The 55,456-nt window shown below is 42.6% G+C and overlaps 2 protein-coding genes and 1 long non-coding RNA gene across 6 annotated transcripts; 2 read left to right on the forward strand and 1 right to left on the reverse strand.

Moving 5' to 3' along the window:
* The first annotated feature begins 12,177 nt into the window (after positions 1-12,177).
* On the forward strand, positions 12,178-29,367 carry ERLIN2 (ER lipid raft associated 2). 2 transcript variants are annotated; one of them, XM_039853940.1, is made up of 12 exons: positions 12,178-12,310; positions 13,562-13,683; positions 14,947-15,028; positions 16,054-16,100; positions 17,834-17,895; positions 18,051-18,176; positions 21,416-21,489; positions 21,647-21,705; positions 22,255-22,346; positions 23,250-23,339; positions 25,253-25,332; positions 25,755-29,367. In XM_039853940.1, exons 2-12 carry the CDS (start codon positions 13,577-13,579, stop codon positions 25,953-25,955), a joined length of 1,020 nt encoding a protein of 339 aa, XP_039709874.1. In that variant the 5' UTR covers positions 12,178-12,310; positions 13,562-13,576; the 3' UTR covers positions 25,956-29,367. The 2 variants fall into 2 exon arrangements, with proteins under 2 accessions (XP_039709874.1, XP_039709873.1); XM_039853939.1 differs by lacking the exon at positions 12,178-12,310 and adding an exon at positions 12,448-12,726.
* A 1,081-nt stretch (positions 29,368-30,448) lies between these two features.
* On the reverse strand, positions 30,449-33,917 carry LOC120595671 (uncharacterized). 2 transcript variants are annotated; one of them, XR_005650933.1, is made up of 2 exons: positions 33,587-33,917; positions 30,449-32,793 (listed from the first exon to the last, which is right to left on the reverse strand). It is a non-coding gene; the product is annotated as an uncharacterized LOC120595671 (long non-coding RNA). The 2 variants fall into 2 exon arrangements; XR_005650934.1 differs by having other exon boundaries at positions 33,575-33,917.
* PLPBP (pyridoxal phosphate binding protein) lies at positions 33,899-43,352 on the forward strand. 2 transcript variants are annotated; one of them, XM_039853941.1, is made up of 8 exons: positions 33,902-34,069; positions 36,045-36,152; positions 36,230-36,265; positions 36,744-36,819; positions 38,504-38,638; positions 40,330-40,472; positions 40,903-41,001; positions 41,958-43,352. In XM_039853941.1, exons 1-8 carry the CDS (start codon positions 33,971-33,973, stop codon positions 42,087-42,089), a joined length of 828 nt encoding a protein of 275 aa, XP_039709875.1. In that variant the 5' UTR covers positions 33,902-33,970; the 3' UTR covers positions 42,090-43,352. The 2 variants fall into 2 exon arrangements, with proteins under 2 accessions (XP_039709876.1, XP_039709875.1); XM_039853942.1 differs by lacking the exon at positions 40,903-41,001 and having other exon boundaries at positions 33,899-34,069.
* The last annotated feature ends 12,104 nt before the right edge of the window (positions 43,353-55,456 follow it).

The following is a 55,456-nucleotide window of genomic DNA, read 5'->3' on the forward strand; positions in this document are numbered from 1 at the left end:
AGGAGCAAGGGGTGAGATGTCTATGTGTGAATTTCTCTCAAATGAACATCTACATTTTAATATGTGTGATTGTCACATGAGTCAAATGGACTGAGTCCATATGACTGTGTCTGCAGACCTGCAATATCACCTTAGTCCCCAAAGGAAAAGTCTCCGACGTGGTGGAACCTCACACTGCACCCTGCCACTCCATCTGACCCCTGCTGCGGTCTCCCCACCACCACCGCTGCCTTTACCGCTGTCTCTCAGGGGCAGCCAGGAACTGGCATGTTTGTGAAGTTACAACACTTGCAAGGGAGTTGAAAGAAGAAGCTGTCTAGAAGTGGGCCTGGATCCAGGGCTCCTGAGAAGCCACTTTTTCACTGGACTCAGATCAATGGTCCCTTGGCCAGCCTAACTGGGTGGTTCCTCCTTTGCCAAGAGAGAACTCTTCCCCCCTATTCCGGAACTCAAACCTTTCTTTGGAGAGGAACGGAATCCATCTTATTGTTCTAGAAATAAAGTCCCAGGCAATAGGGACAGAGAGACTGGCCGAGTAAGGATTCTCTGGGCCAACTGAGCAAGGTGATAAAGGACACGGGAAAGGATATGTTGGCTCCAAAAGAGCAGATCAATTCAAGGAGTTTGTAGTCACGGAATCTTGGCAGTACTTAAGATGTTGTGGCTTCGCCTTATAGGGACAGAGGGAGGGAGGTGAAACCAAGGTAGCCGGCAGTCTAGTTGGAGAAATAACAAGTGGACAGAGAAGAGCAGCCTGGACGGTGGATGCTAAGGGCCAAATAAGCAGCACAGGTGGTCACTGCCACCAGTATTCAGAGGAGAGGTTAGTTCAGAGGAAGGGACTCAAGATGTCTAGAAAAGGCAGGGACTATGCAAAATGGTCTAAAAGATGGAAGGCCTCAGGCAGAAAAAGCTGGGAAGGCCATTAGGTAGGTGAGGTTTTGGGAAAATTGAATTCCCATTAATTCCCCTTTTAAGGCCTTGTTCCTCAAAGTGTGGCCCTAAAACCAGCAGCATCCTGCTAGAACCGTTAGCCTATTCGAAATGCAGATTCTCAGGCCCCACCCCAGGCCTGTGGCTCTAAATCTGAACTTGATACCTAGGTCACTGCATGCACTTTAAAGTTTGAGAAGCACTGTTCTAAAAATCCCGGTCACACATTGAAGCAGGCCTGATTGAAGGACCTGATGTCTGCAAGTCCCCTGACATTTGTCTGCTGTACCAGGGCTCCCTCTCTCTTCCTCGTCCTCCCTGTCTCACTCTCTGTGGCCCTGTGAAACAGAGGTGGAGCACCTCAGAGAATTTTCAACATGGGTCCTGTTGCTTTTTTCCATTCAGAGCAGGGCACAGCAGGACAGCTGGGCAGCCTTGGTTTTAGGCCTCGCTACCCTGGGAAGGCCCCGTGAGGACTGAAGGGCTTTGGTCACAGGCAGGAGCAGAGACTTTCTCCTGTGGGTGTCCCATGTCTAGAGTCTTTGTTCCAGCCCAGTGGTTGGAACCGAAATGCCCCATGCCTAGGAATTCAGTTCATTACAGAGGTCTCATGTAATTACCACCACCGGCTGGCCTTCATTCTGTTAGGCATTCCTAACCTCCCTGATTGCCCTGCTCCAGCCACCCGAGGTGTGGGAGGGTCAGCCTCAGAAAATAATAATTAAAAGCTAATGTTTCCTCTTGTGACTCGAGGTCTGCAGGCATGCCTGCTGTGAACTCTTTCTATGAACCACCACATCTTCCCTGCCTCGGCCTCTCCTCTGAAACAACAAACCTTTGGGGGCTCCTCTCACTAACTGCCTCTTCTTTCTCCACCTACCAAAGTAAGCTTTCCCCCCAGCTTCACTAAATTCTCCTGTGACCTCGACCCTGTAACCCACGCTCTGGAAATGTAGGATAGAACGTGAACTGGGAGCCAGGAGACCAAGGTTCCAGTTCTCACAGCTCTGCTTCCCAGGAGACCCAGGGCAAAGCACTTCACATATCCATGACTCAATTTCTTTCTTATAGAGTGAGAGGATTAGAGAATATAGATGATCTCTAAGGTCCTTTCAGCTGTAACAGTCTATGATTTTATTTCACAGAATTATTATGAGGACAAAATGAAATGAGATAATGGATGTTATAATACCTTGAGAAGTTTAAAATGATACACAAACATATGGCAATAAGGAGTCTCCTTTCCTCTGGAGGCCCACCAGCATACATCTTTGTAAATGTCCTATCGTTTTCGAGGTTCACGGTTTTCCTTGACAGATTGGGGGCAACATGAAGGCAAAGATGGCAGTTTCTATTTCTTTTGTATCCTTTCTCAGTGACTAATATTTGCAGAAGCCACTTGACAATGTTGCTTACAGGGTGACAGACTGATTACCCTCCTGACTGCTCAGTCACTTAAGTGGACTTCTAAGAAATTTAACAGGAAAGTGGTCACCTTGGCATTTTAGGGGAAGAAGGTAAAGAACCTCTATTAAATATTCATGTCTCATTTCTTTTGAGAAAAAAAAATAGTTTGCCCCCTTAAAATTAGTTGGATTTGAAATTCAAATGGAATTTTTAATACCGCCTTGAAAATTAGCACATACCAGCATGCCCAAGGCTTAATTCTATCTCTCAAGTACTTACTGAGTGTACTATGTCCTGAGTGTCCAACCTCTGCTCAGCATTAGAGGGAATACAGAAGAAATACTATAAAATAATAGAATTTTTTAACAAACATAGTAGGATTTAGATATCAAAATAAATATCATCCCATTCAAAATGATATACATTTATTCTAATACCTTACTTTGCTCTAAACTCTTTGAAGATGTGATCTTCAAAGCCCATCACATTCTTACTGAAAATGACAAATCTTTGTGTGTTGATTAGGTGAAAGAAATATCTCTTGAAGCCGAGCCTGGTGAATATGCTGGATGGTCAGGTCAAAAATCTAAATAATGTACATCTTATAATGACATTCTTATCGAGCACATAGAAACAATGTGCAGTATTCCCATGGCCATATTTGGAAGGTCTTCTTTCACTGACTTGCATGAGTTGAGCTGTGTCTGTAAAATCAGTCTCGTGATCTCTTTGCTTCTGCCTTTGCCCTACACCCACCCCCAACACCCAATGTTTATTCTCAGCACAGCAGCCCAAAAGATCTTTTAGCAAATATGTCAGATCACGTCACTCATCTGCTTACTCATCATGTCATAACCCTGCAAGGGCTTCTGTCTTAGTGCGAGCAGAGGCTAAAGTCCATAAGGTGGCTTCTGAGACCCTACATGATCTTGCTCTCTGTGTCCTCTCCCATCACTGTCTCTTCCAGTCACTCAACTCTAGTCCCATGGCCTCCTTGTCATTCCTCAAACCACTAGGCATGCTCTGACTTAGGGGCTTGGCTCTCACTCTGCCCTCTATCTGGAAAGCTTTTCCCCCAGATATCCACTTGGGCAAATCCTTCAAATCTTTGATCAGTTCTCACCTTCTTAATAAGACCTACTGTGACCTTCTATTAATAATGTCTTCTACTTAATATCTTCCATTTAAAAACTCGACACATGCAGACAGACACACATGCGCACTCACCAACACACACTCACTCCTAATCTCCCTCACCCAGCTCTTTTCCTTTTTTCCATGGTACTTATTACCTTTCACTATACTATATAGTTTATCTCTATATTATTGATAGTGTTTATTGTTGTCTGTGTCCCCCTGCTAGAATCTAGGCTCAGGAGCTAGAATCTAGTATCAGTATTTTTGTTTAGTTGAATCCCAAAAGCCTAGAACTGGCACATAGCTGGCACTCAATAAATATATGTTGGTCGAATTGGACTGGACTGGACTGGACTGGACTGGGCTGGACTGGATTGGATTGCATTGCATTAAATTGCATTGGATTGCACTGGATTGCATTGGATTGCATTGGATTAAATGACAGATCCCAACTTATATGAAGAATAGTCCCTGCCTTCTAGCTGCTTACAAATATAATGGTGAGAACAGGAGACATACACATGAAATTACTGAACAATACATGACAATACATGACTAAGTGATGTCCACAGTAATGCTGTAAAAACTGTGGCGGGGATGAATGCAGGCTGAAGAAGGAGAAAGGGCTTGGGCTGAGTTTTCTATCTAGTCCAGCAAATCTCCTTGTTCCCAGTACGTGCCCCAATCATTCCAGCCTCTACTAATTTGTTCATGCCATCCCTCTGCCTAAAGTCTTCTACTCTCCTGCCCCTATACCCAAGCCCTACCCACCTGTCAATGCTGAGCCCCCTTCTTCGATATAACTTTCCCTGGGCATATTTGATGACTCCGGCCCCTGCTGACTTCTCTCTCCTCTGAATTCCTATAGCATCTATATTTTGTAGCAGACCATTTAGTCTTAGATAGAAACACTATGTTTGTATGTGTATTACTTCTCCAACTAAGGATTACATCCTTTGCTTCTCTCTTTGGAATGCTGCCAAGCACTGTGCAGTGGTAGCACCTGACACAAGTGGTACCAGTTGGTTTGTTTTGGTCAAAAGGCAGAGAGAAGAGAGGAGGGCATTCCAGGCACAGGAAACCTCAAAAGCAAAGATGCCATGGCGTGAATTGCCACGGCGAGTTTAAAAATATTACACCAGTAGTTCTCAGCCTTAGCTGAGATTCGAATCGCCTGAAGAACCTTTAAAAATACCTCCATGTGAGGGTCCTACCCCAGGCCAGTTTTAACACAATATCAGATAAGGTAGACTAGGCATCACTATTTTTTAAAATCTCCACAAGTTTTTCTAATGTGTAGCTAGAGGTTAAGAACAACCATAGTATTAGGGAAAAAAAAAAAAACAGAGTAAAGGAGTAAAAGAAAAAAGGATGTAAAGGAAATTGAAAAACCCACCTAAGAAACTGTAATTGTTCCTGTCCTTTTTTTCCATTTTGTTCCTATTGGTTTGTCATGAGAATTTGTCTTTGTCAAAGGAGTCTGAATAGGTCAGCTGTGGACAGATGCTCTTGTTCTCTGCCATGGAAAGAACAGACAGCACCAACAAATGTGGGCACAGCCAGGCCAGGGTCAATCTGTACCCATGGGATTCGGAAAGTTTGGGCAAGTGTTTTAGACCACTTGAAAATTTATGTTGCAATGTCTCCCCCTCCCAAGTTGTTAGCATTCAGTTTAGTCTCTCTAATGCCCATCCATCATATGAGCCAAGAAGTATGTAAATTATATTCAGGCTACGGTTCAGAAATTCCTAGCTAATTCTTCGAACCCCTCCTCCGTCCACATCTTCTGAAATTACGCAGACATTACACCTTCTTGCTCCCAAAGGTAACTTGGCTCAAAAGCATTGATGAGCATGCCAGGAACTTGAAACGCTAGTGAGTCCTCACCTGGTCTGGTCTGTAGATATTCTCTAACACGCCACCTTTCCTCCTCTGTCCCTCCTTTCTCTAGATACAAAACTCAGAGAGGCAAGGCAAGCAACCAAGCTGTGCTTCCTGTGAGCTTTCTTCAAAGAAGCTTGTGTAGATGGGGGTCTCTCCTCCCACCCCACCCACTGGCCACACCTCCACACACAAAATGTCACTATCACCAAATGTCACTATACCTCAAACGCCACTGTCAGGGATGAGGTTGACAATACAGCACACAAGATCTACTTATTTAGGACCAAAGGGTAGAGGATGGAAAAGAAACATAAAGGGAAATACGTTGGCACTTAGTGGCTGAAGGCGGAAGAGAAGGGAGTGCCAGGGAATGAGGGGGAGGGTGTGGAAAGACAAGGCTAGAGCAGTGATGACAACCTTCCCCAACTAAGCTTGCCAAGACCCAGCCCTAGATCCCAGAGGGGTCACAGTAAGGGCCAACCTCTGAGGCCATCTCCTTTCACCTCCTCACTCCCCAGTCTCTGTGCAAGAATCAAAGTCTGCCAGGCACTGGCCAATCTGAGGCCTCTCCAAGATGAAACTGGCTCCTTGGAAAGTCAAGGGGGAAGAGACCAGCCCCCAGCTGTAATCGGTGATCCCCATATATACCTAGAGGTAACTCGAAACCCCAGAGCTGATCCACAGGAGGAGGGGAGGGTAGAGGGGGATGAGGTTTTTCCACTTCCATTCGCAACTGTCAGGCGGGTGATTAATGACCAACAGGTTTGGAATCGCCTTTATTGCCAGATCAGTATTGTTGCCCATGACAGCTAATGAGGTTGGACAGCCTTCTCCACACTGAGCTTTATGGGGCCGGCTCCCTCCCCTGCAGAGCTCACAAGCCCTGCCAGCTTTTGTGCACAGGAATGTTCCAGCCCCACTCCCACCCCCATTCGTTCCTCCAACATACCTCCCCGCCCCAATGCCCTGAACCACCATCTCACCCAAAACCTGCCCCATTCACAAAGGAAGCTGAGTGGCAGGGGTTTCTGATTCTGATTCCCAGTCTGCTCAGAGAGATCCATCTGTTACACCCAAACCCAGTTCCCCACCCCTGCTGGAGCTTGAACATTACAGTCCTGGAGTTTAAGACAAGGGGAAGACGCTTCTGCATGCTCACTCTGGACAGTCTGACCAACATCTTAACAAGCCATTCCAAAGTCAAGAAGTATTTTACACACTTACCACTTCAATCCAGCAAATGTGTTGAGGGAGTAAGGATGGAGAAGTGAAGGAATTTAGGAAAGGAGGTTTAATAAGTTAATAATGATTTTTAACCAACCACCTTGAGCCTAGATACACATAAGCCAGGTTTCAGTACAGAAATGAACTCGGTCCGAGGTCTCAGGGTAAGGAAATAATGGCTTTGTTTTCTGCTCTCTTACAAATAATCTTTACCTTTGTGCTAGCTCACATCTTGATACGGTTAAGCACGTGTTTGCCTGGGGTTTAATATTTGAAGGAGTTGGAGCAATGTAATAAGCAAACAACTTAAAAGGCCCAGAAAGACCCCCTCAGCTTAAAAATCTATTACTTTTCAATGTGATATAAATGTATTTTGCTTCTGCTCAGAGCAATTTCCTAGTTTACTCTTATTAAACCAGGAGACGGCTTAGCAGAGTTCTTGATTTATGAAACACATACTAGATTCATTAAAACCTTAAAAGATTTAATACATTTTATCAGGACATTAAATCTGTGCAGGCTTTTTAAATCAAATACCTGCCATATTTCATCCCCCACACCCTGCACACTTAAGAACACTAAAATGTGGACTGACAAACATTATGGGTGTTTCAGGCCTGATTTCTAAGTGGCATTAAAGTCCTCCCCTCCAGGATTTATAGCCAGGCCTCTCCGCAAGTCTGATCTTCTGAAGAACAAGTAATTTCCCTCTTCAGTATTCGGTTCAATAGGACAAGCTGAAATCTACATTCCAAACATATACATAAATGCTTCTATCTCTCCCATTCCATAGCCAGTGGTTTTTTACCCCCACAGGCTCTCCAGGATCCCATCCAGTGATATCGCTCCATCTTCCATCTTCCTCCAGAACTCCTCCTGGGCTCTGCTTCCATGCGCCCACACTCATAGCCTCCCTCTGTTCTCGACTCTCCCAATTCTCTTTGCCCGTACGGAACTATGCTGATACAACTTTAGTCATACTTTGGGATCCTGGAAAGCTTGCTCTCCAGGTCAAAGAATAATTTAGAACCACATAACTAAATGATGGGGCAGATTAAGATAGAGGCCAAGTGTCTGGCTTGGATGGTTGAGTGCGTGGTGACGCCGTTAATGGGCAAAGTATGTTTGAGGGGTACTGTGAGTTCAGTTTGAGACACGATTAGTTTGTCCCTGTCCAACATTCAGAGATGGTGTTCTGGTCTATAACTCATGGTAATTGATATGCATTTGGAAGAGTCATCAACAACCACATATTAGAATATTGAGCACAAGAGACTTTCCAGAAAGAGAAGGTAAAGAGAGAACAGTAGGTCAAGAGCAGAGTTCTGAGGAGCAGGTGAGGACGAGCTCATAATGGAGACTACAAACAGAACACTGGTCATGGAGGCCAAGAGAGGGGAGGTTTAAGCATTAAGGGGTCAGTCCACAATACAAAGTCCATCAGAGAAAGGGACTAGAAGACTAAAACAAGGAGATGAAAATTGAGGAAGTAAAGATAGCAACCGTAGGGAACTTTTTCAAGAGTTTGCTTGAAAGGAAGGAGACAAATCAGGTGAGAACCAGAGGTTTAGACACGATCAATGGCAGAGCTTTCAAGGAGGCGAGGGAGACTTGCACAAGACATAGACTGAGGAGATAATTGAAGGTTCTAGGTCCCTGGGGAGAGAGGAGGAGTGAGATTAAGACTACAGGTGGGAAAAGACTGGCCTGGAATGGAACATGGGTTCCCTTATCCTCTGAGACTCACACACCCGGTACAAAAGGTATCTCTTAATCTATGACAAAGAGGAATCTATCAATGATATATAGAGATGTACTGATAAATATATAGTGACAAAATGCTATACAATCTTTTTTCTTCAGTTCCTAATATTATTATGGATCCAGAGATGTCAAAAGAATGGTCATTCCAGGCAAAACAGGCCAGGCTACGCCTCAAACTGTCAAGCCTCTTGGCATAGTCTCCCAGGGTAGCAGGTTGCTTTCTCATCTTTCCGTAAATGCACTTTGGACCTTGACCAAGTTCCCTCTCTGGAGTCTTCTTCCCCTTTGCCCTTTGTTTCTCCGTGAGTGAAATAAATGGGTTGGATAAGATCACAGGCAGCAATGTATATATCCATCAACAGATGAATAGGTAAATGAATTGTTGTATAGCTGTACAATGGAATATTATACAGCAATAAAAAGGAATAAACTATTGACATACTCAACATGGATGAATCTCCAAATAATTATTCTGGGTAAAAAATAAATAAAAGCCAGACAGCAGGAAGCCTCCCCTCAAAATGAGTATATACTGTATGATTCCATTTGTATAAAAGCTACAAAATGCAAACTAATCTATAGTGACAAGCAGATCAGTTGTTGCTTGAAAATGAGAGAACAGGTCATGGAAAGGGGTGGCAGGAAGAGATTACAAAGGGTCATGAGGAAATATGGGGGCATGCTGCATGTGTTTATTATATTGATGGTGGTCATAGTTTCAAAGGTGTAGACATATGTCAAAACTTATCAAATCATATACTTCATATGCACTTTATTGTATATCAATTATACCTCAAAGCTGTAAAAACATATAATCACAAAATGCTCTTTAGGTGACTTCTGACTTCCCACTCCATTTTTATTTTCATGATTCTTCTTCACTCCCTTTACAGGACTCCCTTGAAGAAATGTCCTTAGCCCCAGGCAAATACACTTTTGCTATTTGAAGGCACTAATCTTGGTTTTTCCAACTGAAAACAAAAGCGGAAAGTTCTAAGTCGCTTTCTTAATAATGAAAGTTATGGTTCTTCACTCCTTCCAACCTCATCAAAATCTTACTGAGAGCGAATGTCCTGAAAAATGACCTCTATTCTCTGTTTAGGACATAAATCAAACAAGAAAAATCAAATCTTGTGATATAAATGAACTGAAACCAAACATTTTAAGAATTACCTGGTTCCTTTGGAGCTAACCCAGTTATTAATAAAAAGGGCTCTTCTCTCTGTGGAGTGGCACTCTCACCAAATATTAGCTTGTTGGAGGACTAAACAAGCAGCAATCCAGAGACAGGGAGATGTGGATGGCTGTGGTGGGAGTATTTTCTAGTCCTGCTTTAACCTACAACTGCAAAATTAACTGGCCCCATTTAAAGCTTCACAATTTCTGACCACTGGTCTACATTCCTAAAAGGTTACATGTGAAATAAATGTTGCGTGTGTGTGTGTTTTATTTTTATTTATTTACTTTTTTATTTATTTACTTTTTTATTTATTTTTTATTATGGTGACATTGGTTAACAAAGTCCGGTAAGTTTCAGGTGTACAATTTAGTAGTAAGGCATGGATACAGTATGTGTTTTAAGTTGAACCATTATTTTCTAATTCACTTACTATAATGAAGAAACAGACTTGGGGTTATATAAATTCTGCCTTTGCAATTTACAAGCTTTGTGATCTTGGACAATCCTTGACGTCTCTAAGCTTCAACTTCCTCCTCTAAAATGGAGTTGAACTCAAAGAGCTCACCTAAAGATTATATAAAATGAGAAAGGCATAGGGCCTGGTACATAGACAGCACTCAATAATGTTTTATGAAATCTGTATTATAAATATCTATTGAGGTATGATTTCAGAGTCCCTTATCTCTTCTTCTGATAAGCCTTCATTTGGTTATAACTCAATACGATATAACGTTAAGTTTATCTTTCTCTCACCTCTGTCACATTAATAATCTGAATCCACAAACAGGTAAGAGCACATTAAGGAAATCTGCTATTTAAAACAACAGCTAACACATGGAACACTTAAAATGTGCCAAACATTGTACGTGCTTTTCTTAATCTGTCATTTAAACCTCACAACAATACTATAAGGTTCATAATATTGTTATTACCCCCATTTTACATATGATGAAACTGAATCACAGATAAAGTCATTCTCCCAAGGTCACATAGCAAATAAAAAGTGAGGAGAGTTGGGGATTTAAACCCAAGCAGTCTGACTGAGGAACATCTGTGCTTAGCCACTGTATCGCAAGTTTTTTAAAAATGGATTTTTAAACACTGCTGTTAAACAAATCATCACAGACTTACCTGCCTGATAACTTTGGATACTGAGTCATAACAATCACAGGTCTCTGAAGAAAGGGATTTTCAGAAATGTTAGACCATGATCCGCTGAAGTCCAGCCCCTGCCTCTAGGCAGGGCCACAACTAGGTAATTCGGGGCTGGTCAAAAGCCTCCTGAGAACAAAATCCCATGATTTCCATTCACAGTTCATTCCCAAGTTTAATAGTCATGGAATTATTAAATTAAAACTAATTTAAAGACTTTATGCTTCAGGCTAAGCTCCATTTCTTGGGCTGGTAAACCCCAGTACTTCCATGTCTCTTACTCATTCACTCAACTATAAAATAAACATTTAAGCACACAACGCTGAGTTGTATCACTGAACAAGTTCTGATAGAATCAGTCGAGAGAATGGCAAACTGGAGGGTAGAGGTGATTTGCAATGGGGAGAGGAGAGGCTACGTTTTGGGGCTTAACCTTATATGCTGAAACTTCCCAAAACAAACTCACCCAGAACAAACCCGGGGTGAATTCCAAGTAAATCGCAAGCAGCCATGCCTGGAAAACCTACACTTTCCTTTTCCCTGAGTCCTAAATCTACCACCACCAGCCAGCCATCTGCCCTGTGTAAAAGCTTTTCTTTTACTGAAGGCTGTAATTAAGTGGACTCTTTTCTCTTCTGCAAACAACATAACTTCAATGGCTGAATTATAAATGCCCAATGCAATGTTGCTGAACAGTGAAAACTGTGGAGAGGACATGAGGCCTTTAGAGGAGGAAACACAAGCCTGGATCCTGGTCCTGGTTCCATTGTGCCTTCCTTCTGTTTTCACTGAGCACCTAAGCACCTAGAATGCTGAAGGGAAGATGCAGTCCCTGCCCTCAGGGAACTTACAGTCTAGCTAGGGAGAAATGAAGTGCACAAGCCAGGTGATCTATGGCAGAAGTTACAAAGGCAGTTAAGCTCCTGAGTTAAGGAAGCACCGGGTAGGCTTTCATCCATTGTTACTCTCACACTTCACTGAATTTAGACTTTGTTCACTGAAATTGGAATAATAATTCCTTCTTAATCTACTTTATGATGCTGTGCGGACCTCAAAGGCCAACGCTCCTAGAAAAAGAGGGTGATTCAAAGTAGGGACTGTTGATTAGCGACGTAATGGCGCTAATTTGCACATTTAAAAGATATGTTTCATTCAACGGTGCTATAGAGAAGCGGAGAGCAGAGAGAATGGTTGCGAATAGCTGGTACCTGCTCCGAAAACAAACAAACAAACAAACAGGCCTGACAACGTGGAGGGGAATCGGAGCAATCTCCAAAGTCAAAACCTCAGAAAGTGACAAGCTCACCACCCGCAGCCACTCGCGTCCTCCCCGGGGTCACTCCCCAGGCGCTCCGCACCACCCCCACCCCTGAAATCCTAGACCCAGGTCTCTGACGGCCCGGATCTTGTCCCGGGCACCCCCTGGCGGCCATCCGCGCACAGTGACCTTTCAGAACGCGGGGGCCGGGCTGATGAAGTAGGGAGAGAAGGGGGTGTGGTCTTCTCGCGTGAACTAATGGCGTCATCGAAGCGACGGGCCCGGAAGGAAGTGGCGGGCTGAGGGGTGTGGCGGTTTCTGCGGTTGCACTGGGGTTCGGACGAGTACGGCGCGCCTGGAGGGACAGCCTGGTACGCGGCCCCCGCCCCTTAGTGAGCGCACTGGGCCTAGCTGCGGCCTCCGCGGAGCTGATCGGCGATTCTCCTCGGCCCCCGCCCCAGCAGCCTTTTCTCCTTCTGGGGCAAGAAAGCAATCCGTCTCTGTCCCGTCCCTTCCCTCAATGACCCAGGCGGGATCGCGCTAAGGCTCTTGGAGCCCCAGCCCCTACTCAGGGCGCTTGGAACGCGTGACCTCTCTGAAGAGGACAGGGAAGGGGCCCGAGGTGGGGCGGGAGTGATCTCGGAAGGGAAGGGCATTTGCAGAAAGGACATGGCTGCAAATCGGTAGCTGGAGGCCGCCACAGTAAAATAAGCGCCTCGAAGATGTCTGCGCCCGACTTCTGTTGGACCCAGGAGGCAGAATGCACGCCCTGCGCGGGTTGGCCCAGGCACGCTTGTCTGTGAACTTTGCTGTCAGTTACCCTAGTTTTTGCAGAGCCTTCAGTGTTCAAGAAATGAGTTTGTAGAAGCCAACTGTTTCTCATCCTGGTGCCCGAACGCAGACCCAGGAGTCTAGAGTCTTTGCAGTCTGGGGAACCTCCTTTCTCCCCTAACCATGGGCTTGGGGACCTGTCAGGTGCAAAGTACCAATCGAGTATATGGGAGGGAGTGTGGCTTCAGTCTTATTCAGAGCCCTCTCCCTAATAGGGCCAAAGGAATAACTGGGAAGGTGAGCAGACGGAAGGCCAGAGAATCTCACCTGGGACTCTGCTAGCATGCTGTCTCTGTCGCTCCAGCATCTGAAAGGAGTAAATAATGGTTTCCTTTGAAGTGGCAGGCAATTAGGACTGGGAGGCTCTGACCAGAATTACATGCCACAACTGCCTGTCGTTTGACTTCCCCTGTAATTTGGACCAACATACTGCAGCTACCTCTCTTCCTTTTACTAGTATGAGTGGCTCCAGTGATGGCACATTCATGTTCACAGAAAGAAAGCTATGTTCTGAACGCTGCCCAATTAGCATTGATTCCGCCTTGGGTCATGGCTATATCCAGAACCTGCTTCTTCAATGAGGTGGAGAACAGAATTCCACAGTTAAGGAATGGGACTGTTTACTGAGAGCAAGGATGAAGAGAGTTGTAGATCTAGCCTTGTGTTCATACTACCAACAGGCCGTTATGAGCCACTACAGGGAACTCAGCTTGGTGAGGTACTCTTCTGTCATAGCTTGTCTCCTGCAGGGCAAACCATACACGTTTTCCCATATCTATCTTTTTCCCTAGGATAAACCTTCACTGATGGCTCAGTTGGGAGCAGTTGTGGCTGTGGCTGCCAGTTTCTTTTGTGCATCTCTCTTCTCAGCTGTGCACAAGATAGAAGAGGGACATATTGGGGTATATTACAGGTAAGGCAGAGACAGGGAGAAGCTTGCAATTTCCTGTTAAACGACTCTTTCCTAGTCACTGTCTAGCAGGTTGTGCTAAATAGCTATGTTTATGTTTTGTTAAATATGGGAGTCTTTTAGATTGTGTTTTTGTGTTAGTTGCCGTGGGGAGGGGAGTACATATATGAAGTATGTGCGTATACATATATAAATGTAAATATAAAATTTAGTAGCCTAAGTTGATGCCATTGATAGTGATTTAGAGACAAAACCTAAAGGACACCAAATCATCTCTGAAATGCTTTCTCCTACATCCCTTTGGGCATCTTGGTGCCACAAGGTTACCTCTGAGGAATACCAGTTTTTGATGGCAACTTAATATAGCCTGCTCTACAAATTTGGACCTACTCTTCAAATTTAACATTTCGGAAAAAATGAAAGAGCCTGCAGATTGATTTGTATCAATCAAGGCAAGCCTTGGAATAGTGGTTCTTACAATAAAGGAGCCTATTATGTCACTGTTTATCTTATTGCTTTTTTTAATGTATCTTTTACTTCAAAATGTAAAGCAAAGAAGCTCTTATAAATCTCGGATTACTTTCCTTTTAGTAAACTCCATAACCAAGTTTTTTGCTTTAAGTCTTTATGACCCCTTCTTACATGTACCCTGTGATGCTTATTTCTGGATTGCTTTCTAGTAAGTTCTGAAAGTCTGGTTGGGTTTTCCTCTCTCCTTTAATTATTTCTCCCTACCATCTGCTTATATGTCCCCCAAAAATGCCTTTAATTTTATTATCATTTACATATAACTTGATTAAAAAGGTAACTTTATTGCCAAAAAAATATTTAAACGACTTATAAAGCGTGCTTTAAATTATTCTTTTGGTCATTGATGTCACTGGACTGCAACATTAGTGCGATTCATAGATAACTGTGTTCCTGGATTTAACTGCCTAAATGGGTTGCCACAAGCTCAACGGATATAACAAAGTAAAACAGACTTCCTCTCAAGTATAGCCAGGGATTCTGCTCCCTTTATTTCACTTCTGTGCTGAACTTTTTTTTGCTGCAAAAGCATGAATAATGGTTTTATGTTTTACCATTAGGCTTCCTAGAATATCAGGGTCTAGCCAGGAGGAAGAAAGGGATCTATAGACATGGCTCTGGCACTTGTCACTCTATACTAAACATTTATGGGGCTGAAAGGAAAGTTGGCCCACTCAGTATTAATGTAATAGGTACCTCTTGCTAAATTGAACCTGCTTCTCTCTTCCTCCTCTGCAGAGGTGGTGCCCTGCTGACTTCCACCAGCGGCCCTGGTTTCCATCTCATGCTCCCTTTCATCACATCATATAAGTCTGTGCAGGTATCCTTGGCTTATGTGGTATGGCTGGATGACTGCAGGTTTGGGATGTTGACTAATGCATGATTTGGAATTATTTAGCAATTGGATGAGTATAATGCCTTTTCAAGGAATCATTTAAGAATAAGGTGTGCGTGTGTGTGTGTGTGTGTGTGCGCGCGCACGCACGTACGTATGTGTAGAATGAGGCTCTGGGCCATTCACTCTGGAGCTTTACTTGATTGTTGAAATAGTTAAATGGAGTCCTTGCCTTGGCCCATCAGGCTCAGCTGGGAATTATTTCTTCACTTCAAGACAAATCTAGAGAGGAATCTGTTGTGAATGTACAGAAGGAAAAGTAGGGTGTATGTGTCTGTGTGTTTTAAATTGCGGGCTACCAAAATAGATGGAAATAAAACATGGTCATTTTGCTAGTTCTTGTTTGAACTTCAGAGATGTGAACATAATTTTGGGGGTAGGGAAAAGGGAAGTTGAACTTGATGAAGAGAAATTACATATAAAATAGGAGTAGGATTAATTATGACAAAGCTAAAGCCTACCTAGGTTAGACTATCCATCTTTGAAGTATGTCAAATATCCTGGGATTCCTCATCAGCATTTTTCTTATAAATTTCTTCTACCATGTACTCTGCTTTATGGTTCTCAAAGTGCATTCATGCACATTATCTCATTTGAGTTTCACAGTAATCCTGAGAATGAGCTGAGCAGGTCTTATAGGCTGAGATAGGTTAAGTAAAGAATCTGCTATTTCAAGGACAGTAAATAGAAGAGGTCTTAGGACTCCTAGTCCAGGGTCTTTTTCACTGAACCATTATTACCCAGCTAATTCATTTGGTGGTTCACTTACAATGAAGCCGGGTAGGAACTTTGCTTGGTTAGTCTCACATTCTATAAGTCAGGAGGATTCAGCGAAGACAAAGCTCAACCCAAATAGGTATTCAAGGACAAGGCCATTTGGGATTCTAAAAATAAGTTTCTTTGATCGTCACTGCCCATCTTACAGCATTTTATGTCTCTTATATTTCCAGACCACGCTGCAGACAGATGAGGTGAAGAATGTACCTTGTGGGACAAGGTAAGGTGCCTGGAATAAAGCTATTAAACCCAAATAAGAGGAAGGGCTATCTGGCTGGCTGCAGTAGGAGACAGTGAAAAGAGAGGCACCCCTTCTTGATTTTACCAAGTTCCTTGCCCTTTGTTCTGATTCAACTAAGTGGTAGAATGCAGAGAAAAATCACAGAAGGTAGACAGGTTTGAGAGGGCCTTGAATGTCATGATAAGAAGTTTAGGCTTTTTCTGTTAGAAGTGAGGATCCTCTAAAGACTTTTAGCAAATAAATGACTTGATAAAGGAAGATAACTTTAACGTAACTAACTATGGAGAATATCTTAATGGTGGGGGAGGACTTAGGGGCAGGAATTCTAAAGATGACACCACTATAATTGGTCCCGCTGAAAAGTAAAGAAAGTTTCATCTGGGATAGAGTAATAACGTAAACAACACCTCAGAGAAACATTCAGACAAATCTCAAATTGGGACATCCCACAGGATAACTGGCCTGATTCTCGGCACAAAGTCGTATTTGGAGGGGCGTTGGGTTGAAAAGGAAACTTAAAAGACATAAACAGATGTAATGGTGAGCCTTGATTAGAACCTGGTCCAAAAATAACAGCTGTAAAAGACATGATGGAACTGTATTAGTCAGCTTGGGCTGCCGTAACAATACCACAGACTCGGTGGCTTAAACAACAGGAATTTATTTTCTCACAGTTGTAGAAGCTCAAAGTCCAAGATCGAGGTACTAGCAGGGTTGGTTTCTGGTGAAGCCTCTCTTCCTGGCTGAAAGGTGGCTACCTGGCTGTGTCTTCACAGGGCCTTTCCTCTATACACACGCACAGGAGAACAAGATCTCTGGTGTCCTTTCCTCCTTTCCTTTACCAGTCCAATTGGTTTAGGGCCCCACCCTTATGACCTCATTTAGCCTTAATTACCTCCTCAAAGGCCCTATCTCCAAATATAGTCACTGTGGGGGTTAGAGTTTCAACCTGTGGATCTTGGAGGACACATAATTCAGTTCATAATAAGAATCATTGTGGAAATTTGAATGATTGGATATTAGATAATATTAAGGAATTATTGTTGATTTTCTTAGGTTTGGAAATGGTTTTGGGACTGTGTAAGAGAATGTCGTTATTCTTGGGTGATGTTTGCTAAAATGTTAAGGGGTAAAGTATCATGACTATTACTTTGAAATGTTCAGCAAAAAAAGTAGATCAGTCAATAAGGTAAAATGTGAACAGTTGTTAAATTTCAGCAGTGGCATATGAGTGTTCTGCTAGTCTTTCAACTTTTCTGTATGTTTCAAATTTTTTTTAAATGACTAGGGGAACAGGGAAGTGCTGAACTATGCTGAACCGTTATGAACAGGGAAGTGAGAAATGGTGACCATAAAATTCCAGTGACCTTTTAAGTTCTGAGAACTCCTCAACTTTATTTAGTCTTTTCCTTTCAATTGGTTGCTTTAATCAAAAGGCATTTTAGATTCAAAAGATATGAACTACTCTTTTCTCACTGGCATCTCAAAAGTTTCACTTTTTTCTTGGCGGAATTATTTTTAGAAAGTGTGCTGCCTCGGGAGTGTATTCTTGCTATAAGCTCTGAAGATCTACTTGGAGATCTGATATGCCTTCTGAGCTCCTGTGAACTGTTTTCCTTTTCTGCTAAGTCACACATCTTATTCCATTACCTAGGAGACTGCACTATTCCAGAGCTTATTAATGAGTTGTTTGTCCATTCTTCCTCTAATAGCGGTGGTGTGATGATCTACTTTGACAGAATTGAAGTGGTCAACTTCCTGGTCCCAAACGCAGGTACGTTTTTCTAGTTTACCCTGGAAGTACCTAGCGTACTTTCCCCAGCATGCCACCCCAGTGTCTGCTGCAACACCTCAGGAAAGGAAAACTACCGTCTGAGGAAGTTTTGAGTCCTTCTTTTTCCTATTCTGAAATTTCTCCTTCCCTCCCAGTGTACGATATAGTGAAGAACTATACTGCTGACTATGACAAGGCTCTCATCTTCAACAAGATCCACCATGAACTGAACCAGTTCTGCAGTGTGCATACGCTTCAAGAGGTCTACATAGAGCTCTTTGGTAAGAAAGCCTCTTCTGGTCATAGCCTGCCTTAGCAGCCCTGCTCCTTTGCACTGCCTGCTTCTGAGATACCCACAGAGTAGGATGGGTACTGATAGACAGGAGGTGTTAAAGAAGCCAGTGCTCACAAAGGGCATTCCTAGAAAATGCTGATGACAGTGGAAGGTCATGAGAGTAGTTGACCTTTGGGCATAGGAGTAACAGTGGACTACAGTACTCACTTCTGGCTTGACTCAGAGGACCAGAATGGAAATATGTTTCCATGGTCCCTAAAACATCATTCTGTACTGAAGATAGCCTCAGTTCTAAAAGAGCCTTAGAGATTATCCAGCCCAACGTCTTCATTTTAAGATAAGAGTACTGAGGTGCAAAGAGAAAAAGTCATAGAGATATTTGTAGTAGCTAAAGCTAGAATTTCCCTCTCCTGGCTCTCACTTTGCATACTTCCCACCACATCACACTGAATGAAGGGCACCCAGGAGAGTGATGAGAATGGTACGTCACATTTAATTCTAGAACCGAGACCAGGAACATAGCTACTTACAGTTCCTAGGACCTTTATGTTTTTTTGTTTGTTGTTTGTTTATTTGTTTACCCTATACCTATAGAAATGAATAGGAAAAAGCTTAAAACAAAAAGGATCCACGTGCTTAAGTAGACACTTCTCATCTTGTTTACCTGGTCAAAGTAAACATAGCCTAACTTCAGCAGCAAAAGAAACATTTCAGCAATGTTACAGTTCTTTTGTGGTAGAATATTCTTATTTAAACTTTCTGCTAGAAGTTTTCTAGTAGCCAGTGCTAAAAGTAAATGGATTTTTCAACCCATAGCATAAGTGTTCTTGATACTAGGACTAGATAGTGATATTTCCCAGGTATCTTCATAAAAAAACCCTGAGTGAGAATATTTTTTCAAGTAGACAGGAGGAATCATTGACATTACACGTGATCTTAATTAAGCAAACAACCTCTGCACCATGTTTCAGATTTGGGGAATTGTCAGAATCACTTTTAATTTTTCTGCTGTAGAAAATGAATCTAAATTCGCTCTATAGGATTTAGATTTATTTTACTGGGTTTGGGTTCAGTGTGCTTTTAAGAAAATTTTTATAAATTTTCTATTGATTTTTTTTACCTCAAACTGATAGAATTTTATAAAATATTAGTTTTCTCTCTAGCCATTGTTTTAGAACTTGTGCCATTAAATGAACATTTCAACACATTTGAAACAACAAAAGACAAAAGATCTCTAATTTCCATGAAGAGAAAATTAAAAGGTGAAATTGTTTTGCATTAGAAAACTTCTTACTGTCTTAAAGATAAACTTGATAGCTTAGTAAATTATAGCTTCTTGTACAGAGGAGCTGGGAAAATGTATTTGTCTGAAATTTTTTCCTTTTTAAAGTTCATTCTTGCCAGCAAGCACTGTTTTGCTTAGAAGGTATTTGCTTCCGTAAAGGAGAAACTTGTCTCTAATCCTATTTCTAAAATGTCAAAGGTTTTTCTCTAGTTACCTTCCCCTGAGGATTCCTAGCCCTGACTTTCAACATAACTGCATAATTCTCATCACTGCTTATTCTGATGCATCCTCTTTGCACATTTTATAAAAATATTATCTAATACTTGTTCAGAAGTTCACCTGAAGAACCTTTTTGTGTATACTTAGTGATACAACTTAATCAGCATTGAGCAGCATAACTGTAACATATAGACAACTTATTGCCAGTATTACTTTGGTGAGAAACTACTTTGTAAAATATTTCTTCCAGATTTTCCTGGAAAGTTATTAGCCTAGAGCCACAGGTTTCTACCTTGAGTCAGATATAATTTGGTCTAATAAATGACTGTGTTATTATGAACTCAAGGTGAGTACAAGCCATCTTACTTAAAGTTTGGTGAGTTTCCTATTTAAAATAGAAAATATGAAATATGATGTTTATCTCTAGTTGTCAAATTGTTAGGCCCATACCAAGTGTGAGGCACTGCCTTTATGGGCATTTCTCCCTCACTGCTGAGAAGCTTTTGAGAGTATATCCAGTATATGGAACCATTAAAATCCCTTGCTTAATGATATGACAGTTGAAGAAAACACTGTTTTATGCCCTAACCATGAAAGCATAATAATTAAGTAAGTTCATTGTTTTTGTTATTATTGTTTTTATTGTTTTTATTATCATTGTTTTTATTTTATTGTTTTTATTATTATTGTTTTTATTGTTTTTATTAACTAGCCTGAGCACATCTCTGAAATGACATGGGCAGCACCAGTTTCAGCATCTATAAAGACAGGAGTTATACTTGCTGTTTCTCAGAGGCTCCCGTTTGGGCACAGGTGACCAAGAATGGCCACATAGCAGATGGCAGCTGACAATAGGGAGGTGATTTAAGTTTACCTGTCCCGGCCTGGTTTCGTGGATTCTTTTTCTTCGTGTCCTTTTAGGATCTTAATGATAATCTCATGGGCAGGGGGCAGGGAAGAGAAGGCCCAGGCCAGAGAAGGCAGCCTGGTGCTGCTGTCCTGGGATCACAGCTGGAAGGGAGGTCAGTTATAGCTCTTCCTACACTTGACTGTGAAACAGCTCGTATGTGCTTTCCAGACAAAGGAATCAGGACCAAAGCAAACAACACATCAAAAGACTTGGGCTCGTTTCCAGAACTGTAAATTTTTATTTTTCCCTTGTGTTATTTGATGGAGTTCCTAATGGAAATAGTCTTCCTTGGGGCTTTTCTTGACGTCAGAATCTGTTGCTCTTTTAGAAACTTCTAAAATTACTAGATTTAATGTGCTCGGCTCTTTTCAAAATACCTAACATAGCCATTCTACCTTCCTTCTTCATGAAAACTGCATTCTTGCCTTCTGTTTTGCTCCTGCTGTCTGGGAAAAAGCTGCCGCCTGACTCAAGAAATATGCTAGAATTGTTGTTTGTTCTTTTTTTAAAAAAACTCAATTCCCTTTTGGGCAAGGTTGATATTTTCAACAACCTAGGTGATTCTATCTTGAGGACCCAGGAAAAGAATACTCTCACATCTAGCCTATGTAAAGGGACTGTGTAGCCATGTTGCTCCAAAAGTCTTGCTGGGGATCTTTAGATTTTCGGGCTATGGTAAGCACTTTACTTTGGGAAGACCTTTGCCTGTCATTCCTGAGTTGATGTTTTAGTTTGTACTCTGCCCCCTGTACTTCCATCAACCTTGCCTAGAAAGCGTGACAACTCCTTTTCCTGTCTTTCTTGATTCCAGATCAGATTGATGAAAATCTCAAACTGGCTTTGCAACAGGACCTGACCTCCATGGCCCCTGGGCTTGTCATCCAAGTAAGCATTGCCACCATGGGAGCGTCCCCTGATGAAAGTGCATCCCCTCTTCCAAGGGATATCCTTTCTGTGCAGGAAGATCGAGAACCAGTGGGAGCTGCTTAGGTTCCTCACCGCCCTCACCTTCCCATCAGGTGCTATTTTTATCCTTCTCCAGGCTGTGCGAGTGACAAAGCCCAATATACCTGAAGCGATCCGCAGAAATTACGAGTTGATGTGAGTATATCCTCTGCCTAAGCTATCACCACCACTCTCTCCCACTTCCCATTTCATCACATCTCAGAGTTAACTGAAGTCGTGCCAGGCTTTTATTCCCCTTCTTGAGTATTTGTCATAGCCCATTAAACTGTAGGATGAAGCAGGCATGTCAGGACAATCATCTGGGCCCTATAACTATGATTGAGAACCACAGAGCAGCCCTTTTGAGCAGTGATGCTTTTAAAGGGGCCAGGGGGCCTTGTTTGTGCTTCATGGCTCATACCAAAGAAGATAGGAGGGAAATAGGATTAAGTAGGCAGGCAGGTGTATTTTACTAAAATAAATTATGCTTTAGTTCCCACAAATGAGTTATTTTGGAGAAGGAGAGCCATGTTATTGTCAGCAACAGATCTGCTTTTACCTGGGACATGGAATGGCCTAGGAGAGAGTAAGAAATCAGAGTTTGCCTCTCCTCAGCAGGAGAGTTTGGCTTCTCCAGAGGACAGTGAAGTTTCTCTGAAGTTTTTCCACAGTGGCCTCACAACTGCATACTTTTCTCCCCTTCAGGGAAAGCGAGAAGACAAAGCTTCTCATTGCAGCCCAGAAACAAAAGGTGGTGGAGAAGGAAGCTGAGACAGAACGGAAGAAGGCCCTCATTGGTCGGAATGGGGTTCTGTGATCCCCTTTCAGGGCAGAAGGGCTGGGATGGTGGGAAGATTCGAGGAAGCCTCAGGCACTGTTAGACCACATGGTTCTCCAAGCCCTTTCCACATATAGGGTTAACAGTCATACTCCTGGAAGCAAAGCTGAACAGCGCATATTTCTTTCCTAAATACATTGTCAGATCATGATCAAGGGCAATGAGTTTTGAGTTTCCACATATCTCTTAAATGAAAGGAGCCTTTCCTGTTAATTCTTAATTCATAATGATAATGGCTAATACTTACTGAGCACTTACTATGAGCCATGTACTTTTCTAAGTACTCATATGTGAATTCTCTCACTCCTCACAACCAGGTGAGGGAAGCACTATCGTTAACCTCACTTTACTGAGCCGAAGCACAGAGGTTAAATAATATGTCCAAAGTCATATATGGCAAGTAAGTGGTGGAACTGGAATTCAAATACAGGGACTCTGCCCCAGAACCTTGGTTCTTAACCACTACACTAACCTATTAACAAACCTGACTGCTTCCTTAACTAAAGTGGCAGGAGGAAACTTTTTAGAGGATATCTTACTCCTTAAATATTCTTTTGAAAGAAATATCCTGTGATTTAGGAGAGAGGTTAGGGCCTATTCCTTGCTTTCATTGGAGAAATGATTCATTTCCTTTGGGCCTACATCTCCCCAATTATTATCTCGTGCTGACATCGTTGTTTGTGCTCAGTGGTACACTTCATCTCTGCCCGTGTATGCCGGTCAGGGCTGCCCTCTGGGGCCAGTGGCTCTCTGAGCTTACCCACGCTCATGCATCAGGAACTCAGATCAGGTGAAAGGGGAAATTGAATCAAACTTTTGAAATATCAGAGCTCTAAGCCTTTTTTCAACTTCAATAACATAGAGGCAGAAAAAGTGGCTCAGGTTGCAGAAATCACCTATGGACAGAAAGTGATGGAGAAGGAGACCGAAAAGAAGATTTCAGAAATTGAAGGTGAGCAGAAGTGAAATTAATGCCCGAGTTTTCCTCAGACCCCACCTCGTAACAAGCGGGTGGGACAGTCCCTTCCTTTGCTTTTAATTCTCTGTCATGATTTCTTTGGAATATCACTTTTTCTCATGCTTTGACTTTGGGACAGGCATGGGTCAGGCTAGCATCAGTTTTCCACTTCAGGGAGCATTCATTTTTTCAACAAATGTTAGTTGCGTGCCATCAGACGCTCTTATGTTAGGTGTCAGAAAAGAGAAAATCATACGGTCCCTGCATCCTGGAGTTCAATATCTGGCATTGGAAATAAACTAGGACGCCAGGCCAAACAGCAGCCCCTTCCCTCATGCCCTACCTGCTCCTCAGAAGTCAGTAAACACCATAGCTCTGAGCCCTGAGTCTGCTCCCACAGTCCCTGTAGCTATTAAGCTAGGTATGAAGAAAATGCCTTTTCAGCACCAACAACACTGGAGCTGGAGAGAAGTGTCCCTTTGCTGGCTCCTCTGAATATTATTTACCTTCAGTTCCCTGCCCCTCAGCTGTCACCTCATTCCCACCACCCACCTTTTTCTTCATGTGATGCTTTATATCAAGCAAATTCTAGGACAAAAATGGGACATCAAGGCCCAGCTTCAGGTTACAAAGTGCTGTGTCCAATTGTATTCACTATGGGGCCTGTCGGGCTTTTCAGGGGCCCAGTGAGATCAGCACCTCCTCATTAGGGAGCTCTTAGCAAAACAACACATATTTATTTCTTATTAATACATGTCATCAGGTGCTGAGACCAGTTAAGTCAGCCGCATGCAGCCAGAATCCCAGTCACACTACAGGCTCCTTCCACCCAGGGTCATGCTGAGGGAGTGCAGTAAGAACCAACCCGACAGACCTTTCTTCATAGGCTTTTTGCTACAAATATTACTCACATGATGCTGGCCTCATTCCCAAGGCAAGGAAGTAAATATCAAAAATTTCTCATCAGCTTGACAGAAAGTTAGTCTCAGTGGAGTGTGAAAGTATATTGCTTGCATAGTAGAAGTTTAAATAGGTCTTAATCCAAACAGGTGTTAATCTGGACCGTGGCTTGTAATTCTTAGAGTTGTGCCAGTGTAACAACTGTTAATTCGAAACTTTTTGAAATGATCGATGGACATAAAAGGGAAATAAAGTTAGAGAGGGACTGAACTATTGTTTATGGCAGGGGCCCCCAGGCTGCAGACTGGTACCGGTCCATGGTCAGTCAGTTAGGAACCGGGCTGCACAACAAGAGGTGAGCAACAGTGGGCAAGCAAGCGAAGCTTCATCTGCATTTGCAGCTGCTCCCCAGCACTAGCATCACCACCTCAGCTCCACCTCAGATCATCAGGCATTAGATTCTCATTGGAGCACCAGTCTCTGCCAAAATGATTGGGGACCACTGGTTTATGGTGTTCAGTTTTAGGGTAGATCCGCCTCTGGCTGTATTCAGAACCTCCTTTGGGCATCTCTCGCTTTTGCTGTGTAGCACAGGAGGGGTGAGGTGGAAAGCTCTGAGACTAGAGGTTTAGGCGGAGTCCCTTCCCCGTCCTGGAGCTACACACAGAGTGACAGGTGTGTAGAAACAAGACGTGTCTCTGGGCAGCCGTGCTTTTCTCAGTAATGCTGTCAGAGATGTTAGGCACAGCAACAGACTTGCTCATAACTAGTCCCCACCACAGGGAGATGCTATCAAAGCACTTTTTCATCCCGGTTCAGTGTCACAACTGGTGAAATAGGAAAAAAAAAATGCCTTTTTCCCCATTTCCCAGATGAGGGAACCAAAGGACAGAGTAAAAAGAACAATCTCCTCTAGGTCACAGAGGCAATTGGGGAAAGTTACAGGGACTCCAGACCCAGTGTTCTGGTAGCCTCTGCAGTTCAGTTCACTGCATTCTCTCCCGCAGATGCTGCATTTCTAGCCCGGGAGAAGGCAAAAGCTGATGCTGAGTGCTATACTGCTATGAAAATTGCCGAAGCAAATAAGGTAAAGGCCCAGTGCCTTCTGGCGAAGAGAAGATATATTTGGGTATAAGCTGATGGTGTTTGAGTTCCGGGTGTTGGATGACCACCAATACCCAAAGGCCCTCGTGGCCAGAAGTGATGACTCCTGTGCTGTATCAGACAGGTACTTCCCTTTTCCTTAGCAGTGCCTTGATAGAAATGTAATTTTTGTGCTGAACATGAAAATTCCTAAACTATTGCAGCTCCAGCCTTAAAGATCTGAGATTAGTTTCTCTTAGCGAAGTGGTTACCCTGTTACTAATGTAACAGTGAGACCAGGAAAAAGTAGAGAGGGCATATATGTCTTTGACAGAGACCCTCTCCTTATGAGAACCAAAAGGGTGCCACCCAAAGTTTTCTCAATCTGGTTCTACCTAAGTCTTCTTTACTTATTTTTTTTAACAGCTGAAACTGACCCCTGAATATCTGCAGCTTATGAAGTTCAAGGCCATTGCTTCCAACAGCAAGATTTACTTTGGCAAAGACATCCCTAACATGTTCGTGGACTCCGCAGGCAATCTGGGCAAGCAGTTTGAGGGGCTAGCTGACAAGCTGAGTTTTGGCTTAGAAGATGAGGCCTTGGAGGCAGACACTGAGGAGAATTGAAAAAAAAATTTATACCACCTCAGATGACACATAAAGAGATCTTTATTTTTTAATGATGAACTAGGATGACCCTCCCTCCTACACTACCTTCTTTAACTCTCTTCCATGTACTGTGGTGCAAAAAGAAGAAATGGACTCTATTCCCCTGGGAAGGGAGGGCAGGGATTGATGATTTGGAGTTTTATTCAGGTAAGTAGGTTATATGACTTCTGTTAAGATTTGTAAACCATAGGGTTGAGCTTTGACCTCCAGATATTAATTTTTGACCTTCGAAGCTGGCTTAATTAGGGATGCTGTCATTGAGGAGTGGGAGAAATAGAGGGTGTTGCCTGTAGGTGATTCGACTTCCCTTATTTGAGAAAATGCAGTCCAGTTTTCTCACCCTGCCTCTGAGGTGGGAGATGCCTGTGGGCAAGGCTCACAACTGAGCAAATATGTGCTTGTAAGTTTGCCAGGAGCTGTGGGGAAACAGCTGCAGAGTGTTTGGCTTTCCTGGCGTTTTTGTCAGCGCATACATTGTTACTTTAGAGGAGCACTTCCTGAGCCCTCCTAAGGCAGAACTGGTGCTAGGTTTTGCAAGCTTTTCTATACACTACCCTCCTTGCCCTGGGCTTAAAGTGGTGATTCTGACTGCATTGCCAGAGTCAGGGTTTGGTCACCACCACACAATTCTTTTTAAAACTTTTCACCTATTCTATGATTTGTTTTTGTTTTTTTCTTTCAATCTGTCCATTGGCTCCAGTCAGCCTTAAGAAGATGGGAACAAACAACTCAAGTGTCTTAATAGCTGCTGAAGTGGGAACATTATGTCTGTTAGCCACTCTGGTACTTGCTTGGCAAACGCTATATGTTCCTTGAGATCAAGTGTCTTTTTATTGCTGTGGAGATTCTACATTGACGAGCTCTTCTGGAAAAGAAAGGAGGGCCATCCAAAAGGTTTCCTAGTCTAATGCCTGTGGCTTGTGCTGGGAGTATGAACATCACAGTGATAAAATGGAGCCCCTTCTCTAAGTAGCACGTGTATTTAATTCCAGGGCTCCAGGCAGCCACATGAAGATCAGAGTGATTGTTCAGTCTCCAGAGACGGCTGTGTAGCTATAGGTCAGAGTGAATGTCCCAAGTCCTGGGTTGGAAAGACTGCACCAAAATCTGTTCAAATGTTTTCTTTTTCATTTCTAATTAAAAGTTTGAGTCACTCTGGGAGATTTGGGATGGGGGAGACCAAACATGAAAGAACGGTTTTCTTATATCCTGGAACTGGAGTCATGGGTGGGGCGGGCATCCAGTCTGTATAGCCCATGAGTTGTGTACCAAATTAAGTGGAGGGCAGCTATCTGGAGTTAAGTTAACTTGCAAGCATGTTAGTATTCTCCATGACAGGCTCTGGCTTAGAATTCGGCCTTGTTATTAGCTGTCTCCTAACTACCACCACCACCACCACCACCACCACCACCACCACCTCACCACTGCCTCTACCTACAAAAAAAAAAAAACCTCCCACTGTACCCCTCTTCCCTCAGTGAAACTGTGATTGCTGCTTTCTGGCACAGATTCTCCACCTCATTTTTGGTCCCATGCCCAGACTTCTGGTTCATCAAATGGCCCCAGAACTCAGGCCAGCTTGCTCCTAAGTAGCAAGTTTGGATAGCATTCAGCCTGCCTAGGAAGAAACAAAGTGTTAACTCCTCTTAATTCAGATGTTACCCTTCTTTGTTCTAAATCTTGGGACTAGAGTTTTGAAACCACTGGTTTTGATCACACTTTGTGTAGGCAGCCAAATGTTCCTGGGAGTGATGGCTTTGTATATGCTCAGGAGTCCTCACAGAAGGCAATCTCCCAAGACCAACATAGGATATCCATTATTAATATATACTCGCCTTCCTCTCATTTCAATGCCATTGATCACTTATAAGAAGCAACATATCCAGCATCCCTGATTTACATATGTGTCTGCTCCCTTTACTCTGAGACTTGTTAAGTAGGCCTCAGAAAACACTACTCTACTAAGGTAGGATAAGGAGCAAGGATAACTCAGTCTCCGAATAGCACGTTTGCTCAGGTTCTTACCCTGAAAGTCTCTCTAATACTAACATCCTATGATAGCTTATCGCTTGCACTAGATACTCTTTGACCACAGAAGAGCCTTAGTGAAGTCCTGCACCTGCCTCCTCAATGTTAACGTTGCTTCCTCTTTAAACAAAAAACAAATGTTGTAGTACCCATTTGTTTAAATCCAATGGTTGTACCTGCCTGAATAGTAAGATCATGAAAGTCAGCTGTTTCCTTAGCATGGGAAAACTAACCAATCTGTTTGTGTGGCTTTGTTTCTTTAACACTAGAAAATCTGATCTTAACATTTGAATTCTAAACTTGTGAAATGTGACAGCCTGCAATTTTGTAGGCAGTAAAATCACGGCTGCTATTTATAAATGGAACTTCTCTCAAAATAAGTAACTGTTTATAAAATAGTTTTTTAGGATTTTCCAAGGAAAAGTCATCTTGGTTGAATGTTTCTCACTCATTAAACTTTGCAGAAGTGATGTATATTCAGTACAGTTTTTAATTACTTTTTATATAAGGACAGAATATTTGCAAGGAAGCATTTGTTAATTTTTATATGACTAATATTAATTTGGAGGGATCTATAATCATATTAAGTTGAAGGAGGAAAAAAATCACTGAAGGAATTTTAGCAATACAGCAGGTCCTCAAATAACATCATTTCATACAGCATAATTTCATTATAACAATGAGACAGTAAGAACTTAACCCTTGTTTATATCAATTAGCCTATAGTAAATTTCATTTTGTGCAGTTTCACTTAAAGTCAAAGAACCTATTGAGGATGTTGAGGACTTACTGTACATTGATCCAAAAAAAGTAGATGTTTTATAAATGATCTGTTGCAATTTCTGTGGGTCTGTCTTTCAACACTGGTAAGTGTACCATTTATAGAGTAAATACTGAAAATAAGATTGTCATATTTACTGACTTACCTATTAAGTTTGAAGATAAAATGTACAGATGCTCTTCAGCATACAATGGGGTTCTGTCCCAATACATCCATCATAAGTTGAAAGTATCATTAAGTTGAAAATGTATTTAATACACTAACCCAACCTACTGATCATTCATTATAGCTTAGCCTAGCCTACCTTATACATGCTCAGAACACTTACAGTAGCCTACAGTTGGGCAAAATCATCTAACACAAAGCCTGTTTTATAATAAAGTGTTGAATGTCTTATGTAATTTATTACGCGTATGCTTTTACACCATTGTAAAGTCAAAAAATCATAAGTCAGGGATCATGGCTAGTGGCTACTCTGTGTATATGAACTTAAGTACTTTAGTTCTATTCAGTGTCTAGCCACTGTTTCTATTGTTTCCTTATAAAAGAGGTAATAGCCAATCACTTTGTGTTTGTATTTCATTTCTGCTTTTGTGTAAGCTGGTGATAGAATAATCAAATTAATTCTACTTCTTAAGAGCCCTGAGGGCTTAATGACCCTCTTTGTAACTGAGAAATGATTCTTGATATATTAATCTATAGATAAATGATATACTGGATTAATTGCCTTGGGTTGATAGCTGGAGGAATTGTTTTGGACAACACTAAAGGTGTGAATTTATGTCTTAATTTTATTTTTAGTCTTGCTAAATAAAATGAGTCTTTGTATTTACTTTTATTAAAGTAAATTTAGCAATAGCTAATATTAGAATAGGTAATATAAAGAAATAAAACATCCCTTCCCAGGAAATTGAGTATAAAATCACCCAAAAAATATATTTGGATGAATATGTATCCCCATTATCAATGTAGAAACACTAAACAACTAATTTGTGAACATGGCATAATTCTTGGTAGGTGCTATAAAGATTTATCATTTTAAAGAATCCATACACCACTGCATTTCTGCTCTAGAAGGCAGAGGTAATCTTCAGTTGACCCAAAACTCATTATGATATCAATTCAATGAGAAAGTCTCAGTCTCTACTTTGAAAAAAATGCCCAGCCTACGATTCCTAAATAAAATACAGGATGCCCAGTTAAATTTAATTTCATATAAACAATGAATAATTTTAGCATAAGTATCTTCCAAATATTGCAAAAGACATACTTGTACAAAAAAAGTTATTTATTGTTTATATGAAATTAACATTTAACTGAATATCCTGTATTTTCATTTGCTTAATCCGGCAACCATAGCCTCGGATTTCTGAAGTGTTTTAATGGTGCTCCCAAACTTTCTCTATTGGTTTGAGGACCTACTACACCAATAATATGGACTTACAATTAAATAGGCAAGTTAAAAATGTAGATACTGGAGTTAGACTGCCAAGATTCAAATCTCTTCTCTTACACTTCCAAGGTATTAGGTCTTGAATAAATTATTTAACCTCTCTGGGCCTCAGTTTCTTCATCTGTAAAATGGGTCAAGTAGATTAAATGAAATAATGCACATTAAGGGGTTAGCACCATGCCTAGCATGTATGTGTTCAAAAATAATTTATTTTCAATTATCTAGAAAAACAGGCTAGAAAGTACACAACTATTAAGTGGGTACCACTAAGTGGAAAATCAGACAGATGTGATAACAATAAGATTACAGATAAGGGTAGCACACAGAAGAAGAAGGGAATGACGTTGCAATGCAGCAAACGTTGCAGTGCGGCATAGCTCTACAGAAACAGCATGTAGAAGAAAATAAGCTGGTTTGCCCCTGTTGAGTCCGAATTGCTAAGTTCTGGGCTCTAATTAGAAAAAGAGTTGAAAAAGCTAGAGAGAAAACAAAATGTTAAAACCAAAAGAAAAATAGTTTAAAAAAGCTCATGGGTCTACCCCAGAAAAGGCAGAAGGGAATTTTAACAACCTTACACTTATAAAAGTTACATAATGGTTGGCTAGGTATTTTCTAGCTCCTCAGAGACCAAAGTAGAGGAAATTAGCGTGCAGAATACAGTATTTTTAAAGATTTTACTTAAGACTGGCCAAAATTTGAAATGGGGAAAAGTGGTTATCTGCAAATAGAAAATAAATAAATTCAGGGATTAGCATAGACAACATTTTTTTCTTTGATGGTCTTCAGAAACTGAGGAGATTCTATGCTGTTTGGGGTAGTTTAAATGTTATTCTTTCTATATGAAAGATCAAATGATCTCTAAAGGTCCTCTCCAGGTCTAGGGTTCTAGAATCCATATTGACATTTCAAAAGCCAAATGTGACAGCATGTTTGCAGAAGGATTGCTGTCATGGCTACTCTAGTTGAATTCATTTAAACTGGGACATAGGCACTATTTCTCCATTTCTCTTCAGAGCCAAGTAACCAGGCAACAGTAATTTTCTATTTTATCTTTTTTTTATTCCCCAAAAAGGATCACAGTAAGCTCGGAAGGAAACAATTTTAAAATCCATAAATGTTTTTCTCATAATTCAGGGCCTTATACTATACTACAGGGTGAATGTTTTAAAAGCTTGACAGAATTTATGGTGAATAAGTATACTAGGTTTTAGATTTACAAAATCTGTTCCTCTGGATATTTGGCTTTTAATCTTTCTCTTTTCTCTGTTGTCCTTGCAAGCTATTGGAGAAATTTAAAGACAATTACTGGTGATGAAGTGATTTTGGACTTGCATTTTTTCAAGGATTAGGTAATAAGGAAGGATGAAAGGTCAAATTAGATGGTTGATGTCCCAGGAAGAAAAAGAGAAGAAAGTAAAAAAGAAAATAAGGAGAAAAAAGCAGAATGAAGTCGATTCTAAAGCACAGCTAAGAAGAAACTGGAAAATGTGAAATGAAAATGGGACTGTAGTCACCATGATCTTTTTGTCCTTATTTCCATTTTCATAAGAGTCATAGAATGTTAGAGATAAAAAGCGTCTCAGAAATGAATCCACTCATCCAAGTTCATGTCTTACTCATCTTGGTCTCCCCCAAGGTACCTTTACAGAGGAATACCTTAATAAATGTTGACTAAATGGATAACTGTGGGGCAGGAGGACTCAATTCATTGAACACTTACTTGTACCTGTTTGGGGGGAGCACTCTTCTAAGTGTGTTATACAATATCTTGATCTTTACTGCAAGCTCTGAAGAAGATATTGACTCTATTTTATAAATGAAAAACAGAAGTTTGGTTACTTATCCAAGATCACAGTTTAATGATGAAACCAGGATTCAACTTGTGTCACTCCTGTGCCACCTCTACCCAATCTTGCCAGCACTACCATAATTGGTTTGAAATTTTAAATCATTCTTCCAAGACCTTTCTGGGAGCCACACACACATATATGCCATGATGGTGGAGGTAGGGAGCTGACTATAACTCAAAGAGACCCGACCTATTAAAGGAAGATACACCTACTTGTTGTCATACTCGCCTATCACCTGGATTACATATCCTTTAGATCTATGAAGTATTGATAGTTTAAATGTTTTCCAAATAGCCTATCACTTTGTTTCATACTCACCCAATACTTCCTATAGACATCCCTGCACCATGATCCCCATTGCTGTAACCTCCTTGTTCCTCCCACCACTGACTGATGGCTAGCACCTTCCAACTTTGTATCGCTATAGCAAACATCTATTCATACTGTGAAGGGCCATTCTAGTCATTTTTTAATTTTTATCACTTTGGCAGGAATAGAAATTATCAAGTCCAGAGGCGTTTGAACACAATTACTTCTAATGTCTTTGACAACCCTAGTCTACAGATAACCAGTTATGTGTACCTGCTAAATGAAGACTTCCCAAAAAGAAGTCCTTGATGACATTCTGCTCAAAGTGATTTTGTTGGAGTAGAACACATGAAATTCCATCTCAGGCCCTGGAGTCTGGAAAGACAATGAAGAAGAAAGTTTACCTTTGCTTTCCAGTTACTCCTCAAGACAACCTGGAGAATAAACTTTAGCTCTTTCTCCAAAATAATAGCATCCTACTTTATTAAGTTGAATTAATGTTTAAGAATCAACAGTAGAGCCAAAAGTCCTTTCCTTAACAAAACTGATCTCTACCTGCCCACAGCACCTACTACTTCACCACCTGAAAAATGCAATATTTTACTGTGTTAGTCTCTACTGTCTGGCTCTACATGACGTTTATGACCTTCATTTTGCCCAGAGCTGAACAAGAGAAGACTCGAGAATTGGACTGAATATGCGCTGAGCTCATGCTAGACTAAAGCTGCCTGTGCGCTCCTACAAGGTAGCACTAACCACAGGTGGCTACTGACTGCTTGAAGTATGGATAGCCAGAACTGAGACATGTTGTAAATCAAAACTACGTTGGATTTTGGAAACTAAGTAGGATTAAAAGAAATTAAAATATCTCATTTGACGTTTATCTAATGGTTACATGTTGACATCTTATTTTGGATATATTGAGTTAAGTAAAATGTATCCTTAAAGTTTTTACTTTGTGCTTGTTCGAAATTTTTAAATTACATATATGGACCACATATTTCTATTGGACGGCAGTGGTCTAAAGGATGACAAGATGAAAATAACCATACATTGGAATAATGCTGGGTCTTTTATATCTCTTAACGGTTCATCACAAGAATATCTGAGCTACTAAAGTGATGTCCCCGGTTCTAGCGGGTTCTAATCCTGGTACCTGCGCACGCACAGAAATCTTGGTTGATAGTTCTTTGAAAGCCAGGAATAGGACCCCGAGAACAGGCTGCGTTTTTGCGTCAGGAAAATCCCCACTGCGGCGGCAGTGCTCAGGCGGCACTGGAACGACTCCATGAGGGCCCTGCATCCTCGCCCCTGCGCCCAGCGATCCGCCAGGCAGTCCATGGCGACCTCCCCAAGATGGCCGCCGCCAAGGGGCGGGGCCGTCCGCTAGCCCGCCTTCGCCCCGCCCCCCGCTCTGCCCGGCGTCGATTGGGTGAGACGATTCGGTACTGAGCACCGATTGGGCCATACGGAGACGTGAGGTGGGCGGGACCGGAAGGTGGTCTCAGGCCGGGGGTGCTCGAATCTGGGGCTCAACGTTGGTCTCTTGGGAATGTGGAGAGCTGGCAGCATGTCGGCGGAGCTGGGAGTCGCGTTCGCTCTGCTGGCAGTGAACGAGCGCGTGCAGCAGGCAGTGGCGCGGCGGCCGCGGGTGAGGAAGGGCACGGCATGGCGGCTGCTTTGAGGAAGGGGACACTTGCGTGGGAATAGGTCGTCACGGTGACGCAGAGGGCTATCCTGGAGGGGCGGGACCCGTCCGCCGCCTTGGCATTAGCACGGGTTGCAGAGCCCCCAAGAGGTAGCTAAGGGTTTTCCTAGTGACCTCAGATGTATCAGTCAGGTTTTCTGGAGGTTGGCTTAGTTGGAGCAGAGGGTATCCGCTACCCCGGGAAATGACTAGTCTCCAGGCATCGCGTCCTTTTGCCCATCCTGCTTCGTGTAAGGATCAATAACGCCAGCGGGCGGGGGAAGGACGAGGCCTGTGCCAGCAGCTGTAGGAGAAAATTTCCACTACAAGAGCACCCGAAAGGAGGCCAGATCCGCCTGAGATCACGTGTGTGGCAGCGTCTAACAGCTACAAGATTCTCAGTAGATGTCAGTTCCACGCGTAGGCAACGGAGAGAGTAAATCCGCTGGACTTTTGGAGCACCTGAGCTGCACTTGCTCAGTTGGGGCAGGAGGCAACTGATATTTAATTTCCTTAAGAGGAGACTTTTTTCCTTATAGGTATTTCATTTCCTCTTGGAATTTTATCAGACCAAGGGTTAATATCTGCCCCCACCCAGCCACCCAGTGCAAGTTTAAGCCGAATGGTATGGAGACACATTCGTACAGAGAGGTCAAAGAGTTCTCTGACCAAATATCTGTGGTGTCAGAAATCAGAATATTGGCCTGGAGATAGAAGACTTGTATTAGTATAGTCTTTCTTTGGCTACTAGTTAGATGTTACCTTGAACAAGTCACTTAACTACTCTGGCCCTGAGTTTCCTCATCTGCATAGGCAAGAGAATGAGAGCTCTGATTGCTCTGATTCACTCCTAGAGTGAATGTTCTATGATTCTCAATGATTCTCTGAGAAGAAACTAGGGATTTCCCTAATAAACATCACACTGAGAAGTTCTCCCAACATAACTCTCAGTTACATTTGCTGCCTGTTCTACATTTCTGTTTGGAAACCATGAATTCATCAACATGATACTAGGAGTTATGACGTGGTCTCTTAACTTCTGAGGGCAGTAATGAAGCCCTCAGAAGGAAAAGGAACTCTTTGCTAATTGACCTGACTCTTCAAGCCTTTTGAGAATACTGTGATTCTGTAAATATTGCAAAGGACGATGGGATCTATGAAAACAGCTATGTAAGGAGAGGTGGATTTCTTACTCTGTGGATTTGATTGCAGCAGAATGGGGGGAAGCCTTGCTTGCTCTGTAATGGCCGTGAGAACAGGGGTCAGATAGGTCTACTCTGAATCCAGAGTTTTTTTGTGTGTCCCTGCCTCAGTTCCACCACTGGTTCTTGACTAGACTAAACAATAGATTACATAGTTATCTTAAGTGGGCCACTTTTGAAAGTGAATGGGAGCAGTATTAATAATTACACCAGGACTGGAATGAGTTTCCAAAACTGTTAACTATGGGGTTTCAGAATCCAGAAGTCACCTCTTTTCTAGTCATAGAGCAATGCTTTCCCTCAATGAAGTGATTTTTAAACTTCCAACTTTGGTATACAAGAGAATCATCTGGAGAGTTTGTTAAAAAGGAGATTCTCAAACTCCAGCCCCAAAGATTCCAATTCATTAGGTCTGGAGTGGGACCCAGATGAGGCTGATGTAGTTGGTCAAAGACTGCATTTTAAGGAAATATACTGCTTTTACTTACCTGCCTAGCTCTCCTGAGAAATGTCTTTTGCTAGATAGTAAAGTAGCCAACAGATTTAGATGCGATGCATTTGAAAGACAGTTGATCAATATTATTTGATACTGATCTCCCTTGTAGTATTAGAAACATGAAGCTTACCAAATACCAAGTTAAAATCTATACCAATCTATTATACAAGATCTATCTTACAGGACTTACTGGGATAATATTCCCAAACATTCATTCATCTGGCTCTTTCCCTCTTCACAGGATCTCCCGGCCATCCAGCCCCGGCTAGTAGCAGTCAGCAAAACCAAACCTGCAGACATGGTGATTGAGGCTTATAGTCATGGCCAGCGCTCTTTTGGGGAGAACTATGTAAGATCCCTTTTCCAAACTGCCTTTGGAAGAGTCACGTTTGCCAGATTTCTGACTTATCTTTTTAAACCCTTTAGGTTCAAGAACTGCTAGAAAAAGCATCAAATCCTAAAGTAAGTGAATCTCTGAATTCTTGAGTTTGTATCTAATTCTTGGCTCTTCAGTTGACAATTAGACCCATGTTGGTGGTTGAGTTTTAGAGCTGGAGGTTGAGCTGGCAGTAGACGTCTACATTCACCCAATACGAGCCCCCAGTCTTTCTGTTTTTCTTTCTTTATTAAGACTGTAGTTTTCTCCTTTGAGGTATAAGATGGTGATTTTTAAGAGCTTGCTATACTCTTGGATCCTTTTGAGGTTTGAAAACTTTGTTCATTCTTAATGGACAAAATCTGAAAGATGGAGGGAGTTGACAGGAACAAGGGAGAGAAAGAACAAAAGTCTTAGATTTTTCTCTCTCCTTAGGAACCTGGGTGAAGATATGATAGTGGTTTACTGCATAGACATGAAAGGTCATAAGGAAGTGTTTAAGGCATTGAGCCAGCAAGGCCTCCATAAAATCTAAATCAAACATGGTTACTTTTTTCTCTTCAGATTCTGTCTTCATGTCCTGAGATCAAATGGCACTTCATTGGCCACCTGCAGAAACAAAATGTCAACAAATTGATGGGTAGGATAAAACTCTAAATATGATCATGTGGTTTTTCTTTTTTAGTTGTTAACGTATTGAATTACATTTATTGATTTTCAAATGTTAAATCAACCCTGCATTCCTGGGGTAGAGTTCACTTGGTCATGAAGTATTATCCTTTTAATATAATGTTGCATTTGATTTGTTAAATATTGCTTATGATTTTTACATCTATTTTCACAAGGGACATTGGTCTGTAGTTTTCCTTTCTTGAAATATCTTTATTTGGATTTCATATCAGGGTAATGCTGGCATCATAGAATGAATTGGGAAGTATTCCCTCCTTCAACCTTTTGTAAGAGTTTGTGTAGAATTGGTATTATCTCTTCCCTGTTTGGTAAACTTTACCAGTGAAGCCTAGAGTTTTCTTTGTGGGAAGGTTTTTAATTATAGTTCCAATTTCATTAGTAGATATAAGGCTATTCACATAATCTGTTTCTTCTTGGGTGAGTTTTGGTACTTAGTGTCTTTCAAGGAATTTGTCCATTTCATTTAAATTAATGAATTTATGGATATGAGGTTGTTCGTAATTCCCCTTATTATCCTTTTAATATCTGTAGAGTCTGTAGTGATGTCAACGCTCTCATTCCTGATATTGGTAATCTATGTCTTTCTTTTTTTTTCCTAATCTATCTGGCTAGAGGTTTATCACTTTTATCAGTCTTCTCAAAGAGCCAGCTTTTGATTTCATCTACTTTTCTCTATTGTTTTATTATTATAATATGTTATCATATAAGCAAAAATAATGGAGGGTTTATAACATATGTAAGAGCAACATACATGACAACAATAGCTTAAAAATAGAAAGGGAGAAATAGAAGTACACTAAGATTCTTAAACTTTATGTGAAGTGGTATAACACCACTTAAAGTTAGACTTTGATAAGTTAATAACACAACAAAAAGTTATAGTAGTAAGTCAGCAAATGAGTTAAAATAGAGTCATAAAAATATGTGAAATGGTATCTCATTGTCATTTTGATTTGCATTTTCCCTGGTGACTAATGAAGTTGAGCATCTTTGCATGTGCTTATTGGCCGTTTGTATATGTTCTTTGGAGAAATATATATTCAAATCCTTTGCTCATTTTTTAACTAGGTTATTTATCCTTTATTCAATAGTACAAGTTCTTTATATATTCTGGGTACCAGAACCTTGTCAGATATATGATTTGCAAATATATTCTCCCATTCCATGGATTGTCTTTTCACTATCTTGATGGTTTCATTTGTAACATCCCAATCCCAGAAAGTGTAAGAACAGAGATGTCATGCCAGAGATGCATTTTTGTTTCCACTAGTTATCCTTTGTTTATTGTAATCTTGACCTGCTTCTCTCAGTTTGAACTGAGATTTAATCAGACCAAGCCTACTATAAGGGATCTCTACAATTATCATCTTCTTGGAGCATATGTATACATGTGCTGCATAATTGTAGTGTGTTACCATTTCTCCTTCTTTGTCTTTGCTGATTGGACAGCCATGGTCTGAAATTCAACTTGTATATCTAGTAAAGCTTTCACATAAGTCTTTTTAGCAGAACTGAGACTTAACTATCTTTTTCCTTTCTCGGTAAATTATTTTTCCATCTATCAAAAGATTCGTCACATGTGGCTTGCTGCTGTAGGATAAGTGAAGAATTACCTTGCCTCTCTCTCATTACAGCTGTCCCCAATCTCTTCATGCTGGAAACAGTGGATTCTATGAAGTTGGCAGACAAAGTCAACAGTTCATGGCAGAAAAAAGGTTCCTCTGAAAGGTTAAAGGTTATGGTCCAGATTAACACCAGTGGAGAAGAGAGTAAGTGACCAGACCTGTATTGAAGATTTTTCTTCCTTTAGGATGGCTGAAGCTCAGGAAGAGTGGCAGGCCTGAGTAACTGATAGCTAAGGTTGTAGAAAGAAATCACAGGCCTTTAAGTAAGATGTGTTTTATACAATCTAGGTGGCACAGTGACGTCCACACCACTCCATACAGTGTTCTTGACTACATCACGATTTGTTATTTCTTAAATTTTGAGGAGACAGACAAGGAAAATCAAGAAAGGGATTGTGACTTTGATCTGAAAATTCCCAGAAGTCACCATCACTCCTGAAAGAGATTGCAAAGTTACATGTATAATACTTCTCAGGTCTTTAAAAATAAATTACTTAGTGTTACATGGGAAGAAAATAGGAAAAAAAAAAAAAATCACTCTGCGCACCAGTCAGTGAATATCTTTTAGGGCTCCGGTTTAACAGTATAACACACTGAACAGAGCGTGGGCTTTGAAATCAAACAGACCTTGGGTTGGAGCTCCACCGCTTTGCAGCTTTGTAACCGAACCCCTCGTACCTCAGTTTCCTTGTCTGACAATGATATCATAATAGTACTTACTGCAGAGGGTGTTTTTAGGATTGAATATGCTAATGTAGCTAAGGCTGTGGGCATAGAACCCTGCACATCTTACTCGTTAGCTATGTGTTAAGAATAAGTGTTTACAGATCAGTTATTTCCTTACAACGATCAGAGCACCAGTGTTCACCAAATCTTAGCATGAAGGAACACAGTATAGGCATCTGTTTTCCAGATGGGCCCTGGAGTCAAGCTACCTGGGTTCAGGTCTCAGTTTCACAATTCCTAGTTGTGTGATGTTGAAAAAGGTCCTAAGCTTCCCTGTGCCTCAGTTCCCTCATGTTTAGAATGGAGATAGTAAGAGTACTTACTTCATAAAGTTATTATATTAAATGAAAAGCTCTTAGAATTTGCCACATGTGCCTAGCACGTAAGTATTCAGTAAATTTTAACAATTATTGTATATACATGCACAGATTATACATTACATTATCAATATAGATAAATCTGAAATTGACTCCAGATAAATCTATTACATCATTTCTTGATAGTTAGCTGTAACTTGCCCTAATAAGATTGAAGTGAGTATTCTTAGCTTCTCTATTTGATAAGTGAAAGAAAGACAGTATCAGTAATCCTTATAACTGCATAACAAATAATCATTTTCTTCAGAGTCCTCCTCTTGTTAATTAGCAAGTTCAGTTAAATTTTATAAATATATAGTTAAAACTGTGTAATACAGACTTAATTTTCAAGGGTTTTTTTTTTTAATAATTCTAGTAATAAATTAATAAAACTATAGAAATACCAGACTTGAAAAAATAATTCTTAGATTAATCTGTCATTTTGGCAATGTGAATCTTCTTAGTGTTCCAAGAAAAGCAATATTTTTTCTTTTCCCTCTACTCTAGCTGTTTTCGGCTCAAATATTGAGGTATTTCTTCCTTGAGAAATTCAGAACCTGACCAGAATAGGAAAAACATAGACAGAAACCTCAAATATAAAGTTAACTCTTTTGGACTTGAGGACAAATTCTTTCCAGAGGTCTTTTTGTCTGAGGGTCACCCCCTCTATTAAAAGGAAGAGATGAAAATGGAACCTTTCTCTGGCAACTTAAAACATTTTGCTATAAATGTCTTCTGTTTCTTTTTGTGAAGGTAAACATGGCCTTCTACCTTCAGAGACAGTAGCCATGGTGGAACACATAAATACCAAGTGCCCCAGCCTGGAATTTGTGGGGCTGATGACCATAGGAAGCTTTGGGCATGATCTTAGTCAAGGACCAAATCCAGACTTCCAGGTACTGGGGGCCAGGTATGGGGGGATTGCTCACATGCTAAAGAAGCGTCTTAGGGAAGTGCTGTTGCAGGGCTGACTATTGCAGTAAACTTCAAAGATATCCCAGATGCTGCCTGTCAGGTATTATAACCTTGTTCTGAACTCTTCTCAATAGGAAAAAACATGTTCCTGAACCCTCATAGACCTTTCTCAACTCATTTTGAACCTGGCTAAAACACAGTCTTTAGAGAAAATGAGCTCTTTATTTTTTCTGGTAATTTTCTTAAAAGGGTGAATTTGCTAAAAACTCTTTCAGTAACTGCTGGCAATTTCGACAGCCCTCGAAACCATGAGAAATAAGTAATCTTTGTCAGAGATGTTGAGATTTGGTGACTTTCAGGCATCCTAGAGAGGCAGGAATAAAATAGGTATCACACTTGTCTTTCTGTCAGATGTTATTGTCTCTCCGGGAAGAGCTATGTAAAAAACTGAACATCACTGCTGACCAGGTTGAGCTGAGCATGGGCATGTCCATGGACTTCCAGCATGCGGTAAGTGTCCTTCTGGGTACCATTGCCTGCCTCAATGATAAGGTCCAAAAGGCCACAGCAAGAATCAGTTTTTGCTTGAGAAAGCTTTGAAAAATCTGACTGAGCAATGGAGCACCTTATTGTAGTAGTTCTCAACTATTCTAACATCCCCCCCCCTTCTTTTTTTAAATGAAATGTGTAGAAATTGTAGCCTGAGACATAATTTTTAAAACTCGATATAATTCCCTAAGTGGAATCTAAAGGAAAATAAGAGGAAATTAAACTATGCTTTTTAAAAAGGCATTTCACTATATAAATGCTGGACATAGATATATGACAAGAAGTCATGAAGTAGTCTGATGCTTAATCTTACATGTAGATTCACCATGAATGCAACAGCTATAAAAATATACTGATATAGGTGTACTATATTGGTAACTCAAATACGTGATTTTCTGGAACAGTAAACTCTATAGAGTTCCAGAAATCAAAGCATAAACTTCCCTCTACATAGACAGTAAGTAGTTGCATTCCTAGAAAATTATGTATATTAAAACAATGCAAAAATACTTTGTGTTTATAAGTAAAATGGAATTAGACTCTGTGCTGAGACAATGATAAAGAGGTGTTTTTATCTACTTGCCTAGGGAACATTAGAAAGGTGTGTGCAATGCAAGGCAACTCCTCATGGTGCTGCTGTATCCCGCACACTGCAGGACGCCTGATTTCCCTCGCCCCTGCCCAGCCAGATTCCCCAGTCACTGTGAAGGCTGAAGAAATCCTGACTTATTTCTGAAACACCCCTTGGAGGTCACATTGCCCCCAAAGAGAACCACTGCCCTTTAGTCTTCTTCAGTTGCATTGTCATTATTCTCACAGAGGTCCCTCGAGAGCCAGAACGGAAGGCATAACTTCAGCATTTGCTGCTGTTCATTATTTTAGACTCAGCCCTGGATACTTTCTCTTTTTTCCCACAGATTGAAGTAGGATCTACGAATGTCCGCATTGGAAGCACCATTTTTGGAGAGCGAGATTACTCAAAGAAGCCTGCCCTGGACAAGTCCGCAGCAGACCTGAAGGCCCCCATAGAAGTAACACAGGCACACTGAGCCAAGGAACAGCCAGCAGTGGCTCACAGCCTGTGGCCCTGTCCAGGAAGACTAACTATGCACCCATCTGGATTTTCATTTTGATATTCCCTAAGTTACAGCACAACCATGCTCTCTTTGTGACCTGGAGAGAGTGCGCTGAGGATTTTGTGTGCTGATGGAAACCTTCTGTATTTAGTATCTGACATAGGGAGCTCGCTTCAAGTAATGGCCTTTGCATTGGATTTGAGAAATCCAGACATTTCTGCAGAACAGATATAAAATCAATAGGCAGGAACTGAGTTCAATATTAAATCCTGCCTGGGAGCACCAACTGACACGTCAATGCCTTTCCCAGGTTAAAATTTGGTCACTGGTGCCTATAATCTCCAAAGTCAGAGGGATTCCCATTTGTCGTTCACTTTAATAGAAAATTCCCTGTGGTTACAGACTCCATACAAACCCCTACTGAGTAATCATCTCTGCTACCCTGGAGGAAGGTGATTTCTTCCCTGCCCCGTAAACCCCCACCTCCCTCCCACCCCACCCCCGCACCCCACTGCCTCGTTTCCACCCTACCCAGTAAATATTTGTCTCTACTCTGGAATAGCAGTACAGGTAACTTCAGGAAATGGCTCAAGTTAATGCTGTAAACCCAAATTGTTGCTAATGAGAGTTTGTGTCATTGGCCACTCTGCAATCTTAACCCTGAAAATTACAGGTTATAACATAAATAGGACTTGAGACTCTCTGACATCCTCCTGTAGGAACAGGACTTTGAGCTTTTTCCCCTGGGTCCTACAGTAATGAGAAGTTAATGATATAATTTCTCCTCCACCATAATCCTCTTTATGGTAATTTCTTATCAAAGACCCGTGAATCTCGTAGCTCCTCAGAAATGAAAGATTCCTTCAAAGCCATTTCAGACTCACAGTTTCAACAAGGCCTGGGTTTGAGGTTCTTGTTCTGAGGAGCACCCACTATATTGATAAGCCAGAATTTTGCAGCTCTTCTTGATTGTTAATAAAGTAGCAAGATATTTTAAAACCAGAAAGCATAATTCTCAGTTATGACAGATAACTTTAGTCGGGGTTGTTATTTTCTAGATGGTTTTTTCTTATTTATTCAAGCCCCAGTCTCTTATTTTATGAAATAACTTTCAGAACGTGAAGCTACAGCTGAATGTAATTTTTAAAACTTCTACCATAATGATTCCTGTACTGTTTCAATCAGAGCTAGAGTGTGATATTCCAGTCTATTAAATAAAAATGTGACTTTGAATTATGTCATCTGTGCCAATTACAAAGCAATTAAAAGATTTATTTTTTATGATCTGGTGTAGTGAGAGTATAACAGAAGAGGGCATTGGAACCAATAAGAAGCAGCCGTGCCTGTCACTGGCGTTGTACCAGCTGGCTTTGGAGAAGGGCTTCCCTTGGGTCACAGATGCAGCCAAAGCCGCACTGTGGATGAAAGAAGGATTCTGAATTTCTAAGAGCAAGAAAATGAAGTGTTGATGGTTCAGAAATTACAAAAATAGAGGTTACCTCTTGATGCAAGAAACTCTTTTAGATTGCCTCTAGATGGCGACATTAGCTAACCTGGGAGGCAAGCACAGGCTCCACGGTCAGCAAATTACCTTGGAAGGGACTCACCCTTAGTCTCTTACGGGTCAGAAACAGGCCAGAGAGGACATGATTTTCCCAAGTGGTAGGGCTGATTGTTACAGAGCTACTAGGTTCTTTCAGATAACCTCGTTTCTTTGCTAACTCAGCTGAGGGTCCTGATGGTGGCTCTAGAGCCCTTTGGGAAAAGTGAAATGGTCTGAGCAATAAAGAGCTCTCTGGCTTGTGCCTAGAGATCGAGAACAATGAAGTAGGTGAGCCATGCGAGGCTGACTCAAACACGTAAAGAAAGGAAACCATGTCCAGTGTACCCATAGCAGCCAGGACCTTGGGTGGAAAATTGAGCAAAGTTGTGACTTTGTCTTTTGTTACATGTGATGGGCAGTGGGTCTGAACCCTCCCAGATTTTCATCCAAGCAATGACAGCATCCATGCAAATTTTCAGAGTGACAGCAGCATGCTATCCTGGGTTAGACCCGCCCATACAGCCCAGCAGTTTCTGAGTGCTGTCAGTGGTGTGTGCCCTTGACCGTCTGATGCCAGCCTCAGATTTGGACACTCAAAGGCGCCCAGCGATCCACTGAGGCCTTGTTCTCAGGAAGTTCCTCAGAGATTCTGATGATGGCATTTCTTACCAACGCAACCTCTTAATACTCAAGTTGTACTCCTCTCCCTATTTTTTTAAACATGGCATTTAAAACACGATCCCCTATATTCTCTCATTTTACCCTCATAACAGTTGGTAATCAGGCCATCTGGCTGTGTCCCTTTGTGGACAGGGCCCAGAGAAGTTTCGGAGGTCAGAGCAGGCTGATGGCAGAGCAAAAAATATACAAAAGATTTGATTCCTGGTCCAGAGCTTGGTCAGTACACCGCACTAGCATCTTCTGTTGTCTCTCTTTAACAATCGTAAGTGTCATATTTTTAGATTTAGGCTTAATTTAAGAACATTTATTACCAAAAAAGAAATGTATGTTTTTAGTCTGTTGTAATTGTTGAGAACTGACACATCTTAATGCAGAGCAAACTTTGAAACCACAAGCAGTAAGAATGAGAAGGAAGGAGAGAATTAAGCCCAGCCTGAGTGGAATTAGCCTTCTCTTTCTGTGATCCCATTTCTCTATCACGCACATTCCTCTCCCAGATTCAAACTATCCCACAGGCTGCAAAGCTCCGTGCATGAAGAACTGTGCCCTGTTCGCTCTAGAGTTAGACTGGCAGTAAGTTCTGTTGCCCAAAGCTGGATAAGGAGGAACAAGGTAAAACTGGATATTCTTAAAATCCAAGACATCTTTGTCCTTCCAAAAAGAAGTGGCCCTGTGCTTCCCACCAAAGCTCTGAAGGAGGAAGGGACTCGCCCACCAATTCCTGAAGAGCTGCGATAAGGGTAGATGTCGTCACGGTGCAATTGGAAATGATTTGCTCTGGGAACTGTCTTTACCATGAAATCAGTTGAATGCTATTACATCACCCTCATGACTCAAGGCCAAATCCAAACCGTCCACCAAGATGTTTTACTAACCTGCCCTCTCCCCCCAGGAAGCACATAGGTAAAGAAAAGAGCTTTCTTTCCCACCCAGTCTGCATCAACTGGCATATTCTGTGGCTGAGTGTGGTTGAGTAGCTCTTTACAAGGTAGAGGCCCTTAAACTTAAGTTCCTCTCCTATAACCACGTCAAAGTCCCCAGGGACCTCAGAGCTAACACTTTTTTTCTTATAAAGTCTAGCACAGACGAGCTGAAATGGCCTGTGGTGGGGACTGAGGAGGGACTTTGAGCACCTTTCTTATAATGAAACTGAATTTTACAAGCTCAAGCTCCTAAGCTCCGAGATCATAAAGGAAAGGAAGCCACCCTTTGAGTGCCAGAGTGCCTTCTAAACGGTTCTTTCCTGCTGGCTGGCTGCGCCTTCCCCCACCCACGCTCCAGCGGAGGGAGCTGTGCTGCTCTCCCGCTTCGGAGTTAGCTTGACCCAGCTGCCAATCTCCAAAATAAAATCAATGTGTGACCTTATTCACCAGCTGTACTGAAGAAACTAGCACAAAGTAGAGCCAACTTTCAAGCCAAAAAGGGAAGATGAGATGTTGGGAGAGAGAGAAAAAAAGAGGGGGAAAAAACTTGGCTGGACATGAAAGGTGTCTTGTCCGGCTGTTCCCCATTAGGCGCAATTCTCTTGCAATCTGCAGCCTCGACATAATTCTCTTGACCAGAAATTCTCTGGAGAGATAGTGTCAGAAGGAAAAACAAACAATAGCATCTCTGACAGCAAAGTCACTTAAAAACCTATTTGGGGGGGTTGAGGGGAGAAACATGTCAGCACGTAGGGGAGGGCACTCCTCCACAGCAGGCCACATGTGGAGACACGCTTACCCTGGGAAGCGACAGGACAGGGCAGGAAGGGGAGCTCCAGAGAGAGATGGTGTGCAAAGTGAGGCCAGCCCCAGGAAGCAAAACCCCCAGTCCTCTGTCCTCCCAGCTCCTTTAATTCCTCAAGATCCACCTTGTGTGGCTTTCTCAACTGTGTACTTAACCCATGGTGCTGGGCTTTTTGCAGACCTGGGGTACATTGAGAGGATCCAGAACGACTGCCCTTGAAAATGCGGTCCCAATTTGTCCTAACTCCACTTTCCCATTTCTGAAGGCCACCAGCACCCATAGATCCCAGCTATCCTTGTCAGCTGGTAGCCAGCTCCCCAGGCAGCAAAGGCCCATTCTCCACAAGCCCCTTTGACCTGCCTTTGAGCTAAGCCATGCAGTGTTCGAGAAGCCAGGCCCCACCCTCGCCTGCAGGAGCCCAGGAGTGAGGATTCTGGAGTGGGGAATGCAGGGCGGGAGAGGGCACAGTTCTCTGCTCAAGTTTCTGGGGCAGGCATCCTGTTCTAGGAGAGAACTTTTTTAAAGGAAGAAAAACTAATCAGAAGAAGCGAGAGCTTTCCCCAGCCTTTCGGACTTGTTTATTACTAGGATATCTGATTTCAGCAGAGGAAGCCGGCACTGAAGCAAGGTTTTTATTGGCCGTGAGCAAGAGGAATTCAGGGTTTGCCTTTGATTTGGCTTCCCCAGAACATGAGGCACTGAGGAGTGCTCGTCGCTTTGATGGAGCAGCTCAAGAGATTTTGGACCCCTATAACTCCCTGTTTCTGCAGCACTGACTAAAATTCCCTTTGGAGGTTGAGGGTGGAGCAAGGGGGCCCAGAGTGGAAGGTGGCCTTATAAACATTTCAGAGAAGAGAGCAAAGTAGAGAACAAAGTCAAAAAGTTCTGAAATTGGCTCAGCGGTAACAGGAGTGAGGCTGTGCTTGCTGCCCCCTCCCCCAGTGGAGACCTGGAGGAGGGAAGGTCTGGTTTGGATGAAAGCACAGTGTCTCTAGCTGACAGAGCTAGGCAGGCTGCAGTCAGGCCCGGCCTGATGGTTTCAATGTGTGAGGAAGATAAAACCAGAAATCTACACAGGCAGCCTCTGCCAACAGCGCTCCTCAGCTGGGGCCTGGCTGGCCTCTGCAGAGCGGGGGTTTCCAGCTGGGCCACAGGCTCAAGGAGCTGCTGCTAATCCCCAGGGCTCCTCACAGACATCGCAGACGTCATAATGCACAGACATGATGTTTCGGGTCGGGAGCTCCAGCCTGCCTGCTCTCACCCTGGTCCCAGGTCATCTTCATGCCTGTTTCTGGCTTCCAAAGCAGGGCATCTCCGACACTGGAGAAAGAGAGAAGATGTCCTTCCATTTGGGGGGCTCTGGAGGAGCCTAGCCTTCTCCCTTTCTCCCTTTTTTCTTCTCTGAATCCTATTTCTATCTATCTTTCCCTTGGATCCCCCTCATCACCCTTCTGCAAATCACTGGCAGTAGGAAGAACCTCGAAACTGAGGTCTCTAAGTGTCTGTGCTTTGCTTAGGATTTTACCCATCAATGGGCAGGAGTCTGCTGCTGAGGGTGCTGGGGCTCAGGGGCGTGCACTGAGTATAGACAGCTGTTCCTCTGGCCAGAAGGTGGTTCTGCCTGGGTGTGGCTCTCTTCCTGTTCCAGGTCTGTGACCAGAAGGCTGTAGGTCCATGTGAGAGCCACCTTCTTCCTCTCTGCAAGTGTGGATTTTCACAGGCATCTCTATGTGCGCCTTTGTGACTGGTCACGGGCCTGCCTCCCAGACCGAGTATGCTCCTGGGCCATGGTGTTGGCTGTCCCTAGCACGACTCTGCTCACCTGGGAGGCCCAGGCCCACTTTGGCAGCCACTGTACCACTTGGCGTTCTGAGCTGAGGCCCAGAGCCTGGGGCAGGGGGTGGGGATGGGGAAACAGGGCTCTCACTGTGTCCACTTCAAGGAACCCAGGCATCAAAAGGACTTTATGCAGTAAGTTTGGGAACATACTCACAGGGAGAGGAGCTGCAGGAATAAAAGATGACCACACTGGCAGTGGGGAGCCACATGCGTGTGCACGTACACACGCACACACACACTCACTCACAGCTACAACGCTTGCTCCAAGACTCTGGCACCAGTCTGTCTGGGTTTGAATCCCAGATCTGTTCCTTACCAGTCAAATTACCTTGAGTCAAAGACTTAACCCTCTTGATGCCTCAGTTTCCTCATCTGTAAATAGGGGTGATATTAAGAGCAGTTGCTCCACAGTGTTGTTAAGTTGAAATGTGATCATATGAAGTGCTATACACAGAACTTGGCTCATAGTAAAAGCTCAGTAAATGTTAGCCCCGTGTGCTGGATCCAGCCTGGTTTGGTTTTACAGTCTGTTTGATACAACTTGGAAAAACAGGGTGGAGCTCTGATGCACAGGGCAGATAAGGACTGTCAGAAAACTGCTGCCTTCCTTTATAAACGAAACATGATCCCGTAAGGCTGAGGAAGAAAGGGTCCCTCCAAGAGGCAACTAAAGCCTTGTGTGCCCACAACAAGCTCCCTTGTGCAGCTAGCATAACGCAGCTGGACACAGGAAGCTGGAAAGGCCCAATATAGACATCCAAGCCTTACCTTACCATCCCCATTGCTTTTAACTAAAGATCTAGCTAGGGACTGGGGCATAAAAACAGCAAAATCAGCCCAGAGTGAAACCAAAACTTCATACTCTGGCTCACACACCCTGGGTGTTGAGACTCCAGTGACACACCCAAGCTACCTGAGTGTGTCCTCATTGGGATGTCCAAAGAGAGGGCTCCTCTTACATTTCTCCCAGCCTCCTCTCCATGACCACAGCCTTCCAAGGCCCCAAGGCAACCTGACAAGTCTTAGGTACTAGAGCTCGACCTCCTGCACAGAAGTCTGACCTTGACCTTCCACAGAGAGAGAGAGAGAGAAGGAGGAGGAGGAGGAGGAGAAGGAGAAGGAGGAGGAGAGGGAAAGGGAGATGGAGATGGAGAGGGAGAGGAAGAGGAAGAGGAAGAAGAAGAAGAATGCACAAGGAGGGCAGGAGAGGAAAGAAGACAGAAAAGCACAGAGAGAGGGAGGATAAGAAAGACAAATGCTGAAGGGCCAGCCCCAGAAACCAGCCATGAGCCCACTAGGCACCAAGAGGACAGCTGCTACAGGGAACTGGAGTTCCACAGAAAACTGGACTTTTCCAGCAAATTAGAAATCCAATCTGCCAGGCTGCTGCTGAACCTCAGGTATGTGTTAATGAGGGCATCTCTCTGAGGTGCCTGCATGACTGGAGGGGCTTTCCACCTGCTCCAAGCCTGGCAAGTGACCCATGGAGCAGGGGCCATGGAATTGGGAGACAGTCTTCGAAATCTATGAAGAGTCACTGGGAGGGGACGCTCCTGAAGGCTGGTCAAGCAAACCCACTGCCAGACAGGGAAGCTCTACTAGGTACTAAGCCTCCTTTGGTGCTGCTTGGACAAAGAGCAGAAAACTAAAAGTAGGATCAGGTAGGAGCCACCTCTGGGGGGCAGGATTGGGAGGGATCATTGCTTTTCATTAGAAGCTCTTCCATGCTACTTCATTTTTTAACCACATGCATGTATTGCTTTGATAAAAATAATTTTTGTCAGTAGGGGTGAGGCTAGAAGCAGGCTTTGCTGTACAGGAATGTTTGAAGCCTGCCTCAATCTCAGCTCGGCCATGTGCCTTGCAAAATGATAGCCCACTCCTTCTTTTCACCAGCCCCAACGGGGCCCAGTGCCCAGGCACTCCTAAGCACTCCAGGCTTGTCTGGTTCGGCCTCTGCCTATCCTGCAGTCCAGAACAGCGCCTGCAACTTTCTCCGCCAAACAACTTTCGCTTCTCTTCTTTTATTTCAGGGCTGCTTTAGGTCTCCTCTGGGGGGTGATGGGCACAGATGTATGAGCCTGGGCCTTATGTCAGGAAGACCAGAGATCCACGCCTGCCTACACTCACCCACCTCCAAGCAAGGTAGCAAGTGGGATGGAAGGGATGTCTCTCTCTCTGGCTCACTGTGCTCCAACCACGCCAGTCCCTAAGTCTTCCCTGATTGAACACAGCAAGTGCTCTCCCACCTTGCTGCCACTTGCTGTTCCCTCTGCACGGAATGCTCTGTCCCCCAAAATTCATGGGGCCTGCTCCCTCATTCCTTCAGAACTCTACTCAAAGGTCAACTTGTCAGAGGTCTTCTCCGTCATTCTTCATTCCCTTACCCTGCTTAATTTTGTTTCATTGGTCTAATACTACCTACTAGAGTATACATATTTATTTGTTTATTTACCTATTACCTTGATCCTTCTGCAATAATGTTAGCTCCATGAAATCACAGATTTCCTTTTGGTTTATTGCTATATCTTCAGTGCTCAAAACAGTATCTGGCACAAAGTAGATGCTCAATAAATGTTTAAATAAATGACTAAGACTTCATTAACACTTTGCCGAACAAGTTAAATAAATATCTCTTCTATTTGTTGGGTACTAACACAAGCTGGGAATCATAGAAATAAAGAAAGGAATTCTCTCTTCTGGGACCTTACATTCTAGTGGAAGAGTCAGATACATAAACAGTGAACTATAGCATAAGACAAAACTATGTAGGTACCAATAAGAAAAATAGCAGACCCTAGGGGCAGCAGGTTAGCTAACATTTACTGAGGACTTGTATGTGCCTGGTTGGGGTGTTCTCTGATGCCAATCAATTCTCTAATTCTCTGACACTTACTTGGTGTCCTACAATTTAATTCAGTTCCCATATTGACAATTCAGAGTTAGTGCAGAACCCACAGGTTAAGGGCTTAGTAACATAAAACTGCCTCTACTTCAGAAGCCAGTTGCAAGTCCCAGGCTACAAATCAGATTTCCACAACTCCCTCTTCAGTATTTTCCCCGCCTAGAACAGCTCACAGAACTCAGGGGAAAAAAATTTATATTTTCTGGTTTCTTATAAAGGATATAACTCAGGAACAGCCAACTGGAAGAGATGCATAGGGCAAGGTATGGAGAGAGGGGGCGTGGGGTTTTCTTGCCCATTCCAGCATTCTGAAGTTCTCCGAATCTCATTGTTCAAGAGGTTTTATAAAGCTCAACCTCAAGCACCCCCCATCCCTTTCCTGAAGGCTGGTGGGTGGGGCTGAAAGTGCCAACCCTCTAATCACTTGGTCTTTCTGGTGACTAGCCCCATCTTGAGGTTATCTAAGAGTACCACCCTACATCACGTCATTAGCATAAACTCAGGCGTGCTCAAAGAGTTTCCTTAGGGATAACAAAAGATATTCCTATTACTCAGGAAATTCCAAGGGTTTTCGGAGCTCTAGGTCAAGAACCAGGGACAAAGACCAAATATATTTTTGTATCGTACCGCACAGGCATCATTTATATATGTCAACGTAAGAAACTTCCAAACCTGTAGAGAATTTTAATGAGCTTATTTGAGCCAAACTGACGACAATTAAGCAAAATCTCAATGGATTAAGAAAATGTTCCAGAGAATGGTAGTTTTGCAGCTTATTTTATACTTCAGAATCAAAGGAGAAGACACAAGAAGGGTTACATGAAATCCATTGGTGGTATATTAAGAGGGCAAGAGAAAAAACGCGGTAAAATTTCTGGAATTGGATAAAAAGTAAAAGAGAGACCCATATTTCTTTTACATTGGTGGGTTCAGGATAGTTAAAACTTAACATTTACGTTATGTAGAGATAGTATATGGGGAACAAGATAACCATGAGGGTTCTGTGGTCTCCTGCTCTGGTGTGTGGGTGTGCTCTGAAGGATCTGGAAAAGAAGATTACTCTGACATTTCAAAGGTATGTTATCTTAGAGGCAAAAAGACAATAGACAGATAGACAGGCTCACTTTAAGGTAAAGATTGACCTTTGTAAAGGAAGCTAGAGGCCTAGGAAGTGAATACCTACCATGACTAGCTTTTAGTTAAGAATTTTTATGTTCAGAACATGCTACGTGGTTACTTTCAGTCTCTGAGATGGTAAGGCCCAGCATGCAGGCCTTTCTTGAGCTTGTCAGGTTTAGTATGTAGCCCCTTTTTCGTCCACAGTAAGTATCATATGACATAGATATCATTTACATATAACTGATATCATCATCACAATCCTTGAAAGTAAATACTATTTTTTTATCCCCCATTTCACAGATGAGAAAACTGAGGCCTGGGTGAATTAAGTGACTTGTCAAAAGTCACGGGATCAATAAAATGGAGAAACAGGATTTGAATCTAGCTTCAGAGTTCATGCTTTTAGCCATTATGCTCATAGCGCAGGATGTACCCCCATCATCTGGGAGAACATTTGTAGATTTCACTTAAAGGATGAATCAGCTTTTAATAGACACAGAGATTATAACCCTTTCTTGTGGGAGTGTTTAAATTATACACAGGTACCTTGTATGTGGTGGAATCTGAGCATAAAAGGGAGGCCCTTGCAGCCCTAAATATTCATCTGGGTAGCTTTCCACAATTCTTATTCATTCCTTCTGGTTGAGGCCCAAACATTTCTCTGTCTTCTCTGTCATGAACACTTAGTGCGAATCTTCCAATAAGACAGGCAGCTCAGCACAGTCTCCACAGGAAGGTACAAGACAGGGAAGAAGGGGACAGAGAGCTCAAGGACTGCCCAGTAGGGACATCCTGGGAAGGAAGTGGGAGAATTGGGTGGGGGGTGGCACAGGCTGTGTGCCTCCACTGTCTGTAAGCTAACGGAGCCCTGAAGAAATGTCACATTTGCATTATTGATCCAGTTATGGGCTATGATCTTATCTACTGTTGTCCTGAGTCTACATCAGGATCCTGCCTCTAAAAGTCAAAAAGGCACAGAGGGAACTAGTAACCTAAGCATTAAAAGGTGAGCATCCAGGATGAGGCCTCAGACAGCTGGGAGAGGAGATTAGAGTCTGGAGCTGGGAAATATGAGCTACTACCAGACTCAGATTCTGTACGTATTTACAGCCTTCTAATAGTCCTCACTTGCTTCTAGCTGAGGAGCGAAGCTCCTTTGAAAAGTTTCTGTCTTCTTTGACTCCTTTAGAAAAATAAAGGGAAGGGGTCCTGGTTCTACTACCAGCTCTGGTTTGGGAATAGACATCTTTAAAGGTTCGGCTCAGAGAGGGTCCAGGGAGTCAAAGTGAGGAATATTCTAGAGAAGTGAAACTCATGAGGGAGTTGTTGAGAGCCCTTCTTCTTCCCTAGAAATTATAGAGAATGGAAGTTAAAAATTTGAACCCTGGAGTCCAGAGTGCCTGGTTCAAATCCTGGTTCTATCACTTATTCACTGTGTATCCTTGGGCGAGTTACTATTAAGGTACTTCTTCGCTTCACAGTTACTTGTCTGTTAAAACAGTCATCCTCACCCTGTTGTAAGAACTGAGCTAATTCTTGTAAAATGTACTCAACAAGTGCCTGGCCCATGAAAAGCACTCTGTGATGTTACCCTCCTTAGGTGCAGGTCCTCCTGCAGTAGTTCTGGTCTGCTTCTGTCTCAGAGGGAGAGGACCCTAACTGTTGCCGCATTTCTACTCTTAGCTGCTCCTAATGGAGGACCTGGTCTATCATGGGGTAAAAGGCCTCAGCCACTCCTTGACAGAGGGAATAGATCAGCATTGAATTTGGGGGCAGAAGAGAGGTTGACTCGCAGCTAGCACCAGACAACAGCAAACTTTTTTGAAAAGGGTATAGATGTAAGCATTTAGACCCTTAAAGGAATAATTGTGGTCTAGAAGAGTCAAGTAGGTTACATTTCTGCCATAGATTGGACTAAAGCTTATGGTAACCCCCGCTCCCTTGCTTCGGTCAGGATTAATTCAGCTTCATTCTTATTATCATAGTACCTTATCCCTACTCCATTCAAGAGCTTATCACATACTATCAGGGTGTATTTAATTGGGCAAGCTCCCTAGCCAGATTTCCTGAGGTTGGGAACTAAGTTTGAGTCATTCTTCTATCTCAAACAAACATCAAAACAAAAAGATTTTCATGTAGGCCACTCATTCACTCCACATGGCACCTCTGAGGACAGATAACCAGGAAGCTTCCTATAGGAATAGCTTTGAGTGGCTCAGAGAAAAGAACACTTAATAAAAAGGAATCAGAGGGTAAATTCATATCGCTGGCTTTTTATCACTCAGTAATTTGGTTTCCTCATCCACACTTGTCAAATGGGAAAGTAATCCCAGCCCCATTCACCTCCCTGAGTGGATACAGAAGTCAAAACTGATGACCAATGGGATAGGACAGTGTTTTATAAATGTCTTCACCAAGCACTCATTCCCACCTATGGAGAAGCATCGCCTAATTAATATCATTTAACCTCAGAGAGTAGGTGTTACAGTGGAATTCCTTTCCAGACTCCGAGCGTCTCCATTTAGCAAAAAGAAATGATAGAAAAGCTGCCACCCAGGCCAGAGGCCTCTTCTTATATTCTCCCTGAGAAGTTTTCCTCTCCTGGGAACAAGAGGGTTGGATGCTGACTCTGCCGCTAGGCCAAGTCTCTGTGACTGGGCTCAACTCTCACCCTTCCTAAAGAATGCAGCCTCAGTCAGCATGCTGCCTGCAGAGGGCTCCTGCTGGGGGAGTCCATTGCCCTTCTCTCGTCCTCCATTTGCAATCACTATTTATTTATCTTTGGAAGTTGAAGGAACCAGAGCCTGCAACTGGGAGAGACTTGTGGAGCCAAAGAGGGAAAGTGAAGAAGCCAGTGTCTGAGCCCCATGTCTGGCGCCAATAGGCAAAGGAGAGAAGCTACTTTCCTGTAAAGGGGGGGTAGGACACGGGCTGAAGTACCACCGTCCTGGAAAAGACATCACACACACACCAGCAAGGCCAAGAACACAGAAAGAAGCTGGTGGTCCACAGCAACCACTTTGGTGGCACTGGAGTCCTGCCCAGGGATACCCCACCAGGGGCTGCCTGACCCTCAGCAGCAAGGCTCTATTAATTGGCAGAAAAGTTAACCTTTGTGGGGAAACTGAGGAAGCAAACACTGGGCCACAGTTCTCTTTCCCTCTCTCCCCAGTCCGTTCGCAGCTTGCATTACAGCCCATTAAAGACCCACAGGCAATTTTCAACCCTATCCCCAGTTGTCGAAGTCAGACCCTGCCCGAAGCCACCAACACTCTCTCTGGAAACCGAGTGCCCCCTCTCTCATACTCATTCTCATGCCACAACTTACATTCATAAACTCGGGTGCCGGCAGGGCCCTATTTTGACCCCAGAGATTGGACACCCCAGGATGTTAGGGGTTGTGTCCAAAGTTACACAGAGCTGTCTAGAATGAGATTCTTCTGACTCACAGTGCAGTGCTCTTTTCACCCCCTGGACCTATCCCTGCTTTTCTTCTTCTTGGGTTCCCTCATTCCCACTGCTAGA

The sequence above is a fragment of the Pteropus medius genome, unplaced genomic scaffold, assembly GCF_902729225.1.
Source record: "Pteropus medius unplaced genomic scaffold, Ma_sr-lr_union100, whole genome shotgun sequence".
NCBI classification, from domain to species: Eukaryota; Metazoa; Chordata; class Mammalia; order Chiroptera; family Pteropodidae; genus Pteropus; species Pteropus medius.

What these genes read in the sequence shown, in the direction of transcription:
- PLPBP (XM_039853941.1), top strand. Translation starts at nt 33,971, where the DNA reads ATGTGGAGAGCTGGCAGCATGTCGGCGGAGCTGGGAGTCGCGTTCGCT. An exon ending in CAGTGGCGCGGCGGCCGCGG is followed by an intron (nt 34,070 to 36,044) that starts GTGAGGAAGGGC and finishes CCCTCTTCACAG; the next exon opens with GATCTCCCGGCCATCCAGCC. An exon ending in GCTCTTTTGGGGAGAACTAT is followed by an intron (nt 36,153 to 36,229) that starts GTAAGATCCCTT and finishes TAAACCCTTTAG; the next exon opens with GTTCAAGAACTGCTAGAAAA.
- ERLIN2 (XM_039853939.1), top strand. Translation starts at nt 12,700, where the DNA reads ATGCACGCCCTGCGCGGGTTGGCCCAG. An exon ending in CATCATATAAGTCTGTGCAG is followed by an intron (nt 15,029 to 16,053) that starts GTATCCTTGGCT and finishes TTATATTTCCAG; the next exon opens with ACCACGCTGCAGACAGATGA. An exon ending in CTTCCTGGTCCCAAACGCAG is followed by an intron (nt 17,896 to 18,050) that starts GTACGTTTTTCT and finishes CTTCCCTCCCAG; the next exon opens with TGTACGATATAGTGAAGAAC.